This window comes from Megascapheus bottae, chromosome 2 (assembly GCF_031878675.1).
Source record: "Megascapheus bottae isolate mThoBot1 chromosome 2, mThoBot2.hap1, whole genome shotgun sequence".
Classification (NCBI taxonomy): Eukaryota; Metazoa; Chordata; class Mammalia; order Rodentia; family Geomyidae; genus Megascapheus; species Megascapheus bottae.
Genome location: NC_143510.1, coordinates 92,755,915 through 92,816,862, shown reverse-complemented (window position 1 = coordinate 92,816,862; position 60,948 = coordinate 92,755,915). Strand labels below are relative to the sequence as shown.

Genomic DNA, 60,948 nt, shown 5'->3' with positions numbered 1-60,948 from the left:
ACAGCCAAAAGCCAGATAGGATTGTACCTTCAAGTCACTGATAAGTAAAAAGCTCAGCGAGGCTTGGGAGTCAAGGCTGGGATTCATAGGACAGTGGACCATTTCCTAGGACCCCAGCCAATGGACCTTCCCAGGCCGGGGGAGGGGAAGGGGGAGAGGGAGGGCCACTGTGGATGGGGTAGTGGGCTCTATTCAAGGGCCAGGATCTGCCCAAAGATACCCGTATGCGTGCACATGTCAAGTGTACCTGCATGCACACATGAATGCACACACACAAAACCTGGTGGAGTGGAATCTCTGAGCTGGAGTCAGGAGTCTGCACCATTAGTGTTTCTCTCTCTCTCTCTCTCTCTCTCTCTCTCTCTCTCTCTCTCTCTCTCTCTCACACACACACACACACACACACACACACACACACACACACACACACACACACAAGCAGTCCAAGGAACTGTGGTGATCAAGCCAGCCTGACATCACCTGAGGGGAGGCTAATTGTTTCCTTAATTGGCTGAGCCCTGGGGATCCCTGCCCTCCCAGAAAGTCCCCAGTTACACCAGGAGAGGACACGGCTGTACCGGCTCCCAGCAGGAGGCGATGGAGAGGCAGCTGCACCAGAGGCGCCCCGCCTTGCTCCCCCACCCCACAGCACCCAGGATGTGCAGAACCCGATGGCCCCAGACCTCTGTTCCACCGAGGACCTGCTGTCACTCAGGCCCTGGCCTGAGCTCCGGAGGGTGGCGGCCTGCGCCTTCCACCTGGAGGAGGAGGGAGGGAGGCTGCTTGGCAGCGTTCTCACCTTGGCCACCAGGTGGCGGCAGCGGCACAGGACAACCGGGCCTGTCCAGCCGGGAGCAGGTGCCAGGGTGGGACCTGTGGCTCTGAGGCCTCTGTGGCCAGCGGCCTCCCAGGGACCCCTCAGGACCCCCAGTTTTTGGGTCAGGGCTTGTCTCTTCGAGGGACACAGGGAAGAACCCGGGGTGAACCTGCAAGTGTTGAAGAGGGCGCTAGCTGTGTTTCTCTATTTCCTGGTGATTCTTTCTCATTGTCTTCAGGGTCCTGGAGGGGAAGGCTTGCCCAGCGTCCTGCCGGGAACCCGGCTCCGGTACCTGACTTGAACCTGAGCAGCCCATTTTCCCTATCCCTCCAGGTAGGAGGAAGTAGACGTTAATGGGAGGTGAAAGGTTCCTGGACTTTCCAGTCCAGGCTGGCTTTGAATCTAGATCCTCAGATCACAGCCTCCTACGCAGCTAGGATTACAGACGCGAGCCACCGGTGCCTGGCACTGACTGAAGAATCAGCTGAGCCGCACAGTGGGTCCTGGAGCCCCAGGAGCGCCAGGCCTTGTCTTGGTGCTCACTTGCTGTGTGGCCTGGGGCAAATGGCTTGAGTTCTCGGAACTAAGTGTCTTCAGCTGTACACTACGGTCAACGATAGCATCTGCACGGGGAGCTTGTCCTGTAGAACCACGTCTGAGATGAATGCCTAAAAAACAGCGGAAAAGCTGGGCGCTGTGGCTCATGACACACACACACACACACACACACACACACACACACACACACACACACACACACACACACACACACACACACACCCCGGCAAAACACAGGGAAGCCTGAACTGAGGACAGCTTCCTGTTCCTGCCTGGGAAGTGTCTCCCCTCCCCCCACCAGGGCTGTGGCTTCCAGATGGGCCTGCACAGCTCAGATCTGGGCTGCTACCCAGGACGGGAAGGGGACCCTCGGATACAAACCTGGGGCTCCTCGGAAGACGGAGGGCTACCTTCCCCACTGGGCCCCCAGCAGTGGAGACTGCTCTGCCTTAGCCTCCAGGCCAGCGCAGGGGGCCATTCAAGCCCCCTGTCACTGCCGGTCAGCGCCTCTGGGAGCTGGGGTCTTGGGGAAAAGCCTGGAACTGGAAGCCCAGGGGTCTCCTCCCACAGCCCTAGGGCCTCCTGTGAGCCCGCTGCCACCGCAGTATTGTGGAAAGATCACGCAGTAGGCACTTAGTATATGTTCACAAACTAAATAGAGGCTATTGATTGCAGTTCTGATTCAGAAAAAAAATCTTAGTGCCCAGGAAGTCTCTGGGGATTGCAGGGACAGCTGTGCTCTGCTTCCTCCTCTTTTGAGGCTGCCACCCCCTCCAGGAAGTCCCCCCGGGAACTTCCTTCCATCTTCTCCTCGAGTCTCAGTTTCCCCGACTGTACCATGGAAATGATTAGAATCTGCCTCATAGGAGTCAGTGAGGATTCAGTTGTTTAGGAGATGAAGAGCTGTGGGCTGTGTTTAGCAACCATTTGAAGATCTGCCATTACTGGTGTGTGCTCATGTTGCCTTGGTGCCCTTCGGGTGTGGGGTCTCCCGTCTTCCACCTCCCGTGGGAGCCAGTGTTGGGAAGCACAGAGCAGAGCAGACACTGAGTGAGAAGTAAAAGGTGGAGGCCTGGCCCCAAGGCCTGGCCCCCAGGCTCTGACAAAACAGCTGCCCTCTGGGGGCGCGGGGTCCACAGAGCCTGGGTTCCTTCCTCTGCTCCTCCTTTTACCTCTGTCTTTAATCTGCTCATTCCCAACTCCTGCCCAGGGCCCAGTGGGTGGGAGTCTGGTCTGGCCAGTCCACAGCTGGACGCTGCTCGGGTGAGCGGAGCTGGCCCTGTGCCCACAGGGGAGTTTTCAAAGGTGCTTCGGTGCTGTATCTATCAGCTTGCACAGCCCCTGGCTGCAGGACTCCATCCCCAGGTCTCCCCAGGAAGCTGTGTGGCTGCCTAGAGGCTCCCAACCTCGGCGGCTTCCCCTTTGCAGTCACGTGTGTGCCCGCTCCTAGCCCTGGACTCCAGGCACCTCCAGGCTGGAAGACTGCAGGAGGAAGGCGCCCGTGCCTTCATCTCAGGTTCTTATCCCACCACTGGTCCACCCTCAGCCCCTGCCCCACACCAGGGCAGGAGACCTGAATGGGGTGCAGAGCAGGCTGGATGCAGGCACCCAGGCACTGGGGGTGCAGAACTGAGGACGCTCCGCTGCGGGAGGCAGAGCTGTGCCAGAGGAGCAACGAGCTGGCACCTGGGCAGGTACAGAGGACGCACGGCCTGGAGACACACAGCTCTGCTTCTCAGAAGCCTGGCAGGTACTACCTCATGGTGCCAGCTTGGAAGTGGACTCTCATGCTTTCCCTGCTACTCCCCAGGAAGTTGATGTGGAGACGCATGGGGAAGCAGCTGGTGGGGGATGGGCAAGCTGGGGTTTAGGGAAGTCACAGAAACAATGACCCTGGTGTGTGTGTGTGTGTGTGTGTGCATGCGCGCGAGCTTGCCTGTCCTGGAGCTTGAACTCAGGGCCTGGGAACTGTCTCTCACCTTTTGTGGTCAAGTTGGTGCTCTATCACTTGTGCCACAGCTCCCCTTCTGGCTTTTTGTTGGCTAATTGGAGATAAGAGTCTCACAAGCTAGGCGCTGCTGGTGCTTCACACCTGTACTCTTAGCTACTGAGAAGGCTGAGGTCTGAAGATCATTACTGAAGCCAGCCTGGGCAGAAAAGTCCCTGCCAGGCTCTTATCCACAATTAACCACTCAAAAAACAGACATGATAGGCCAGGAGTCTGGCCTAGTGGTAGAGTGCTTGCCTAGCATGCACAAAGACCCAGGTTCGATTCCTTGGTCTTTTTTCCTACATGGAAAAATGCCGAATGCCGGAAGTGGTGCTAAGGCTCAAGTGGTAGAATTCTGGCCTTGAGAAAGTTCAAAGACAGTGCTCAGGCCCTGAGCTCAAGCCCAGGACTGGCAGAAAGCAACAACAACAACAACAAGAACAACACAGAATGGCACTGTGGCTCAAAGTGGTAGAATATGACCCTTGAGCAAAAGAGCTCAGAGACAGAGCCTAGGCCCTCAGTTCAAGCCCCATGACTGACAAAAATGAAGAAAAAAAAAATCTCACAGACTTTCCTGCCCAGGGCTGGCTTTGAACCTTGATCTTCAGATCTCAGCCTCCTGAGTAGCTGGGATGATAGGCGTGAGCCACCGTATCTGGCACACAGTGACATTCGGAGTGGGTCAAGATGAGATGTCTACCGGGCCACCACTATCTCCTGCCCAGGCCCTTCTGGGGTTGAGAAGGGCAGAAGCCCACAGCAGGCTGCATTGGTCCTGTCTTGCAGTCTGGACAAGCCCCCCAACTCTCCATCCATCTCGGCAGGGCCATCTCCCCTGTTTGAGAGAGGGAGGTGAGAGGTTTGTGGGGGAGAAGGAGGAAGCAGAAGGGTGGCTGGGGAGGAGTTTGTGGGCATACAAAAGGGAACTGTGGCTGCCAGCTGTCCCCTCCTGGGAGCAAAAGAGGAAGGAGGGACAGTGAGAAGTTTCCAGGAGGCCGCTGGCCGCCGCTGGGATGGGAAGCTGGCTTCCATGCCCTTGGGCCCCTGAGGGCCTCCTCAGCCCTCCTGGCCACCTGCAGGCCTCGGGGCTCCTGGGCTGTCTCCTGGTGCCATGGGCTCTGCAGCTGGCAGGTATGTGCGACCCTGGCCGGGTAGTTTGTGCCGAGCCCCACCTCTGGGGCAGGGCTGGTTGCTCTTTGAACATGGTGGCCTTGGGGACCCAGAAAGTATTTAGCTAATGTGGCTTGTGAAGGGGTGTCCCCTCCCTCTGTACCCCATCCCACTCCAACTGGATCCCTGAAATGAGGAGGGTGGATACTGGGTGGCCGGCACTGGAGGGGGCGGTCATGCGGCATCACACCTGGCAGGTGTCAGAGCCCCCAGGGTGCTGTTGTGAGCATCTTAGGCCTGAGAGGGAAGGGTAAGCTATCACCCCAGCCCATGCCACGGAGCACAGACCTGTCCCCACCCTCCAAGGGGAGTCACATGGCCACTTCAGGAACTACAGAGCCATTCCTGCTCTCCATTTTCCTCAGTGGTCAGTGCTCTGGTGCCAGGCTTGAGGTGGTGCCTGGCTCATGAAGGCCAGGAGCGGTGGGGAGTGTCTGCATCCTGGACAGCCAGCACCATGGTCTCCTCACACGGCCGCTGCCTGGCAAGGCCAACAACATTCTGACAAGTGGCTCTGTCCTGTGATGGCTGCGGCAGGGGTAGCTGCTTCTACCCCACCCCGCTTTGTAAACAACCCTTCTCAGGATCCTGAGCAACCTCTATGGAGCCTGCACTATCCATCCTCACAGCCCTCTGTACAGTGCTCATTAAGATGGGCAAAGTGCGGGCCCCAGAGGACTGATGGAGCCAGGCCAGCCTCACCCCAGCCAGGGCCCTGGATCTAGTGGATTGAGGTCCCTCCTTGCCTTTCTTTGCAAAGACGACCTCCTCCTCCTCCTCCTCCTCCTCCTCCTCCTCCTCCTCCTCCTCCTTCTCCTTGTCTTCCTCTTCTTTCATTTTTTGTTTGTCTGTCCTGGGGCTTGAACTCAGAGCTTGGGCACTGTCCCTGAGCCTTTTTTTGCTCAAGGCTAGTGCTCCATCACTTGAGCCACAGCTCCTATTGGGTTTATTTGCTGGTTAATTGGAGTCTCTTAATAAGGGTCTCATAGACTTTTCTGCCTGGGTTGGTTTAGAACCACAATTCTCTGATGTCAGCCTTCAACCTGGCCAGAATCACAAGCCTGGGCCACCAGTGCACCTGGGCTTTGCACCTGACCCTGGGTACCCTGGGTTGCTGCTGATGCAGAGCAGGGTAAAGATGGCCAGAGAAGCAGAATGGTGCTTGTGGGTGCCAATATGTCCAAGCTCCAGCTTAGCCCTTCTAACTTTGTTTCCCCCTGAATTCCCAATTCCCATCATTTAAATGCCTCCTGAATTCCCATCATTTCTCTGCTGGGCCCCTCTTTTCCTGCCCCCTCTCCCCCGCCCCGCGGAATATTTGACGCCCTGCCCAACCAGAGACTCGGCTACTGAGGAAAAGCTCTTTTGTAATCCAGAGAATTATGAACAAAAAGCAATTTTTTTCTCTCTTCCCTGTATTGCAACAAAGGCTATGCTAAAGAGAAACAGCTTCTGCTCTTTCACAAGAGGAAAGCAACTCACACCCCCCTCATCTTCCTGCTTAAGTTTTTCTTTTTTCCAGTCCTGGAGCTTGAACTCAGGGTCTGAGCACTGCCCTTGGACTTTCTCAAGAGTAGAGCTCTACCACTTGAGCCACAGCAACACTTTTGGCTTCTTTCTATGTATGTGGCACGGAGGAATCGAACCCAGGTCTTTATCATGCTAGGCAAGCACTCTACCACTAGACCAAACTCCCGGCCCCTGTTTGTTTTTGACAGGGTGTCACTATGGAGCCCTTAAACTGGGCCTTAAACTTAGTGTCCTGCCTCTGCTTCCCGATGCTGGGATTGCAGGCATGACACAGCACCTGGCCTTGGGCGTGTTTGGTGTCCTCACTGAGGTTCACAGAGTCCTCCCCTTTCCTGGGACAGCCACAAGATGCAGAGTTAGGACTTCAAGGCCAAAGGCACTTTTCTGGAAGCCACTCTGAACACATCCCAAATTTGCCTCTCTAGTGGCCTTCTCAGGCCTGTCCCCAGAAATGAGGGGCCTGGGGAAGGGGCAACGCCTGCGCCTCATGTGTCCTCACCCACACAGCTGCCCCTTGCAGCTGACCCCCTCCCCACCTGGCCTGCCTTTCCTTCCTGCTCCCTCTCGCATGACCACACCTACTTTCAAGCTTCTGGAAGATTCCATGGCTTCCCTGGAGCGTTTCTTGGCTGCTCCTTTGGCCTGGAAGGTATTCTCCCTCCTGGTGGCACTCACCTAGTGACATCCAAGCTACAGGTCAATGCCACACTTAGGCTGTCTTCCCCTCTTCCTACCCTCTGAACCCCCAATCTCCACCCCTCTCCAAGGGGCTCCACCTGGGGTGCTGAGTGCTGAGGGCAGGACCAAGAGCATCTGAGCCAGGTGAGGGGCCCGAGCCACGAGCAGGTCAGTTCAGAAAAGCTACCCAGGCACCGGAGGCTCATACCTCTCATCCCAGCTACTCAGGAGGCTGAGATCTGAGGACCAGAGTTCAAAGCCAGCCAGGGTAGCAACGTCCATGAGACTCTTATCTCCAATTTACCAGCAAAAAGCCAGGAGTGGAGCTGTGGCTCAAGTGGTAGAGCACTAGCCTTCAGTGAAAAGGCTCAGGGATGGCAGCCAGGCCCAGAATGCCAGCCCCAGGACTGACAAGACAAAAAGGAAAAAGAAAGGAGAAAGGTCAGAGTTGGCAAACAGCAAAGGTAATCTACAAGACTCTACAGGAGTCGGGGGGGGGGTCAAGGGGGGGGTAGTCCAGGAGCATAGCTGACCCTGTCTTCTCTTATTAGAGCCTGCAGTGTGGAGGAGGGAGGAGGAAAGCAATTCAGAGATTGTGCCTGAGGGTGCAGGATTTGGGGGGAGGCCAAGATAGGAAAGCCAGGATGGACGAGGTCTGGCACAGGTCCTCGGATCAGAGATGCATTGGCTCCTGTGGACAGCTGTGTTTAGAAGGAGTTGAAGAGCTGGGTGCCAGTGGCTCACACTTCTAACCCTAGCTACTCGGGAGGCTGAGATCTGAGGATTGCAGTGTGAAGCCAGATGGGGCAAGAGCCTCTCCAATTAATCCCTAGAAAACCAGAAGTAGAGCTATGGCTCAAGTGGTAGAGCACTAACCTTAAGCAAAAAAGCTAAAGGACTGCACCCAGACCCCGAGTTCAAGTCCCAGGACTGGCACAAAAGCAAAAGAAAATGGAGATGGAGAGAGGATGGAGGAACCTCCTGGATCTCTAAGGCCCTGAGGGTTCCAGGCAGCTGAGGAAGAGTGATTGGACCTCTAGTATTTCTCTGATCATCTTTCTCAAACGCAAGGGTCATCTTGCCACTTCCCAATTTAAGAGCCACAGAGGCTGGCCTTGGTTGGCAGGCCTGCCCCCACTTGGCCTCTCCACCCCTTTGCCCTGCTTACCCCAAGCCATAAACCTTTTTTCTCAACTCTGCCCCCTGTTGACTCAGTGCCCTGTGTTGACTTCTAGAAGCTCCATCCAAGCCCTTTCTTGTGTTTCCATCCCCCTCCAGCCTCTGCCCCACGCGTACCTGGCTGCCTCCCACTCCTTTCTTCCTTCAGAGTTCAGCTCAGTAAAGAGATGGGCAAAAAAAAGACATCAAAAATGTTCCCAGCTGCTCAGTCAGGGTGGTGAACTGTCGACAAGTCTGCCTTTCTTCTGGATCCATCCCTGTGGTTCCAGGATTCCAACCGTGAGCCTGTATCACTTCTATAGGGGGAGGAGAGAGGAGGTGAAGAATCGGAATGAAAAGAAAACAAAAGCTGCTCCTGAGATGAGGGCACCCCCTGATGGGGTGGGGCTCTCTCCTCTGTGTTTCTGCCGGCCCAGGACTTCCCTTTATTCTGGCGTTTCCCACCTCTTTCAGTTAGCCCCCTTCCCAGGTCTGGGTCAAGGACTTTGGGTGGGCATCTTGCCTGGGTAAAAGGGGGCTCCCTTGGGTCTCGCCATCTTTTCTTCCATGGCACCCACCTTCATTCTGAGTGAAGAACTGGAGCCCTAGACGGGTGCCAGTGGTTCAGGCGATAATTCTAGCTACTCAGGAGGCTGAGATCGGAGGCTCGTGGACAGGTTTAAGTCTGTGAGACTAGTACCTGCATATACCCACCAAAAAGTCCACCAAAAGTGGAAGTGTAGCTCACGTGGTAGAGCACCAGCCTTCAATAAAAAGCTGAGGAAAAGCACCCCGAGTTCAAGCCCTAGTACCACATACCTCCCCCCAAAATTTAGGGCCCTCACTACAATCCCATGGGCTCTTGGAGCCTTCCACATCTCCTGATGCCCTTTCCTTCTTTCTCTTCCTTCCTTCCTTTCTTCCTTCCTTTCCTTCCTTCCTTTCTTTTTTCTTTCTTTCTTTCTTTCTTTCTTTCTTTCTTTCTTTCTTTCTCTTTCTTTCTTTCTTTCTTTCTTTCTTTCTTTCTTTCTTTCTTTCTTTCTTCTTCCTTCCTTTCTGCCAGTCCTGGAGCTTGAACTCAGAGCCTGAGCACTGTCCTTGGACTTTCTCAAGGCTAGAGTTCTACCACTTGAGCCTCAGGACCACTTCTGGCTTTTCTATGTGTGAGGAATCGAGCCATGGTCTTTATGCATGCTAGGCAAGCACTCTACCACTAGGCCCAACTCCCAGCCCTGATACCATGTTTGAGGGTAGGAGAATGTAAAGAGAGAGGCTGAGACTCCTCCTCATCCAGAAGAGCGCTTTGTTAGAGCCCTTTGCCTTTCCAGTGGGCCCTTAGGGAGGGCTGTCATGGAAGGCCCCGTCAGCGCTTACCAAACCTCCTCCATCCCCACTGGGGTGCCACGGGGCACCCTGGGTCTGGGGTAAAGTCATGAGCCAGGTGGCCAGGCTGTGGAGGGCCACAAGGGAATGGATCTTCATGATGCCAAGGGGTTGAGAGCTGCACCGCCCCTCGAGGTGCCATGGGGAGGGTGAGCGAGCTGCGGGCTGTCCTCTCACCCGCCCGCGTCGTGAACAACCTGCCTGACCTGTGGCATGCTGGGATTTGTGCTCAGGCACATGGCAGGGACCCTGGGATAAGCCACAGTGTGTGTGTGTGTGTGTGTGTGTGTGTGTGTGTGTGTGTGTGTGTGTGTGTAAGGGGTTGTGTCTTCCCAACACAGCGCTGTGACACCCAGAATGAAATCAGAGGGCAAATGAAGACCGTGGGAACGGCTTTTTTTTCTGGAGTGAGGAATTAAAGCATTTTCCTTTAAAATCGACCTAAGTCAGGGCAAATACCTTTGATCAGCCAGTCTGGGGCCTCACACTCTTGCAGGGAGGGTAGGGGGAGCTGGCCCAGGTGGGAGCTGTGGATTTGAAGAGCTTTCCGTGAAGTCAGGCAGTTGGAGAGGGAGGATGGATGGGGACTGGAGGCTCTGGGTGAGGGAAGTCTGAATGCTTATTGCAGCATTTATTTTCTGCAAGCTATCTCTCTCCCCCTTCCCTACCTGCCCCTCCCTCCCTCCCTCCTTCCCTCCCTCCCTCCCTCCCTCCCTCCCTCCTTCCTTCCTTCCTTCCTTCCTTCCATCATGGAACTTGAACTCAGGGCCTGGGCACTGTATCTGAGCTTTTTTGTTTTCCCTCAGGTCTCAAGTCTAATATTCTACTGCTTGAGCCACATCTCCACTTCTGGCTTTTTTTCCCCTGCTGGTTAATTGGAGTTAAGATTCTCTCACATGTGCCCATCTGGGCTGGCTTTGAACCATGATTCTCAGATCTCTGTTCCCTCAATGGCTAGGATTGCAGGAGGTTCACTGGATCATTTCCAATGCACATATGCCAAGTTTCTTCTCCCACAGAAGACAGAGAGGGCCGCTCACTATCTGCCCTCTGGTTGGCTCGGTCTCTGGGCCAAGGTCACCATGCTGGGTTCAGGGAGCCATGGGCTGTTCTGAAGCAGGGGGAAGTGGCAGCCCGTCGTGCTGAGGTCATGTCTAAACGCCACCGTTCCCAAACCCTTGTAGTACCAGCCCTGCCTGCTGAGTGGATGCTCGGTATTTTGGGACTGCCCTCTGGAGGCTTGACTCCCTTTGCTGGCTTGGATATTTAACAAGTTGTAGCATAAGCCAGGGCAGGTGCTCAAGCCTGTGATGGGAATGTCGGGGGGTTCACGGTGGGTTAAGGTCAGCCCAGGCAAACAGATGTTCATGAGACTCCATCTCAATCAATGGCTGGGCATGGTGGCACACACATACCTGTCATCCTCAGTGACTCCAAGAAGCACAAGTGGCATCCTCCTGAGCTGCTAGGATTGCACCAGCACCTGGCTGCAGGAGCCACGCAGAGAGGGCGGCCTCAAAGCACCAGGAGGGGTGGGGATGGGGGCACCCACACAGTGGGGTTAGCATGGAAATGGGGCCAGGGGCCAGCTGAGCCTGAAGGTGCAGACTGAACCTTCCAGCCAAGCACTTCCCATTTTTTAAACAGTGGCCAAAGTGAAGACTGCATGTTTTGGTGACTGTATCAGAGCCCAGACTTGTGTGTGTGTGTGTGTGTGTGTGTGTGTGTGTAACTAAAGACAGGAGATTGCCAGCAGCGCCTTTGCTACGCCTGACATGCGTGGGTGCTCCAGTTTTTCAATTGCTTGTCTTGACCCTGGAAATGGATTTCTGACTCCCTCCCCGGACGTCCACCTGTGAGGAGCCTCTGGGCAGGGCAGAAGCAGGAGGAATGTGCAGGCCTCTGGGGCCAGGCTGGAGGTTGTGGAAACTGAGCCTGCAGAGGCAGCCTCGGCCTGACAGAGAGGCTGGATGGAGCCCGAGGGGTGTGGAGCTGGGGCTGGGGCAGCACCCACACATGAGCTCCAATCCCTCCTCATGGGGGAGCCCACGCCAGGCAGCGGAAGGTGGGAGGAGGGGCTCTGCTCTGTTGTCTTAGACAAAAGCTCGAGAGGATGTAGCTACATAGAGAGGATGCGAAAGGGGGCAGGAACCGGTGGCTCACACCTGTAAACCTAGCTTCTCAGGAGGCTAAGATCAGAGGACCAAGGTCTGACGCCAGCCCAGGCTGGAAAAGTCCATAAGACTCTTATTTCCAATTAATCATCAAAACTCTGGAAGTGGTGCTGTGCTTCGAATGGTAGAGCCCTAGCTTTTTTTTTTTTTTTTGCCAGTCCTGGGCTTGAACTCAGGGCCCCAAACACTATCCTTGGGTTTTCTCAAGGCTAGAGCTCTACCATTTGAGTCATAGCACCACTTTGGGCTTTTTCTATGTATGGCACAGAGGAATCGAACCCGGGTCTTGGTGCATGATAGGCAAGCACTCTACCACGAGGCCATGCTCCTAGCCCTAAAGCACTAGCTTTGAGCAAATCTTCAATTCATCACGGAAAAAGCCTGAAATAAGACTGGGCGAGGTGGCTCATGCCTGTAATCCTAGCTACCAGGAGGCTGAGATTCGAGGATCACGGTTCAAAGCCATCCCCGGCACTAAATTCTGTGACTCTTATCTCCAGTTAACTACTGGAAGTGGTGCTGTGGCTGCTCAAGGGGTAGGGTGGTAACCTTGAGCTGAAGAGCTCAGGGACAGTGCCCAGGCCAGAGTTCAAGTCCCACAACTGATGATGACAAAAACAAAAGCCTGAAGTAGTCCTGTGGCGCAAGTGGGGGCAAAAGATGGGGGGAGAGAGAGGGCGGCAGAAGAGAGACAGCGTGAGCGCTCAAGGCCCAGGAATGACCCTTCCCAAAAATGGGAAGGCGAGGGAAAGACAAGGAGTCAAGTGCCAGCAGCGTTCTTTTTTGGTTTGTTTTGGTTTAGGTTTTGCCAGTCCTGGGCTTGAGCTCAGGGTCTGAACACTGTCATCAAGACAGTGAGGACTTTCTCAAGGCTAGAGCTCTACCATTTGAGCTTCAGCACCACTTCCAGCTTTTTTCTATGTATGTAGTACCAAGGAATTGAATCTGGGTCTCCGTGCATGCTAGGCAAGCACTCTACCAATACGCCAAACTCCCAGACCAGTTTACCAACAACATGCATGGTGAGAAAGGAGTTGGGGCTGCAGGGAGAAGGCTGTACTAGCTCAAGGCCCCTCCACCCCACAGGAGATTGGCCAGGCCAGAGACATGGTACGAGGTGTGGTACCTACCTTAGTGTCCAGGGGCAGGTCCATGGCTGTGGTCTGTCACGGAGGCAGGCAGGGCTGGGAGTTCCCGTGGGAGAGGATCATCTTTCCTACCTCCATGGTTCCTGGGACAGGCAGCCTGGCCCTGTGCCAGGCACGCTGAGCTCTAGATCCTGTTGAATTCCATCAAAACCCTTGTAAAGTTGGCGGTTACTTTTCTTGTGTGGCAAGGAATTCACAGGTTCAGAGAAGTAAAGCCATCTGCTGAGGTTGTGCACAACTTTGGGTTTTTTTGTGTGCCAGTCCAAGAAAAAAAAAAAGGGCCTGGGCACTGGCCCCTAGCCAAGGCCATTGCTCTGCCACTAAAGTCACACAACCTCTTCGGGCTTCCTTTTTTATTTTGATTAGAACTAGGAGTCTCACAAGCTTTCCTGCTCAGGCTTGCTTTCAACCAAATCCTCATGTGTCAGCCGCTTGGATTGCTGGGATTGTAGGTGTAAACTACTGTTCCCCTAGCAAAGATGGAAAGCGACAGAGCTGGGATTAAAATCTGGTCCTGGGCTCTCCTCATGGACCGCCTGCCCCACCCCTGCCCCAGCCTTTTATCCACACTTTAGGCTGCCCTGAAGCAGCTAGAAATGCAGAGATGTGAGGGATGGAGGGCAGAACAGCTCTGAAATCTCTTGCAAAGTGGGGTGAGTGGCTTAGCAGTGGTCTGGCTGTCCTGTTGAGGTGTCTATGCTTATACTTGTGTGGAAAGGGGCAAGAAAAGCTTGGAGGCCAAATAGATACCAAGATTCAGCAGGGCTGGGCCAGGTGAAAACATCTGCCCCCCCCCCCCCCCCGCCTCTGTGCCCGGACTAGGGACTTGAACTCAGGGCCTAGGTGCTAGGGCTCTACCACATGAGCCACAGCTCCATTTCCAACATTTTGCATTTTGCTGGTTAATTGGATAAGAGTCTCATAAACTTTCCTCCCCAGGCCATCTTTGAACTGTGATCCTCAGATCTCTCTGGATTACAGGTGTAAACCACCCGTGCCTGGCCCCTTCCTGTGGCTGTAGGCATCTCTTCACTCAGACGCCTTCTCCTCATTTCCCATAATCCTCCTGGGTAGAAGCAGGGAGGCAGGGTCTTGCATGGCCAAGCTTGGGAGCTCGCAGTGCTTTTAGTGTTAAGGGATGCCAATGGCTCTTGCTTCCCTACGACCTCCATTTTCTCCTCAGCGCTAGAGGTCCAGAGCCCCCCACATTCTTTGCCTGGGATTTGTTCCTCTAGACTGTTACATGAGTGGAAACACAGAAGCTGCCCAGCAGGGTCCTGGCCTTGGCTACATTGTCCTGTGGGGGAACATCCATTCTTGGCCAGAACAAGGGACAAAACGCATAAGCCAAAGCACTGGCTCCCTGTCTTGGAGCCCCGAAACCACTTGTCACTGATAGACTACTGCAAATTGGTAGCTTCCACCCATGTCTAGTGCCTGTGGTCACAGTGCCTGGAGCCGCCATTTGCTCTCTGCCCGACCCCCCATGGCTCTTGGCTCTGCCGATGGCTGCTCCCAGCCTGGGCCCTGGCTCCACTCCCTTCCTTGGCCCAGGCAGTCTCCAAACCTGCCCCTGCCTCAGGAAACCTATGGCTCTGGGCCTCCCAGAACCTCTGGCGTTTTATCTGTGGAGCGGAGTTGTGTTGCCAAGATGGCCGGGGTGTGACCTGTCACAGAGCCCAGGCCTCTCACAGCCAGGGTAGACTTCCTGCCTGCTCTTTCCCTTCCTGCTTCTGATGCCCAGGTCACTGGCCTGCCGCTTCCTACCAGTCTGCGGTCACATCCACCATTGTCACACTGAGGCTGCTGCTAGGGCAGGGAATCCCCCAGGACCAGAACCAGGCCTGCCACCTTCTCCGTGTGTGGAAATGAATGACAGCAGAGAAGTCGTGGTTGGCATGGATTTCTAGTGTGCAGCCAGCTGGAGCAGAAGAGGCAGGCGGGACCCCCACAGCCCGTACCCTAAAGGAGCATCTTGGGAATAGAAGTGGAGGAATCCAGACAGTTTCATGGCCTCAGTTCTTCAGTGCTGATTCCCTGTGGTGAGGATAGAGAGGGGGATGGACCCCTGGTTGGGCCAGAGGCCTGGACTGTCACTGCAGTCCCCCTCCACACCTGGGCCTTGGCCCGACGCCATTACTGAAAGAAAAGGATTCCATCCTTTCCCGAACAGACCAGAAGATCTGTTAAATGGAGAGAATTTTTTTAAGACCCTTGGACCAATGTCTTTTTGCCAGAACGAACAGGAAGGTAGCTGTGTAGTGCTGATAGAATCCACCCTGCCCTAGCCCTGGAGTCACTGGAAGAGGGGCTGAGGGCCCCAGGGAAGAGGGGCAGCCACTGTCCTGGTAACTGTAGCCACAGCCCTCCAGGAGGAAACTCTGGACAAGCGTGGGCCCCTGGAAAGTGTGGGCCCCTGGGCAAGCTTGGGCCTCTTGGTCCCAGCTGATAAGCAGCTCCTGAACCAGGTCTGGGGGCTCAAGAGTGGCTGAATGAGGAGATGGACACAAGGGTGGCAGGGAGAGGTCCAGAGTTCAAAGGCCTTTATGCCGGGTGGGCAGCTGGCCAGGCTGTGAATGCAGCCATTTGTAGTTCATTCTCTCTGTGTCTCTGTCTCTGACTCTTTCCTCTATTTTTGTGGCATGACTGGGATTTGAGCTGCATGTTTGCTTAGTAGAAGCTTCCCTCCTCCTCTTCCTCCTCCTCCTCCTTGTCCTCCTCCTCCTCCTCCTTCTTCTTCTTTTTAAAATTTTTTTTCCAGTCCTGGGGCTTGAGCTCAGGGCCTGAGCACTATCCTTGGACTTTCTCAAGGCTAGAGCTCTACCACTTGAGCCACAGCACCACTTCTGGCTTTTTATCTATGTTTGTGGTACCAAGGAATTGAACCCGGGTCTTCGTGCATGCTAGGCAAGCACTCTACCACTAGGCCAAACTCCCGGCCGATGCTTTAGCGGTGCTCAACCTTTTTTCTTTTCTTTTCTTTTTTTCCTTTGTCATGATATCCTAGGGCGTGAACTCAGCCTGGGCACTATCCCCGAGCCTCTGTGTGCTCTACCACTTGAGCCACAGCTCCACATCTGGCTTTTTCTGAGTAGTTTATGGGAGGTTAAGAGTCTCATGGACTTTCCTACCAGGGGTGGACTCAAACTGTAGTCCTCAGATCTCAGCCTCCTGAGTAGCTAGGATTACAGATATGAGTCACTAGTGCCCAACTTATTTTCCTTCTTTTTATAATGGAGTCTCATTATTTTGCCCAAGCCAGCCTGGGCAAAATGGGGGTTTTGGATTAGCCTCAAATAGAAATTCTTCTAATCCCAGCCCCCCAAGTAGCTGGGATTCCCAGCATAAGTTACTTTGCCTGCTTCTCATGCTACCCTCTTGCTTATTGTCCTTCCTGGTCTACCAAAGACCCTGGCAGACTGTGCAGTAGTTCCCGTCCTACGTCCTCCACTCAGCTGGGTCCTAGACAACCTGAACCAAGGCTTCTTGTTTGATGACAAAACTAGTGTTTGAATATTGTAAAACCACCAGAATATGGAAATAAAAAGTGTGGCCTGGGGCTGGTGGCTTACACTTGTAATCCTGACTACTCAGAAGGCTGAGATTTGAAGCACTGTGGTTTGAAGTCAGCCCTAGTAGAAAACGTCGGTGAGACTCCAATAAAAACCACTAAGAAAGCCAGTAGTGGAGCAGTGGCTCAAGTGGTAGAGTGCTAGTTTTGAGGAAAAAAAGTGCTCAGGGACAATTCCCAGGCCCTGAGTCTAAGCTTCGGGGATAGGGCGCGCGCGTGTGTGCACACACACACATGCACACACAATGAAGTGTGGTACAAGCTGGGCATGCCTGTAATCTTACCTACTCCATGGAGACTTGAGTATTACAGTTTGAGGCTAGTCCAGGTAGGAAAGCCGGTGAGATTCTGATCTTCAATTAACCACCAATGGGCTGGAAGTGGAGCTGTGGTTCAAGCAGTAAGGTACCATGCCATTCTTTGAGTGAGGAAAGAGGCAGTGTCCAGGCTCTGAATTCCAGCCCCGGGACTAGTACACACATCCACAAGAATGGTGCAAGAGCCTGATGGGCTGGCCTTGGAATATGGAAGTGAAAGAATCTCAGTGTAAGGACAAAGGCACGAGACCCTATCTGAAAAACTTTGGCAAGAATGGTGGGAGATGCTGGGGAGGAGGGTGATACAAAATTCCTTTCGGCTCTTCCAGAGACATCTCAGCTCCTGGGAGTGGGGGGGCCAGAGGGACCTTTCCCTCCCTGCCCCCCGAGTCTTCCAGAAGGCTCTGCCTTCCTAAGATTCCCTCTTCCCCAGACTCTAGCTCAGGGTGAGCAGAAGCAGGCTGAAAAGAGACCAGCCTGGCCTCATGCCAGCCTTACCACAGGCAGGAGGCCCGCGTCTCACTTTCCCCAGCAAAACAAATCTCCCGGCTCCCTCTGAGCTTCTCAAACACACGATCTTCTCCCGATTAACAAGCCAGCCTGCGTGTTCTTGGCTGCCTGCTGCCGACCTCAATTTAAAACTGTCTGCTCTAGAGCTGCCGGAGAGAGAAGGACCTGGGAGGCAGAGAATATTGGAGCCAAGGGGTCCGAATCACTGAAGTTGGGGCAGTGGCTGCCAGCGCTAGCCCAAATCTGAAGAGCACCTCAGAAGCCTGCAGGAGGCTCAGAGGCTCAGCCAGGAGGCACTGCTGCTTTGGCCTCCCTCCTTTCTCTTCCTCCTGTCCTTCCCTCCTTCCTTCCTTCCCTCCTTCCCTCATTTCCTCCTTCCCTTCCTTCTTTCTTCTTTCTCTTTGCACCAAAACCTAGACTTGAACTCAGGGCCTAGATCCTGGATGCTGTCCTTTCACTTGAGTCCCAGCTCCACCTTCAGTTTCCTGGTGGTTCACTGGAGATAAAGTCTCGGGGACTTTCCCATCTGGGCTGGCTTTGAACTGTGATTCTCAGCCTTCTGAGTAACTGGGATTATCGGTATGAGTCACTGGCACCCAGGCTTTGGGGATTTTCAAACTGTTTTTGAGGTGCTTCTGCTGGGTGTGGGGACAAGGAAGGGTGGCTTCTGGGAGCTGGCCATGCAGTAGGCGCTGACCCTGCAGCTCCCAGCTGCAGTATTGCCAGCTCAGTGACGCCTCTGCATGACTGACAACTAGATCTCGTGGCAGTCTGATGAATCTTCTCCTATCTCTGCTCCGGGAAGCACTGTGTCTCTGGCTGCTGGCCAGGTATGGGATTCCCGTCCCTCTGCCCACGGTCCTCAGCCAGGGCCCAGCTTCTTCCCTTTGTTTTTCTATCTCTTCTTACTTCAAATTCTTCTTTATTTGCTTAGGATTTTTATTATTTTATTCTATTTTGTATCAGTCCTGGAGCTTGAGCTCAGGGCCTGAGCACTGTCCTTGGGCTTTCTCAAGGCTAGAGCTCTACCACTTGAGCCTCAGCACCACTTCTGGCTTTTTCTATGTATGTGGTACTGAGGTATCAAACCAGCTCTTTGTGCATGCTAGGCAAGCACTCTACCACCAGGCCAAACTCCTGGCCCCTGTCCCTTAGCTTTACTCAAGCTTTAGTGCTCTTCCACTTCCAGCTTTTTGGTGGTTTATTGGAGATAAGCTTTTAACCAACTTCCCTGCCTGGTCTGGCTAACATCCTGAAAGCTCAGCCTCCTGAGGTGTGAGCACCAGCACCTGGCTTTGTACTTGGAACCCTTCACCAGATATGTGCCTTTAGCCAATGGCATCGCTTGGCCCGTGGGAAGAAGTGTTGGAGACCAGGGTTCTGGTGCTTCCTGGCACTGGGTGGGCAGGCCTGCTGCCTGCTGAGAAATCAGGGGTGACCTGAGACTCAGATTCTTCCTCTACGAAGCAGGGCCCTTTTCTTGCTACAGTGTAGTAGCAAGGGTAAATAAAGTCACACATGAGAGTGCTGGCCCTATGTCTGCACGATAGAGAAGGGGAGGTGCTAGTCCTAGTCCTTATGACCTGCCACTGTCTTCTGTCTCTTTTCCCACAGGAGGACAGTCCATCACCCACACGGGTCTCCCCATTGTCGTCTCGCTAGCCAACAGAACCGGCTTCTTCAACTGCAAAATCACCTACCAGTACACCGTGCAATCCGGCCAATTCCATGTGACTTATTTCTACGTGGACCTCAAGGGCCAGAAGAGCAGGGAGTTTTCTACTGACTGCCAATCCAGGCAGGGCATAGAGAACCAGACCTACATATTGGATTGTCACGTCTCAACCTGGCTGTCTAATGCCTCGGCCACGGGCACCTATTACTGTTGTGTCCACCAGCAAAGCTTTACCGTGAATGGCAACGGTACCTTCATCCTAGTGAGAGGTGAGGCCTCCCGTGGCTCCTCTCAGGGCAGAGGTCCCACCAGAGTGTGGGACTAGGGCTGTGGTGGAGAGCCTTTTGCTTTAGCTTCTAGCTTTGGTTAAGTGGGCCAGCTTATAGGCATGCCAAGAGCAGGGGCCCGGGTGAGGTGTCACCCCTCACTGCCCACGGCTGGTGACTGGCCCCACAGTCTCTGGGTGACATCAGCACAGTTTGGGGAGGGTCTGATCTTCCAGAAAGGGGTGCATGCAGGTGTGCATCTTTCAGGAAATAAATCCTGAGCTGCGAGACCCCATGAGGTTTCACCCAAGCCCATCACTCCAGCTGCGACCCTCTGATTTGCTTCTGTGATTCTCACTGCAAAGTGGTGGGAGAGGGTTTTGGGAATACCATAGACCTGGGTTCGAATCCCCGTTCTACTGCTTGCCCAGATGTCATCTTGGGCCTGTGCAGGATTTTGGTGGGGAGTGTGAGACTGTGTGTGTCAGAGCTGCTGTTTGGCAAAATGAGAGGCTTGATCAAGAACACTGACATGAGCTGGGCACCCATGGCTCACACCTGTAATCCTAGCTACTCAGGAAGCTGAGATCTGAGGATCTAGGGTCAAAGCCAGCTATGGTAGGAAAGTCTATGAGACTCTTATCTCCAAGTAACTACCCAAAAGCTGGAAGTGGAGCTGTGGCTCAAGTGATAGAGCATTCACCTTGAGCAGAAAAGCTCCGGGACAGTGCCTAGGGCCCTCAGTTCAATCCCAGGATTGGCACAAAGCAAACAAAACAAAACAAGATGACTTGAGTCTTCCAGGTTCCATCGACCACAGAGCCAGCTCCCCAAAGCAGTGGCCTAAAGATCAAGCACCACAATTCTTGTCTTTTAAGAAAACTGAGTGGAGGGCTTAGCAAAGCAAGAGTGAGACCATGACCTGGGGAGAGCAGAGGGCCCAGCAGAGCAGGGGCCAGGGTGAGAAGGCTGGAAATGGGATTTTGAGTGGAGAAGAGCAAAGGACTTGGGGGCTGGCTAGGCCCCAACTTCTCCCAGAAAACTAATCCTCTGTTCCTTGCCCTCCTTTCAGATACGGGGTACCAAGAGCCCCCAGCTAGCCCCAGGAAGGCCCTCTTCTTCGGCTTTACGGGGCTCCTGGTTGCTCTGAGTGTTCTGCTCACGGCCTTGCTGCTGTGGAAGAAGGTACGGCCCGGACACACAGCTGGACGTGCACAGCAACGCAGCCCCTGCAGTCATACCACAGGCTTGAGGAGGCCTCACAGAGAGGCTGCTGCCACCCTTGGGCCCTGGGGAGGGTATACCCCCCCACCCCGGAGGCAGTGTCCCTCCTGGCCACTTCATCAGGGACTGAGAGAACTTCCCAGGTTATAATTTATAGAGCTAACTAAATATGCGCATACATTTTCTTAACTCAACAACTGCTGTGCACCAGATCCTGTACTAAAGGCTAGGATCCAGGAAATCTGGTAAACAGTTATGGCATGTTGAACAGAAGCGTAGCCAGGTTGCCAGAGGCTCAGGCCTATAATCCTCGCTAAGATTTGAGGATGGAGTTTGAAGCCAGCCCACATAGAAGGAGCATGTGAGAATCTTATCTCCAACTAACCAACAAAAAGCTAGAAGTGGAGCTGTGGCTCAAGTGGTCAGCAATTACCCTTGAGCAAAAAAGTTGAGGGACAGTGGCCAGGTCCTGAGTTCAAGCCCCATTATTGGCGCGCGTGTGCACACACACACACACACACACACATACACACAAAGGAAGTGGCAGTCAGTGGGAGACTAAGAGTATAATGTTAGGGCCAGGAATGTGGCTTACTGGTAGAGTGCTTGCCTAGCATGCATAAAGGCCTAGGTTCGATTCCTCAGTACCACAAAAACAGAAAAAGCTTGAAGTGGTGTTGTGGCTCAAGTGGTAGAGTGCTAGCCCTGAGCAAAAAGAAGGTCAGGAACAGTGCCCAGCCATTGAGTTCAAGCCCCAAGGCTGGTTTAAAGAAAAAAACCAAAAGAGCCGGGCATGGTGGACCAGGCCTGTAATCCTAGCTGTTCAGGAGGCTGAGATCTGAGGATTGAGGTTCAAAGCCAGCCCAGGCACTAAAGAACCTAAAGAAAGTGAGACTCTATCTTGAATTAATTGCTAGGAAACAGGAAGTGGGCTGTGGCTCAAGGGGTAGGGTGGTAGCCTTGAGCTGAAGAGCTCAGGGATGGTGCCCAGGCCAGAGTTCAAGCCCCATGAACCAAAAAAAAAGAATGAAGCATTAATGTTCTAACTCTGCCACTTACTGGTTTGGGTAGGGTGCTAAACTCCACCACGCAGAGGGGTCTGAGTGAACCCAGGGTCCCTTCTGAAAGGATGTGGTTGCTATGACTCCCGCCCGAGAGCAGGATGATGGCTCACAATGGTCTTGGGCCAAGATGGTCCTTGCCCAGGGCTCTTCTCTGCCTCTGCTTTCGGGGTTCCTGGGGCAACTGGTCTCTCCTGGGAGCTCTGTTCCCCTTCATTGATGGCATCACCTGGTCTCTTCCCCATGCTCCAGCCCAGGGCCCACTGTGTGCAATAACAGTAATGATATAATGGCCCCAGGGCCAGGGCAACTGTAGACCCATGCCCAGTGCTAACTGGCCACTGCTGCTGCAGCCCTGCTGTGCCAAGCTGGGTCTCAGAATGGTCTGGAGACCCTCACCCCCGCGCTGGTGAGCAGGGGTGAGCAGGGGCCCAGCACAGACCTGGGCACAGCAAGAGGATCTACCCTGGCTGCCTACTGCAGCTAGGCCCCAGATGGTCAGGGCCGACTGCCATGGACAGGTCACCCCATGTCTACAAAAACATCATGGGAATTTTCTTTTCTTTTCTTTTCTTTCTTTCTGTTTTTCTTTCTTTGTTTCCTGCCATTCCTGGGGCTTGAACTCAGGGCCTGAGCACTGTCCTTGGGCTTCCTCAAGGCTAGGGATCTACCACTTGAACATCACTGCTGGCTTTTTTTTGTTGTTTATTTATTTTTTTTAATGTATGTGGTACCAAAGAATTGAGCCTGGGTCTTTGTGTATGCTAGGCAAGCACTCTACCACTAGGCCAAACTCCTGGCCCCCAAAACATCATGTGAGTTTTCAAGGGAGTGCCCTTTTTGCTTCTGGGGGACCCTGCTGCAGCCCAGCCTCCTCAACACCCCCTGCAGGGCTCATCTCCTGGTGACCTCAGCTCCTCCCCAAAGCCCTCACAGTCAATCTTCCCTCCATGCATGGTCCCAGATGGGCCTATGCGTCTGTGCCCCCGTCCTGCCCCTGAGCTGTTCCCACTCTTCCAGGCTTGCTAGGAGGTCGCACTGCAGCACCCCTGGGCCCGGGCACCCGGCATGTAGTGGGGCCAGTGGGGAGGTCCACCAGTGTCAGACACCAGGGCCTGAGGTCCCCAGCTCTAGTGGACGGGACAGGAGTTCACAGCCTGCAGCCTTGATGGCTTCTGGACCAGCCAGCTGGAACAGGCACCAGGACCCCAGCAGTTTGACAACAGGGGCCATTAAGGTGCCGTGATTGTAATGGGGTCTCTAGGAACAGATGCTTGAAGGAAGGGGGCACCAGATTGGAGGGGGGTTCGCTCCAAGGGCAGCCATTGGCTAGCTGGATGAGGCTCGGTTTTCTCTCTGTGAAATGGGCAGTCATTCCCTTAGGGGACTTGAATGATGAGCAAGTCAGTGGCCTTGGGCAGCTGTGAAGCACTCTGGAGGCTGTGGGCTGCCTGTGTTCTATATGTTCTCACCACACAGAGCACTGAGAGTCCCAAGAACTATCAGGATGCTGTGTTGGTGAAACTCAGACCCAAGTTCAAATCCAGCCCCTGCTGTTTGTGGGTGTGTGACCTTAGCCAGATCCCTTGTCCTCTCTGAGCCTTCACTTCTTCATGTGCAGGACAGAGATGGCCTGAGGACGGGGGCAGAGTATAGAAAGGCAGAGCTCGCCCCGTCCCCCCACTCCTGCTCGCTGCTGTAATGATGCTGTGGCTGGGGGTGGCGCCGGCTTCTGCCTGCGAGTTAAGTAGCTCTCAAGAGCTAATCCCGGAGTAAATGGGCTGGTGATTGGCAGGCAGCCAGGGTTTTTAATTAGCTCCTGCCCCCGAGATGAAGCTGTGTTGCTCTACTGTTGGCAGTGTGGTGCCTGCGATGAGGGGGGCGTCCAGACCGCCTCTCTCTGTGCCTTCCACTGTCACCCCAACTCTGTGCCCTCCCAGCAGGCCTGCCTAACCTCCTAACTTTGCACATTTGCACTGCTGCCGCAGCCTGGAGCTTTCTAAAGCCACACTGTGGGGCAGGCGCCTCTTCCCTGAAGCCTTCCAGGCTTCCTGTTGTCCTTGTTGCCCAAGGGGCCACCCTGACTGCCCAGGCAGGCTTGTCTTTGGCCATGCTGGTTTGCCTTCGGTTCTTCTGGGCCTCTGGTCCTTTGGCCTGCCTCTCCCTGGGCTGTGAAGCCCTTTCCACTGAACAGCCAGGGTCCTCAGGAGTCAGCCCACTGGAGGCACGGCTTCCTGTGTATGTGGTGTGTTTGTGTTGGTGTGTGAGTGTGAATGTGTGTGTAAGATCTGGACCTGTGGTCAGCGGATGCACACGTATTTTGGTAAAATTCCCAGTTCACTGTCTGAACCCAAATCAAATGGGGTTGGTGTGGATCTCTTCACACTGCCCTGCTAGCAGAGGTGCTGGACAAATGCAGGGTGGTTTAGAGAGGTCCCTGCCCTCCTCTCCCCTCACCCTTCCTTGAATCCTTGGGAAGGAGGGCGATTGCTGCTGGTGTCACTGCGGTGCCGCGGACACCTCCCCCCCCAACCTGGGACCTCTTTCTGCATGCCAGAAGCAATAAGGTAGCGGACAGGACTGCCCCCCACCCCAGCCCACTCAGCCCCTGCTTGAGGCAAGTGCCTGGACACCCTGGCACAACAACCCAATGCCCTGACCTCCTCAGATCAATTCTTTGCCACCCCAAGCCATCCCAAGCTGCTACTTCACTTCCTCCAGCCTCAGGCACGTGAGCGCCTTCAAGGAGGAATTGGGGCTCCCTGGAGATGGTAGGTGGCAGGGGTGAAGGTGTCACATATTTCCATGTGGCCTCCTGACAAGCCATCATCTTATCCCCTGCTGGGTCTGGGAGGGGAGAGATGGGGGGGTCACTGGGCCCCAGCACCAACAGTCCTGTCTCCCCACAGAAGCAGATGCTGGCTCCCCTGAAGCGCCCCATTAACACGTGTCCGGTCCCACGACCTGCCAGCAAACCCACGCAGCCCCCTGAAGAATCTATCTACACGGTAAGCCCCACACCTGCCTGAGTTCCTCCCCCCTTCAGGCCCAAATTGGGGTCTGAGAGCCCCCACTTCCTGGCCCAAGAGCCACTAGTTCCTTATCTATAAAAGGGATACAATAATTACCACCTTAGGAAATTTCTAGAAGGAGAAAAGAAAAGGTCACTGTGGGGCCCTTGTAGGCATGTACGTGTGAAATGCCACCCGGGACTCCTGGGCACGTCTGTCTGTCCCCTGCACTCCTGGAATGAGGGGTGGGGAGCACAAGAGTTGCTAAGAGATGAAGAAATTTCCTTCTGGTCAAATGACATCCAGCTGCTTGCCAGCTCCTTCCTGTTTTCTTACACAAACAGCGTCTCAACCACCACAACAAACTCATAAGAGGGGAAAGGCCATGTGCTCCTCCCACATCCTTTATACATTGATTTCTTTCTATTTATTTATTTATTTACTTATTTAGCTAGTCCTGGGGCTTGAACTAAAGGCCTGGGTGCTATCCCTTAGCTTTTTCACCCAATGCTCTATTGCTTAAGCCATAGTTCCACTTCTGTTTTTTTTTTTTTTTGGACAGTCTTGAGGCTTGAACTCAGGGCCTGAGCACTGTCCTTGGGCTTTCTCAAGGCTAGCGCTCTGCCACTTGAGCCACAGCACCACTTTCAGCTTTTTCTATGTATGTGGTACCAAGGAATTGAACCTAGGTCTTCCTGCATGGTAGGCAAGCACTCTACCACTAGGCCAAACTCCCAGTCCCCCCACTTCTGGCTTTTTGCTGATTAATTGGAGATTCATTTTTATGGACTTCTCTGCCTTGGCTGGCTTCAAGCCATGATTCTCAGTTCTCAGCCTCCTGAATACATGGGCTGATAGGTGTGAGCCACTGGCACCCTGCAGAGATTTTTTTTTTTTTTTTTGCCAGTCCTGGTACTTAAACTCAGAGCCTGGGCTCTGCCCCTGTGTTTTTTTGCTCAAGGCTAGCACTACCACTTTGAGCCACAGCTCTACTTCTGGTTTTCTGGTGGTTAATTCCCATGGACTAACTGACTTTCTTGCCTGGACTGGCTTTGAACTATAATCTTCAGATCTCAGCTTTCTGAGTAGCTAGGATTACAGGCATAAGCCACTAGCACCTGGCTTTTTTGTACGTGGTTTATGGAAGATAAGATTCTCACAGATTTTGCTCCCCTGCTGGCTCATCCTCTGGAATAGCTAGGATTACAGGCATGAACCAACCACTGGAGTCAAGCCTTCTCTTTATTGTGGCAAAAGAGATTAAACTCAGGACTTAGACTTGCCTCTACCACTTGAACCATGCCTCTAGCCCAAGAATTATTATTATTATTTTTTTACCAGTCCTAGGCTTGAGTTCAGGGCCTGAGCACTGTCCTTGGACTTTCTCAAGGCTACAGCTCTACCACTTGAGCCTCAACAACGGCTTTTTCCTCTATATGTGGTACTGAGGAATCGAACCTGTTGGGTCTTCGTGCATGCTAGGCAAACACTCTACCACTAAGCCAAACTCCTGGCCCCCAAGAATTATTTTTAATTTGCTCTCTGCCTCCCCACTACATGCAGACATGGCAATTTAGGTTTCTAGGCTCAGGGGATATACAGGCTGGGACCCTGATACCTGGACCCTGTGGTATCACAGCATTTTTTTTTTTTTTTTTTTTGGTGGGTCATGGGGCTTGAACTGAGCCTGGGCACTGTCCCGTCCCTGAGCTCTTCAGCTCAAGGTTATCCTGCCCTACCCTTGAGCCAAGCCCCATTTCCCACTTTCTAGAGGTTAATTGGAGATAAGAGTCTCAGGTCCTTTTGTGCCTGGCTGGCTTTGAACCTTGATCCGCAGATCTCAGCCTCCTGAGTAGGTAGGATTGCAGGTGTGAGCCACCGTGCTCATCACAGCATTTTCTACCACAGTCCTCCTAACTACAAAAGCAGGAGCCCGAGGAGGCTGCACACAGCCCCTCTGCTCCCTGGTTTGGCCCTTTTACAGTTGTGTTTTGGGTTCCATGAACAACATGTACTCAGTGGAGAGAAAGCAAAGGGTTATTGTCACTGGGAGTTCAGCACTGTGAGATTCAGAGCCACCAGGGTGGATTCCCAATCCCACACCTGCCCCTCCAGGGTCCCCTCAGCCGTCTGGACACTGGACTCTGCATGCACTCTCTGCATGCAGGTGTTCCTGTCCCCAGCACCATCATGTGCCTGGGGACCCTTGGTAGTCCCTCACAGAGTGAACTCAGAGTCAGCCAGGTCTGCTGGGGGGTGGGGAATGTCCCCAGGGAGGTATCAGAGTTCCCAAAGGGTCCCGGGCTCTCCTGAGGACTTCCCACTAGTTGCTGGCAGCATATACAACCCCAGACCTCTTCTTTCCCTCTGTGGGATTCTGTGCCAGCTGCCACACAGAAGCCTTCCCCCACCCCTTTCTCTCTGGGGTTTGAACGCAGATTGTTGCTCTTGATAGACAAGCAGGCATTCTACCACTGGAGTCATGCCTCCAAGCCCTGTTTGCTCAGGTTGTTTTGTGTATGTGTGTTGGGGTGGGGGGCAGTGCTAGTCCTTAGGGCCTGGGTGCTGTCCCTAAGCCTTGTTTTTTTCTTTCTCAAGCGTACCTACCACTTTCCCAAGTACTCTACCACTTGAGCCACAGCTCTGCTTTTGGCTTTTTGTTGATTAATTGGAGATAAGAGTCTCCAGACTTTCCTGCTCTAGGGTAACTTTGAACCTCAATCCTCAGATCTCAGCCCCCTCAGTAGCTAGGATTACAGGTGTGAGCCCCTGGCAAAGTGACTTTTTTTTTTTTTTTTGCCAGTCCTGGCTTGAACTCAGGGCCTGAGCATTGTCCTTTGGGTTTCTTAAAGCTAGAGCTCTGCCACTTGAGCCACAGCACCACTTTTGGCCTTTTCTATGTATGTGGAACTTTATATATATATAAAGCCTGTCCTGGGCTTTTTCTATGTATGTGGTACCAAGGACTCAAACGTGGATCTTCATGCATGTGAAGCAAGCACTCTACCACTAAACCAAACTCCTGGCCCCACAAAGTGACCTAACACACAAATCCAACTCCTCACCCCCACCCTCCCCTTTCCGTTCCAGCAGAGCCATCAGTACTCCTGATAGGTCGTCCTTTCTAAATGGTTCTCTCAGACCCCCTCCAGGGCCTGAAACGCCATGATCCTTCAATTATATCCTGCCCCCAGCCTACCTGGAGGAGACCTGGCTCTTGCTTTTCTCCTCTGCAATGCTGATGACCAGGCCATCACCATCACCCATTGGGGCAAAGGGGACTTTAGGACTGGAATCTCAGCCATCCACCAATGGTGACCAAGACAGAGGCCCTCAGGACCACCAAGGCTGGCCTCCCGGTCACCACCAAGGAAGGGTAGGCCAGACTGACTTGCAGTTCACACCCTGCATAGAAGGCAGCTGAAGGTCAGGAGTTGTCAAGGCTTTATCTGTGGCTGCTAAGTGGTGACCACCTCACCCACCATGGCACCCTAGCCCCACCACACTGGGCGGGCCCCAGGCCTGCAGGTGCTGCATTCTTCCCATGTTCCACGCAGCCATAAAGCTGGGCGGGAGTAGGCAGGGAACCACCTGTGGAGCCCAGCTCCTTGCTGCTCTGCTTTCTAGAACTATCCAGCCCAGAGACGAGGTCAGATCCTTCAGATCGCAGAGGAGTTTAAGCCTGGGTAGACAGCATGTAGGGGGAACAGATAGCAAAGGAACAAATTCCATTTTGAGGACCAGCAGCAGCAAGTACCCTGGGCAGACACCAAGACGTACCTGGGTCAGGTCAGAATGGACTGTGCAAGTTTCTTTTGCCTGGAAAATGGGCTTCTCCTTGGGAAGGAGGTGAGTTAAAGCCCCTCTCCCTAGATCCACCTCCTTCTAGTCTGGAGACCCCTTGGTTCCCAAGGTGCTCCCACCATCCCCTTACAGAAGCCCTGGAAGTGGGGGGTCTCCCAAGAGTCAAATGGTTTATTACGCGGGGTTTCGAGCCTGGATGCTCCTAAGCACCTCCCTCCCTCCTCCCTTCCCCGCCCTCCTCCTGCCTCTGAGCACCACCTGTCTCTCCAGCCTTCCTCAGCAGCCCCTGCTTGACTGTTGCCAAGGAAACCGCCTCCTTGGCAACCAGCCGGCATCGTATGACACACACACTGGGGAAAGGGAAGGGTTCTGCCTCTTGCTTAGGCTGTTGCAGGCTCTGAACTAGAGCTCAGCGGGTCCTGAGAGTGGGTGCTGCTGCTCGAGCAACAGAGGAAGCAGAATCTTTCTTTTTCTTTCCAGTTCTGGGGCTTGAACTCAGTGCTGAGCACTGTCCTTGGAGACTCTCTCTCTCTCTCTCTCTCTCTCTCTCTCTCTCTCTCTCTCTCTCTCTCTCTCTCTCTTTCTCTCTCCCCTCTCTCCCTCCCTCCATTCCTCCCTCCCTCTCTCCCTCCCTCCCTCCCTCCCTCCTTCTCTCCCTGTCTCTCTGTCTCTCCATCTCTCTGTCTCTCCCCCCACCCTCTCTTGTTGGTCATTGGGCTTGAACTCTGGGCCTGGGCACTGTCTCTGAGCTCTTCAGCTCAAGGCTACCGCCCTACCCCTGAGCCACAGCCCACTTCCTGCTTTCTAGTGATTAATTGGAGATGACTCTCAGATTCTTTTATTGCCCGAGCTGGCTTGGAACTTCGATCCTCAGATCTCAGCCGCCCAAGTAGCTAGGATTACAGGCATGAGCCACCTGCCTGGCTAGGAAGCAGCATCTTCCTTGATCATCTGACAGTTGCTTATGAAGCATCTACTATTTACTGAATAATATGCAAGGTCTTTGATGTATAATATTTCATTTAATCCTGAATTAAGGCTTCAAGGTAGATAAAATCGTTCCCATTTTATAGATGAGAAAACAGAGGCAGAGAGAAGGTTAAAGGGGGGTAGTTTGTGATGACAGATGACAAAACCAAGAATTGAACTTAGTCTTGTTTGACTTCAAAGTCTTGACTTTTTGGGGCAGGGGCCACACTCAGGTTCCTCTGCATGCTAGGCTAGTGTGCTACCATTTAAGCCATGCCTCCAGCCCTGTGGTTTTGCTAGTTCTTTTCTTTTTAAAAAAATATCATCTTTTAAGGACTGGGAATGTGGCTTGGTGGTAGAGTGCTTGCCTAGCATGCATGAAGCCCTGGGTTCAATTCCTCAGTACCACATACACAGAAAGAGCCAGAGGTGGCACTGTGGCTCAAATGGTAGAATGCTAGCCTTGAGCAAAGGAAACTCAGGGACAGTGCCCAGGCCTAGAGTTCAAGGCCCAGAACTGGCAAAAAATAAAATAAATAAGTAAATAAAATCATCTTTGAGTAGTTGTACAAGGCATTTTGGTTAGTGTTACCCCTTCCGTCATTCTCTCTCATCTTTTCTCACCCCATTTATACCAAGTGCTAGTTATTTTCCTTTTCTTTTTTCTTTTTCCAGTCCCAGGGCTTGAACTCAGGGCCTGAGTACTGTCCTTTGGCTTTCTCAAGGCTAGAGCGCTACCACTTGAGCCACAACACCACTTCTGGCTTTTTCTATGCATGTGGTACAAGGAATCGAACCCTGGTCTTCATGCATGCTAGGCAATCACTCTACCGTTAGGCTAAACTCTTGGTTGTTTTTCAAAAGAAGGTCTAGAGCCAGTGGCTCATGCCTATAATTCCAATTGCTCATGGGGTTGAGATCTGAGGATTGTGGTTCAAAGCCAGCTGGGGCAGGAAAGTCTTATCTCCAGTTGAGCACCAAAAGGCCAGAAGTGGATTTATGACACAAGGGTAAGGGTCCTAGCTTTGAGCACAATAGCCCACAGGCCCAAAGTTCAAGCTCCAGAACTGGCACGAAAAGAAAAGGGATGTTCTAGAGAACACTTCTGCCTGAGCTGGCCTCTATGACTCTTCCATTTTCAGCCTCCTGAGTAGCCAGGGCTATAGGCACGCACAACTGGTGCCTGGCCATCTTGACCACCTTGAGGCTGGGCCTAGACTGTGTGACGCTTTCGGACACTTGCACATAAGGAAGCCACACCACTGCTCATTTGACGTGGCTCTCATTGTACCACAGCCAGCTATAAGTTCATGTACCAAGAGATGAATCAGACCCAGTGCCTGCTGTCAAGGGGCTCCCAGTCTGGTGGGAATACAGGAAATCATGGAGGCTGAGCTCCCTATCTCACAGCCTCTCAGTGGAACGCAATACTCTGCCATCCTGGGTAGGAAACGGGCCTTGTATAGGGCTGTAGTCAGTGAACTGGAATTTCTGGAAACATCAGGCAAGGAAGGCGAAGGGTACATGCAGAACTGAGGCTGGAATATCCCATCACTGGCTTGCCATGAGACTCCAGTCTGGAGTGCAGACTGGGGCGTAGGTACTGGTGGATGGACAGGCCCCCTGCAGGCCCAGGGCTTTAAACTAGGGAGTGCCAGCCAATGCCCCATTGAGCAGTGATGTGGTCTCAGGTCCTCGGGGGCCTGAGGCTAGGCAAGGATGATCAGGCTGTGGTGGGCCCTTCATCTTGCCAGCCAGTTAGACTTATGGACAGAGCACAGGCAAGGGAGGAGAGATGCGAAGGTGTGCCATGGTAATCTCTGTGGTGGGAAGGCTGGCTTGGGGGCTCAGGGCTCCCCTCTGCACACCTGCCTCTAACCCCAGGGCCCTTTCTCCTGCAGGCCCTACAGCGCCGAGAAACTGAGGTCTACTCCTTCATTGAGAGCAAGACTGGCAGCCCACCCTCCTCTGGAATTCCCCCCTCCCAGGTATGCAGGGAGAGGGCATCAAGCCTTCCCTCCTCCCATCCCCCTCCCTCCACCCTCCTCTTCATCTGGGCCATGGGAATTAGACTGCAAATGTGAGGCATCTGCTATTGAACCCAGCCCTCTTCACAGGTAGCTAGACTACAGGTAGAACTGGGAGCTTTGGACTCCTGCTCCATTCCTAGCAGCTGTGCATGCACAGTTAGGCTGCTTCACCTCTCTGTGTCTCAGTCTTCTGTAACATTGACCCATGGCCCAGAGGTCACAGGCAGATTGCTTTGCTGAGTGATCAATTGAAGAACACTACCATGTTTATCCCGTCTGATGGGGGGAGAAGGGGGGATTCTGGGTGTCCAAGCCCGCGCTGAAGAGCTCCAGAGATGGAGTAGTTGCTAATGTCCTTGGGCTAGCCTAGTGTTAACATGACAGGGCCTCGGGCCTGCTGCTATACCACTCTGTGTGTGTGTGTGGGAGGGGGGTATCCTGGGGCTTGAACTCAGGGCCTGGGTGCTGTCCCTGAGCTTTTGTGTTCAAAGCTAGTCTTCCACCACTTTGAGCCATAGCTCCACTTCTGGTTCTCTGGTGGTTAATTGGAAATAAGAGTCTTGAGGACTTTCCTGTTCAGGCTGGCTTTGAACCTTAATCCTCAGATCTTAGCCTCCAGAGTAGCTAGGATTATAGGCATGAGCTACCAGGGCCTGGCTTACACTGCTCTTTCTTTCTTTGACCTGTTTGCTCATTTATAAAGTGTGTGAGCCATGTTTTCCTGCCATACCATCTGCTCTAGAATTCAGAAACACCACATCCACATTTAATGGGAACTGGGGTCACTAGGAGGTGCACTGATGCTGAGCCAGTGCAAACCCCCCCTTCAGGGTGGTGCCAGGCCCTGTAGGGTGGTGTGGCCCCTGGGTACCTGGGAGGAGCCTTGAGGGCACCAGGGCTCAGCCTCCAGAAGCTCAGGCTGGGGACTGCTTGCCTAGCTTCCTGTTTTCAAAGCCCTGAAATAGGCCCAGACTGGAAGCAAGGCCTCCCTCCCTGAACCACTGAGGTTGCCTGGGCTATCTCAGCAGTGCCCATCCTGTGCCAGGTCCTTGGGAACTGGACAAGATAGCCGTCCAGGAATCTTGGGCTGCAGGAGAAATGCCACTGAGCCAAGGAGCACAGAGTCATTGGCAGTTCTCTTGTAAAGATTGGGTTCTGGGAAAGGGCCAGAGGGGGGCTGGGAGAGGGGAGGTTCTGGGGGTAATAAGTTCCTGGTGAGTAGAGGGCAGTCAGGGGACAGGGGAGCCTGAGGTAGGCAACGGGAGGCTTCCACAGGATAGAGGGACAAGAGGCTGGCCAGGTGGGCCTGGGGCAGAGGGCAGGCGCCCTGCCAAAGCTCACAGGAAACAATTTGTCTGCATCTGACTAAGACTAAGCTAGTACAACTTCATGTGTTTCTTACCTAATAGTTTTTTTTTTCCATTTCTCCCTTCCCTTCCTCCTCTTCCTCTTCCTCCTTCTCCTCTCCTCCCCACCCTTCCTCTTTCCTTTCTTCTCCCCTCCCCTCCCCTCTCCTTCCCTCCCCTCATCTCCTGGTCCTTCCATTCCCCCTCCTCTTCCTCCCCCTTCTTTTCCCCCCTCCTCCTCCTTATCCTCTCCCTTTCTTTGTCTTTCCCAGAAGGAACTGCACAGACAAGAAGACAACAGTGACTTTAACCTGGTCTATGAAAATCTCTAGGTGGGGCTCCACCAGCCTCTGGACTTGTGCTGACTCAGAGACCCTCAAGCAGAGGACTTGACCCTAGCCAGTGCATCCTCAGGGACCCCTGTCACCTCACCCTGGCATTCAAGGTCCTCCCTCCCACTTGCCCCATCCTGTAAGCCAGCCACCTTCAGGCCTTGTCCTGGTATTCCCTCTGCCAGGCAGGCACCTTCTGCCATCGCCTAAGCTACTCAGTCTTCAAGAATGTGCTTGGCTGTCTCCTTTTCCCAGAGGCCTCCTCCCCCCTGGACACTCACCCACAGTGCTCGTGGCTGTCTTGGTGAGGGAGGCCATGAGCCCCCAGAAGAGCACCACCAGGGGCCCGTTCAGCTGTGCATGGCCATTGAGGATGGACCAGCAGCATAGCTGGTCTAGCAGCAGTGGTGGCTGTGCCCGTGGGAGCAGGAGAAGTGGAGGATGGACAAGCATGGTGGCCACACAGAGGCTGGACTGAGCCCAGGGATGCACATGGAGGCCAAATCACCTAGCAAATGGTGCTTATCAGACTGGGGCCCTTGAGGGTCCTATATGTGCTGGTGTGAGAGAATAGAGGCCACTGTGCTCTCTGCCCTCCTCCTCTACCCCATGATGGAGGTCCCACAAGTCCCCTCCCCCTGGCCTATCCTGGCCTCCACCTGGGGCTCTCTATCTTATCTGCCATTGGTTCCATCCCCTTAGGGGGTGAGGCTAGGCAGACCCAACACCATCCTAGCTGCCTCAAGGCCACTTCTTTCTCATAGAGGCCAGTTACGTGACTTCGTGCCTGGCCTCTCCTGGCCGGGTGCAGAAGCTCAAGCCCGAATGGACAGCTGCTGCCCAGTGCCTGGCTCCAAGCCTTTTTGCTCCTTCAGATGCTTGCAGGACCCCTCATTCCATCCTCTAGAGAGCCCTGCCCTGTCACAGGAACCATTTTCCAGGTAGACGGAGTCCTGGTGGCTTGGACTATCACGTTCTGTCCTCCCTCCTAGCTCTGCCTCTTTTCCCTTGCCTTACCTCTTGCTGGCTTATCTGTGAACCAGTCTTCTCTCCTTCTCTCCACGCTTCTCTAGAGGTTTTTGGGGAACCCTTAAAAGATACCCAGGGATGGTAGGGAACCAAAGACACAGGATGGACCTGGCTCAGCAGCACTGGCCCCCTGTCAGCCCCTTCCTCTGGGCAGGTTAGTCCTCCGAGCAGGGACAGCACCCAGGTTGTGGTGGGGGATGGGCACTGGCTTCTGGTTGGTTCTGGTTATTGGTTGTGCGGGTACTAGGGCTAGAATGTAGGGTCTGGGTGCTGCCCCTTAGTGGTTTGTTTCGTTTTGTTTTTGCTTAAGGCTGGGGTTCTGCCACTGGAGCCAAAGCTCCACTTCTGGCCTTTTGGCAGTTAATTGAAGTGTCATAGACTTTCCTGCCTGGGCTGGCTTTGAACCACAGTCCTCAGACCTCAATCTCCTGAGTGGCTGGGATTACAGGTGTGAGCCACCAGTGGCCCTGTGTGTGAACATGGAGCACAGAGTTCCTGGGGAGAGCCTCCCTCCCCTCCCCCCATGCTCCCAGAGGCTGGGCTTAATGAACTCCAGGCCTGCTGAGGGGGGAGGCATCAGTACAGAGTTCCCTTCCAGACACCTCTTCCAGCTGCCCAAGGGGAGCCTGGGCCAAGGTGAAAAACCGAAGCCAGGAAGAGCAGGAGGCCCCTGCCTCCCTCTCCGCCTGGGCTTGTGTCCAGGGCCTCTGACTCTGGCTGAGACTCCAAAATTTCTAGCCCTTCCCAGGGAAGTGAGGGGAGCCTGGTGGGGACTTGAAATTCCAAGCCCTGGCACGGGCCTTACCACCTGGCATAGCTCTCTGTGGCTGCTCTGGCCCCACAGCCTCTCTTTTTCCCTCTCCCTCTTCCTAAAGTAACAGAAGGATGCTGCTAAGACCTGCTCCCACTTCATTTGGGATAAAATCCCAGCTGCTCTTGTGGCTTTGTGAGCCTCTTGTGGACTGATGCGTCCTTCCTTTGGGGGACACGGACATTGTCAGCATACTGGCGCAGCCCAGCTTGGGACAAGGCTGGGAGGGCAGTGGGCACGGAGGCCCCCAATCAAGTAGGCCTAAGAGAAGCAGGGAAGGGGAGGAAGGAAGGGGTGCAGGATGAAGGAGGAGGGTCCCTAAGAGGGGTTTCCAAATAAGAGAGGGTAGAAGAATGTTCTGGAACATGCAGGGGACAATTTCAGGATAGCAAGATGATTGGTGCCATATCAGTGGGTAAGAAAGGAGGAAGGGACAGAAAGACCTTGAACTAGAGCTCCTCCGGGGCAGGCTGTGAATGGGAGGGCAGAGAGGGAGCCAACTGCCCTGGGAAGGCAAGGAGGCAGCTGGGCACGCCTTGGCTCCCAGTTTCCAGCCAGTCACTGCTGCCTGAGCCTCTGTTTCTAGCAATGAACCTGACCTGACCCGTTAGTATGTCTCAGTGAGGACAGACAGGCAACTGTCCATGCAGAAGCTCAGTGGGTGTGCTTCCTTGAGTCTCATCCTTCTAAGGAGCAGGCAGTTGGGCAACTATGTGGGGGGCAGGGGAAGCACCCACAGCCTTCTTGGGTAACAAGTTGAAGGAGCTCAGAGCTGGGCAAGCAAGGCAGGAGGAAAGGGGCTCTGTGCCCAGCAGGGGAGCAACTGAGAGCTAGGAGGGTGCTGCAGTGGTACCCACCCCAGGGATGAATCAGGAGAAGCCTCGGGTGTCCGTCCAGGGCACTGTTCCCCCCTGCCCCCACAGAGGGGCAGCTGGGTGGCTTAGGGTCTTGGGGAAGCTTCCACGTACCTGGCTTGGACATGCTGGGTGGGAACTTGCTCTTCTTTCTCTGCCAGCTGCTGGCAGCAGCTGATAAACAGAACCTGATGCCCACCCCCTCAGTAGGCTCCATCCCCTTGCCAGTGTTTGCATGAGAAAAATCATCCCTGGAAATCAGTCCCAGAGCTTCAAGCGGGTACAGGAGCCGAGCCCCTCCTCAGCAGAAATTTCCAGAGGATTCTAGGCAGCAGTTTCCATGGGAACGTGTCCCCCTGTTACCACCCATCCTCCGTGGAACTGGAGTTCCTGGCACAGCCCACATTGCAGGGGGCCTGGGATGGGGACAGCCACCACTCTGGCCACCAGCTCACACTAACCTGAAACCTGAAATCAAGAAATCAAGTTACAGGCAAAACCAGCCTCTTTTTTTTTTTTCCCCTTCCCCATTGAATTTAAAGGCCATGTTCCAGTGTAAGGATGCCTCTGGGATTCCAGGAATGGATTTTTATGTGTTCGATAGTTTTCTTGGTAGACAGCTCCTCCTTGAGAGGTGGGCTATCGCCATGGCCCAGCTGGATTGAGTGGTACCTTGCAGGCCCTCCTGAGTCCCAGAGGCTGGAATTCTCCCACTGGAGGGGTGTCACCTCTCTGAATCCAGACTCCAGCAGTAGAAGACATTTCATTTGAGATACTGCCCTTCCTGGCTCCTCTGAATGTGACTGAGCCCCCGAGACCCCTCACTAGTTCTTCACTGGAAGAATTCTTGCTCAAATGTCCTCCATGACGCCTCCTAGAAACCCCTCGGCCCACTGAGTAGCTTATTTGTTCCCCTCATCGCCTGGCATGGGATCAATTCTCACAATCCATCTCCCCAGGGCCCCATGCTCCCCCAGTGCAGGAAGCACCTTATTTGTCTCTCTTTGTCTGTGTCTGACTGGTAGTCAGGACCCAAGAGCCATTTGTTTAAAGAATAAATGAGTCCTATCCTCTGCTGGCCATTCAGTGCCTGTTTTTGCTGAAGAGGGAGCAATTTAAAAAAAATCTTTTTTCATGTTCTAGAAAGTGATCTCTAATCAGTATGTGACCCATTTTACATAGGTAAAGCTGGAGACAGAGACTTACTGCTGTGTCCCCAGAACCAGGAGAAGCCAGGCAATGAATGTGCAGGTCCTGGAGACCAGCACTGCCCACCTGGCAAGGAGAAAAGGCTCTGGGCCTAGACATGGGGGAAGAGGCCAGCAGCCCCTCCGCTGTTTCCCTCCTTCCTCAGCTCCAAGGCTGACAAGAGGCCTGGATGACATGAGATGACATGAGCCTGCAGACTGGGCACCAGGGGCCTGGATCCCTGTTAGGATGGTTCTTCTAATTGATCCCAGAAGCCCCTGTCTCTGCCAGAGGACACTTCAGCCGGCTCAGCAATGTACTCTCGCCTCACCAGATGGCCTCCCCACCTGTCTCAGCTGCTTATGGGTGATCCAGACCCCGCCCCCCCCGACAGGCGAGGCCTCCAAACAACCAGCAGGACTGAGCCCCACCAGGGCTGTGTGAGCACTGGAGAAGCCATTTGTGGTCCCTTGTTCTGGCCAGGTCACAGCCACCACTGGGGGGCTGGAGAGGTTGAGGAAGCTCAGACTTGCTCAGTTAGGATCCAGCCTCCTATCCTACCTTCCTGCAGCCACCCCATAGAAACTGCCCTCTGTAGTGGGACTCTGCCGTACGCTGGGTGGAGCCAAGAGAGCTGCTGTCTTCTGTGATGGTCAGCGCAGTGTGCAGCCTGAGTCCCAGGGAAAAGGGTACACTGGAGCCATAGGACCAGACTAGGAGTACAAAGGGCCTGGAACCTCCCTGTCCCCCTGTGAGCATGATCTCTGCTCACAGAGAGGATGCTGGAGGGCAAGAAGAGACCTGCCTCAGGCTGCCTGGAGCCTAACCCTCAGTTCTCCCCAAATCTCAGTGCTCTGGCTGTCCTGGCTTTGTGGGTTTGAGACTGCTTTTAGGGATTTCCTGTGTGCGCGCACACACACACACACACACACACACACACACACACACACACACACACACACATGCTGATACTGGGCTTGAACTCAGGGCCTAGGCGCTATCCTTGAGCTTTTTTGCTCAAGGCTAGTGCTCTACTACTTTGAGCCACAGCACCACTTCCAGTTTTCTGGTGGTTGGTTGGAAATAAGTCCCACAGACTTTCCTGCCTGGGCTGGCTTTGAACTGGGAGGCTCAGATCTCAGTCTCCTGAGCAGGTAGGATTACAGGTTTCCAGCACCGGGCAAGAGGATGAATTTTAATCATAGGTGAATTAAATACACAGTAGAACATGCAAAAGCAAACAAAACAGCACCATGTTCAAGCACATTATCCCTAGGACAGAGAGAACATGTGCACCTATGTGTGCATGCTTCCTGTGGGTCTGGGGCAGCCCTCCATGCCAGCCTTCCCTGCCTTAGTCCCAGCCCCCGTTTTTCTCTTCCTTCTGCAGAAGTGCCCTTCAGCCTTGGCTCTGGCACAGAGTCTGATAGGTACTCTAGTGCTCAGATGTCTACTGAACTCTTACCCGGAGATAAGCATGGATCCCATTTTATAGATAAGGAAAGTGGGGCTCAGAGAAATGTAGCAACTTGCCCAGGGAGACCTAGCCCATGGAAGGTGCAGCTGAGCTTTGAGCCCCAGCAGTGACTTCAGAATCAGCACAGTGACTCTCTGTGGTCCCCCAAAATGCCACGTCCACATTCTTGAAACCAGGAATGTTACCTTACATGGAAGGTAACTCCAGATGAGATTAAGTCTCTTGAGTTGGAAAGATGATCCTGGGTATTCAGGTCACAAATAACCTTGTAAGAAGGATGCATGTGCCAGCCCCAGTGGCTCACACCTGTAATCTTAGCTACTCAGGAGGCTGAGATTGAGGATTGAGGTTCAAGGCCAGCCTGGGCAGGAAAGTCTGTGAGATTCTTATCTCCAGTTAACCACCAGAAAATAGGAAGTGGTACTGTGGCTCAAGTGGTAGAGCACTAGCCTTAAGCTGCAGAGCTCAGGGATAGTACCCAGGCTCAGAGTTCAAGCCCCACGACTGATGTGTGTGTGTGGGGGGAGGATACATGGGCTAAGTGCCAGTGGCTCACATCTATAATTCTAGCTACTTAGGAGGCTGAGATCAGGAGGATTACAATTTGAGACAAGCCTGGATGTATGCATGTACACATGCACACACACTGATGTATAAGTGCACGTGTGCGCATATCCCCCCCACACACACAGGCGCACAGACACAGACACACAGACTTTCTTCTTAATCTATGGCTGGATGTGGTGGCAAATCTGTCATCCCAGCTATGCTGGGAAGCCTGAACTAGGTAGATCATGGTCCAGATGTACACCTGGGTGGGAAGTAAGCGCCTATCTAAAAAAATAACCAGTCCAAAAGGGGCTGGAGGCATGGATCAGCAGCAGCACATCTGTGTAGCAAGAGTAAGACCCTGAGATCCTATGTCAGCTCCGTAAAAAGAAAAAAAGACAAGAAGATTACAGACAGAGGAAGAAGACAATGTGGTAAGAAAGCAAAGACTGAGGTTGGATGATGTAGGAAGGGGTTGTAGCCAGGACATAAAACATATTCTTCTCCTATGCTCAGGAGAACTATGACTCTTTAGCTCCAGGCTAGTGCTCTACCATTTCAGCTGAGCACCACTTGTGACCCTTGGGCTTTCTGAAGCCCATTGAAATTGTTTTGGCCTCCAGAATTGCAAGAGAAAAAAATGTGTGTTGTTTTAAGCCACCGCATCTGTGGTAATTGGTTACAGCGGCCATAGACAAATAACACATTTTTCCTTCTTAGGGAGTCTGGTCAGCTTTCTTCAGTCCTGGCCAATGGCTTGCCCTGCTCTGTGGTGACCTTGGAGCTTGCCTCTTTCCTGGCCTCTGGGTACCCCCTGACCTTGGGCTCTTTTCTTGGTCTTGACATTCTCTTCATCAGGTTGGTGTTATCTTCCATTGCTCTGGGGCATCTTGGCGAAGGATACTGAGGCTTGGAGAGAGGCAGGGAATGCTCAAAGTCACTCAGCCGGCACAAGGCAGAGCTGCAGCGCATGTGTCCTTCAGAGACAAACAGGACAGCCAGACAGAAAGGCTCTTAAGAGGCCATACCTGCTCGTGTGCCTGCTGTGGCTGCTGTGGCTGCTGTGGCCCCTGGACACAGCCTCTGGACCACACCCAGCACACATCTGGGCTCCCTTAGGATTGGACCTTTCCCAGTGGGCTGGGCAGTAGGGAAACCTGCTAGCAAATTCCAAACCAATCAGAGCAAATAAATGAGGGATGATTACTGACAATGGGAGAGGAGACACAGCGGGGTGCCTCCAAATAGCATCTCCTCTAGTTCCTTTTAAGTGCTTTATAGGTCATTAACTACTTGACAGAGAGAGCCTGACACTTAAAGCAAAGAATTTGGCGCCTTTGCCAGGGAAAATCAATCAGAAATGAAGATAGAGCATCGGCAGCATTAAGATGTACTGGGTGGGCAAGCGAGATTCGATTTACACATAATTTTAAGGCCCTTTCCATTGTGTAAAGTGAGGCACACTGGTGTTTGAGGTCATTTATACAAATCCCAAACTAGAGTTTAGAAATACTTAACCTCCCCCACCCCTGCCATTTTTGGTCATCATTGTTAATGAAATATTTCAAAGACATGGAAAAGTACAGAGACACACGCTTAAACATCCAGGCCACCATTGCTTGTCAAGTAAGATTTCAGCTACAGCTTATTGTTAGTGGCTTTTGCTGAAAATCAAACCTATTCGGGAGGCTGAGATCTGAGGATCACGATTCAAGGCCAGCCTAGGTAGAAAAAGCACATCAGACTCATTTTTAATTGGCCAAAGGAGGAGCTACAGCTTAAATGGGCCAGCCCTGAGTGAAAAAAAACTTAGGGACAGGCTTCGGATCCTGCGTTCAAGCCCCAGTATTGGCATATGCACACACACACACACACACACACACACACACACACACACACACGAATTTCAGCTACAGTATAAGCTCTCCCCCACCTTTTCAGGGTGACCTAAGCTGACCACACACCCCTGCCCAGGACATCATTCCTGCCTCTGAAATTGGACTGCAATTACTGCCTCTTTAATTAACTTGGTGATTAATCACCAGCTGCTTGGGAAATAGCTTTTATTGTCCTTGTCCAGCACAGGATGGGGTGGGGGTGGGGAGCAGGCAGGCAAGGGGAAGAGGGATGATGGGCAGGCAGAGGTCTCCTCCGGGCACCAGGCTGTGCAGGGTCAGGTAGGAGGACAGGTGTGAGAAGATCTGATCTCCACAGGGCTGCCTCCCTCTTGGCTCTAGTCAGCTGTCAGATACCAGGATGAGAGATGAACTGGAAGTCTGAGAGAGCAGTGGATAGCTTCAGAGACTCTACCTTTCCCCTTCCCTCCAGATCCAAATGCTCTTTCCTCATTGTTATAATCCTTGTTGGGATTAGACAAATATGATAAAACTCTGACCTTGGATACCTAAGAGTATAGCCTGATTTGGAAATAGGGACTTTACAGATATAATCGTTTTAAGATAAAGCCACTCTGTTTAGGGTGAGGCCCATATCTAGCAACTAGTCCTTACAAGAAAGCCACTTGGGACTGAGTATGGTGATTCATACCTGTAATACCAGTCACTCCCAAGACTCTGAAAAGAGGATTTCAGTGTGAGGTTAGCCCAAGTGAAGACAGGAGACCCTATCTGCAAAACAAACTAAAAAGAAGAGAACTGTAGTGCTGGTTGAAGTTAGCAGAGTGTTTGCCAGTTTCTAATACCATACACATGAAAAATGTGTGAAGTCTTAGACACAGGCAGAATTCATTCACCAGCCATGGAGCCAGCTTCTCTGCATGTCTGGCTCTGCCTGCCCACTCCATAGGAGCCAGGATCTCAGAAAGCATTTTCTGGTCAATTAGCCCCAGGAGCAGCTCATACATACTCCTTTGTCAGAGCGCCTATTCCTATCTCTTTTCAGAAATTCTCCATCAACCCCTGCTTGTGGAAGCGGTGGAGGGGGGAGGGGATTCCCAACAACATTCCCCTCAAAGAGGAGCATCTTAGCTTTTCCCTTGGCACACCCTTGGCATGCTCTGAGCCCGGTGGGGCTCAAGATTAGTGAGGCAGCCCGGTTTGAGCCGAGCACTTGGCTCCCCAGTGATTGAGATGGATTCCCATAATGGGGCCATGCCTAGCAGCTAGTACAGTTTTAACATGGAAGCCGCAATTGTTCTCCATCATGCTACCATTGTCTGCCCTAGTCTAATACTTTTTTTTTTTAATTTTGTGCCGGAGACTGAACTCTGGGTCTTGAGCTTACTATGAGCGTTTTTGCTCAAGGCTGCCAGTCCACCACTTGAGCCATACCTTACTTCTGGCTTTATGGTCATTTTCCTGGAGATAGGAGTCTCACAGGCTTTTCTGTCCTGGCAGCTTTGAACTGAGGCTCTGAGATCTCAGTGTCCTGAGTAGCTAGGATGAGCTAGATGTGAGCTTAATCCAACACTCTATAGGGGTCTAGTGATTCATCCACTCTCTCACATTTCTCTGTCTCTCTTTATCCCTCCAGGGATGTGGCCAGCATTAAAGACAGCTCTGAATACCGCTGTGAGGTTTGGGGGGCATGTGACTCAAGTAGAGCATCTGCCTAGCAAGCTCTACATCTTGAGATCACACACTCACACAAGTCAAAAGGCCGGTATATCCATTTTTCATTAGTTGATCCACAAACATGTGTGGAGGACCTACTATGTGCTGGACTCTGAGGATACAGTAGAGATCAGGAGACAGACACCCCCTGTCCTGACTTCAAGGTGCTATTTAGCATAGCAGGACAAACATGCAGTTAGAACTGGGGGTTTTAAGCCTTGTGGTGGGGATGTGTGTGTGAAGGGGGCGGTGAGCAGAGAGGAAAAGGCTTCGGAGTTCTGGAGGGACCTTCAGGGCAAGCGGCCCAGCGGGAAAGAAAAAGCAAAGAAGGAATTTTATCCACCACCTCCACCACCACCACCACCACCACCACCACCACCACCACCACCACCACAGCCTGAGCCCTTCTTCGTTTCAGCCAATCATGCGTCAGCGGGGCCGGCAGATCGACCAATCAGAAGCTGGAACCGGAGCCTTCGTCGTGGGCCACGGTTTCCCAGGAGAGGGCGGCGGTGGCCGGTGCGCCCCGCCCAGGCCCCGCCCAGGCCCCGCCCAGCGCTCGCAAGGCCCCGCCCTCCAGCCCAGGCCCCGCCCCAGACCCGGCCGGCTCGGAGTCCCGGGGCCAGCGGCGGGCAGCTGGGGCCGAGTATTGTCCTGAAGGCCGGGTGGGGGGGAGTGGGGAGGGGACCTGGCGGGGGCCGCCACGTGGCCCCGGAGGATTTATAACGCTTCCATTCGCGGGTGACAACAGTGCACGATGTGTGAGAGAGGCGGCTCGGCCGGGACCGGAGCGTGAGGGCGCGCGTGAGGTAAGCAGCCCGGCGGCCTCTCCGGGCGTCCCCCGCGGCGGAGCGGCCGGCGCGGGGCCTGGCGCGGGCCGCCCTCCGGAGGGGTCGGGGGCGCGCGGACGCGGCCTCTCCACGGAGGCGCCTCCGGTGACCCGGGACGGCCGAGGCGGGGCAGCCGCGGCCCCCCAGCCTCGGCGCCTCCGGCGGGCGGCCCAGGCGTCCGAGGGCGCCCGGGGCTGACGGATCCGCACGGCGGACGCTGGCCGTGAGGAGAACTCGCGGCGGGGCGTCCGGGGTCGCCTGGGACCCACGGCCGAGACGCCGGGGGCCGGCGGGGCTGTGCGGCACGTGCCGGGGAGCGGGGCGGACGCGGAAAGTTTGCCGGCGGAGCGCGCGGAGCCTGACGGCCACGCGGCGGGGCGCGGGGCGCGGGGCGGGGGCCGCACCTGGCGGGGCTGGCGCGAGCCTCCCTCTCGCGAGCCTCCCTCCTCGCGCCTCGCCTCAGCCTCTCCTCCCCGCAGCCGCACACCGCAGGTCCGGCGGTTGGAACTCTGTTGGAACTCAGGCGCCCTCGTCCTTCGGCCGCCGAAGCCGCGGCCGGCGTGGGAAGGGGAGGAGGAGGAGGAGGCGGAGCAGGAGGAGGAGGAGGAGAAGGAGGAGGGCGGGTGGTGGAGGCCGCAGCAGAACCCGCTCCGACGGGCTGGCTTGGCTGGACCTGAAAGGCCTCCGTCTCACCTGTCTGAGGGTCGTGTCCTGACCCGGGGGTGAGGGTGGGGGAGTGGAAGGAGGAGAGCCTCAGTGAGGGGAGAAGAGGGACCAGGCGGAAAGGGGAGGCCTATAGACGGGACCTAAGGATGGAGTGCCCAGGGGCCTCGGGACCCCTGAATCTGCCCTCCATTGCCTCTGGGGCTCCAAGTGCCTGACCAGCACCCACAGCCATGGGGAGGGAATGGATGGGAGAAGGAAGGGTAGCAACAGAGGTGTAATGTCTGTCTGCTTGATCCCATCACCTTTTGTGCCCTTTATCTCCATCCCTCCTGTTTCTGTGATTCCTGAGACCACAGGGCCTTTGCAGATATCATTTCTATTTTAGATTATCTACTGTGTGTGTTCCAGTCACAGTCAACTGAGACATGAGTAACACAGTCCCTTTCCTCATAGGGCTTCTCAGCCAGGACAGGGACATATAGATGAGGCATATCCCTGTGAGAAAGGGGCTTGAGTATGGGGCTTGAGTATGAGGTGGGGAGGCAGCTTTGTGTGGATTTGAGAAAAAGCCTCTCTGTGGAGCTGGCAGTGGATCAGAGGTGTTAACGCCCTTCATTTTGTGGGACTGAAGGCCACTGTCACCTCCTCCAGGAAGCCTTCCCTGCTCTCCTGAACTGACAGGTAGTCTGAGACCCTTTCCTTAAGGGACACTGTGTCATGTCTTAGTTAATGTTTATCTGTGCTATTCATTGTAAATGTCATGGGAGCTAGGCACCAGTGGCTTATACCTGTAACTTCAGCTCCTCAGGAGCTGAGATCTGAGGATTCATATTTGAGGTCAGCTCAGGCAGGAAAGTTTTATCTTCAGTGAACTACCCAAAAAGCCAGAAGTAGAACGGTGCCTTAAGGGCTAAGAAACAGTGCTTAGTTTCTGAGTTAAAGTCCCAATACTGGGGCAGGAGCACACAATGGCCTGGGTTAGGACTCTTCTGGGTGGACAGGAGGCAAGGGGAATAAAGGATGGGCAGGAATCTCCATAGAAAATGGGGACCACTCAGCCAAGCCAGGTGTCCAGATGGCAGAAACTTTTTATTCCCTTCCCTGGCCCAAGGCCTGGTCTCCATACCCCATTTGCCATTCACAGAAACAGTGAAAATCTCAGCAAGTCTGGTGACAGAGAGAGTGGGGGAGCCCTGGCACAGAAGGACCACTGTAGTGCCAGACTGCTTGTTGTGGGAAAGCAGCCTGCCAGGGCGGCTGGGGACAGACCGAGTCTGTCCTGTCCCCCGAGCCTAGACCAGCTTGCCCCCTTCCCTCTGGCCCAGCTACACCTTTCTATTGCCACCCTGGGTACAGTGGTGGCTGGTGCTGTCCCATTGCAGAACTAGGGCTACAGTGACTGCCTTATCACTGGCAGGACCCTGCCCAGCTGCTCTCTGACCCTTGTCTCTAGTACACAAATAGCTGTTTAGTGTGGGTTGAAGGCATGGTTCAAATGGAAGGGTACCTGCCAATGAGTGGATAAACATCAGATACCAAGTTCAAGTTCCAGTCTCAGACAAAAAAAAAAGGAAGAACCAAATAGTTGTTTAGGTGACCATAGACCATTGACACACTGGGCTGGGCAAGAAAGGATCTTGATTACATGGAGTGCGTGTGTGTGTGCATGTGTGCGTACGTGTGTGTACATACCTGTCAGTTCTGGGACTTGAACTCAGGACTTTACACCTTCCATTAGCTTTTCCTTCTTTTTTTTTTCTTTTTTCTTTTCTTTTTTTTTTTTTTTTTACCAGTCCTGGGCTTGAGCTCAGGGCCTGAGCACTGTCCTTGGACTTTCTCAAGGCTAGAACTCTACTATTTGAGCCTTAGCACCACTTCCGCCTTTTTTTTCTATGTATGTGGTACTGAGGAATCGAACCCCGGTCTTAGTGCATGATAGGCAAGCACTCTACCACTAGGATAAACTCCAGGCCCTCCATTAGCTTTACTGCTCATAGCTATCACTAGAGCTGTAGTGGGGGGCGGGGGGGGCGGGGGCTGTTATTTGGAGATAAAAGTTAAGAGTTCATGGACTTTTCTGCCCAGGCTGGCTTCAAACTAAGATCCTTAATCTCTGAATAGCTAGGATTGTAGGTGTGAATTCTCAGTGCCTGGCTGAAACCTTGTGGTTTCTATGCATCATGGTTTTCCCCTCCCCTGGCCCTGTCACGTGTACACATTTGGCATCTCTTCTGTGGCAGGTTTTACTCTCAGTCTCAGGGATGCCTCAGGAACTTCTACCATGCCCCCACCTTGCCCCTCCCCACTACAGGGAATTGAGCAGCTGCACACTGCGGCTAGAGGGAGACACCATCTCTGTGCTTTCTTCAGGCTCCAGCAGGCAGAATCAAAGCAGCCTTCCACCCACCCAGCCGACCAGCCCTCCCGCCTGGAATGGCTTTAAAAAAATTAATTTGCAGTGATTTACTCCCGTCTGTTCTGTGGGGATCCCCAGCATTTTAAATGTGTATTTAAATCAGATTCAGTGTGCCCAGCGAAACCTCAACTCCCTCTCCCCACCCCATGCAGAAAGATGTCCAATGCAGAATCAGGTGACTCAGGAGTTCGGAATCTCAGGGGTGAGCTGTGTGACCTTGGGCAAATGACTTAACCTCTCTGCACTTCCACTGGTTCCTCTGAAGGCTGAGTTTAATGGTCATCCCTCCCTCGCAGGGGTTATGAGGATTAAATTGGATGTCTTCAGGGAAGAGTTGTGTAATGCCAGACCTGTGCTTGTTGTGCCCCGGTCCAGGCTGGCCCTGTTAATTAGCTGGGTGACCTTGGACAGTTGCTCAGCCATCTCGGCCTCAGTGGCCCTCATCTACAAAGCATAGGGGTGGTGGGAGGGGAGAGCAGAGCCAGTGGCATCCCCAGCCCAGAGCTTCTACTCACTTTCTCCTGCCCTCTGCTACCCCATTCACTGCTTTTAATTGGAGTGTCCCCCACCCTAGCTGCCTCTCTTTAGGCACCCCATGAAGCCCCTCAGCTGAAGTCCTGAGGGGCTCTGGGTTCATTTTCAGGAGCAATTAATCATGGTGTCACAGGCTGACTGAGAAGTGGCTTCAGGGTGGGGAGAGGGTGCATGGCCCATCCCTGACCCCAGAAAAGGCCAAGACCTGCTTGTGTGTGGTTCCACAGATCTGGGGGGGCTGCAGTTGGGGGGCTGCCTCCCTACCCCCAAGTGCTTCCACCACTGTACTTTAATGAGCCCTCCAAGCCCAGTTGCTGTGTAAATTAGCTCGCCTCCTGCTTTTGTTGGCAAGTGCCAGTGCCTTGAAACCGAGGGGCTTTGTCAGGAGAATGGAGCCAGTCTGTGCTTTTTTGATTTTGGGGTTGCATGCTCCTGGAATGGGGAAACTCCTTGCTTGCTTGCTCCTCAGTGTCAGCCCTTACACTCAGGCTTGCTGGTTTTGTTTGGGGTTTTTAAGTTCTGTGGCTTATGAGCCACATATGGGGTGTGTGTGTGTGTGTGTGTGTGCATGCATGTGCGTGCGCATGTGTGTGTGTGTGTGTGTGTGTGTGTGTGTGTGTTGGCAGATCTCTCCCCTCCCCATGCTTTTGGCTTCCCCAGTGTATTCCATAGAAGCTAATTTCAAGGACTGAACTTTTCAAATCACTGCTTCAACAGCTTTTTAAAAACCTGGACCTAGTTACTCCTGTCACCCATGTGTAAAGATTTAGAAAGAAAGACAAAAAAAAAAAAAAAACCCAACCCCGAGGGTGGGCGTCTGCGAGGATGGCAGGCTCCTGGCAGCTAGCGCGTGTGCCTGTGCTTCCTCGCTGGCTTGCCATAGACCTGAGGTCAAAGCTGAAATGTCGAGGCCTCCCTGGGGAGGGAGAGGCAGGATCTGCTCTGTGCCAGACATCTGGATATTGGGAAAACATCTGGGTGGCTGGGCTTTTCAGGTTCTGCCTGACATTTAATATTCCAAACACTGAGCCTGTCTCGCCCACCAAAGCCACCAGGATTCTTCTTCCCTCACGCACCCAGCCCCTGCCAACCCCTGTTTTCCACAGGCAGGAACTACTATTCCTTTGCTTCAGTTTCCCAGCATTTTTCCTCCTACTGGAAATCTGATGGGCTCCTGACATCATGGCTGGCGGCTGAGCGATGGAGGGGAGGGGGATACCACAAAGAGAAACGACATATCAGATGGATTCTGAAATCACTGCACTCCAACAGGAGGAGCAGGCAAGAGCATAAGCTTTGTTTTCTGAAAATAAATACATAGACAAATAATAATACATAAAAAGACAATGCTAAGTTGTGCCCCTGTATCAAAGAATAAGCAAGCTGTCCAGATATCCTCCCAGTTCAAATAGAAATGCTGGTTTTTACCAAACAAAACTGGCTGACATTGGACCTTGAGCTTCCTAGGAGTGTTCATTTCTGTGGATTGTTTCTGGTTCTTTATTCATTAATGAAGAGGAGCTAGGGATGGATTCTATCTTCGTTATTCAAATGAGCTTGGCTGGGTTGAGTTTGGTTTTAGGGGGTAAACTGCAGGTTTCCAGGAGCCCATTTTGGTTATGGGCTAACTGGATCTGACCCCATCTGTACGCATTGTCATTTTTTCCTGGCTGTGGTGTTCTTAGGTGGTCTTAGGGTTGCTTCTGGTGGGGCCTGAGGGGTGACAGCCAGTTGGCAGGACCTGTACCCCAGAGCACTTCTTGGGATAAAAACCTCTTTGAAAGAAGAGTCAGGAGGGAGCAGAAACAAGGGGTCCCCTGGTATGAGCCCCAGGTCAGCCTGGGAGGGTGATCCATTGTTTTCCCCTCTTCAAGAGGGAGTGAAAAGCAAAAGAACATCCAGGCCCAGGCCCTTTCTCCACCTGACACCAGCTGCTGAGAAGAATCTCAGTCTCAGTGTCAGTCAGGCCTGTCAACTTGTAGCTTACAGTCTAAGACTAAAGTCCCAGCTGTGCTGTGGCCAACTGATAGCGCCTTGGACAAGTCTCTCTACCTTATTATTTACTAATTTATTTTTGGTGCAAGTACTGGGGCTTGAACTCCCAGCCTCAGTGCTGTCTCTTAATTTTTTCATCCAATGTTAGAGCTGTAATCACTTGAGCCACAGCTTTACTTTCAGCTTTTTGATGTCTCACAGATGCTCCTGTCTGGGCTGTCTTTGAACCATACTTCTCAGATCTCAGCCTCCTGAGTAGCTAGGATTGCAACCTTAAGCACTGGTGCTAGGTCTATTTCTTTCTCAGCCCACAGGCACAATGGCCCTGTTGTGCTTATGGAAGTTGAACATGGTGGATGGACCTGACCAGCCACTCCCCAAGGACTTCCAGGGCAGGCTCAGCAGGGAGAGTTGCATGAGTTTGTACTCTAGCTCTGCCACCTGCTGTCAGCATGATGTTATTGAGCTCTGTGCCTTGGTTTCCCCATTTGCCAACTTCAAATGTGGGGCTGCTGAGATGCTCAAGGGCCTCAGACCTCAGCAACAGAGGCCCACTTGGCAAGAGTTAGCTGTGATGATTTGTTTTCCTTAGTTGGCAGTCTAGCTTTGGGAAGACCTGCGCTGAGAGGGACATTCCAAGCTGGGCACAGGTAGAGAGGATCAAGGACCAATGGTAACACTCAACTTCATACAGAACTCCCACGGTTTCCTGCTGCCCAGAGGGAATAAAGTCGCCTACGTGAGCCTGACTTCCCAGACGCCTCATGCTGGGCCTCCCCTGGCACTGTCATCCTTCCAGGAAGTACTTCCTCCAAAGACAGTGCTCACACCTCTGCAGACATTTCCCTGATGCCTTTCCCTCCTCTGGCCATTCTTTATACAACAGCTGGGGTGGTCCTATTAGGGGTCAGGTCATGAACACTAGCCTTTTCTCTTCCCACCTGCATCTTACCTGCCTTGAAGGCCCCAAACACACAGCCTGATCCTCTGTCCCCGTGACCCACAGAGCACCTGTGGATCTGACCGTCAGCCCCAACCAGCTCCTCTCACCTCTCAGGCTACCTTTTTATTTTATTTATTATTTATTATTAATTTAATTTAATTTTATTTTATTTTTTTCGCCAGTTCTAGGCTTAGGCTCAGGGCCTGAGGTTTTTCCTTGAGTTTTCTCAAGGCTAGAGCTCTACCACTTGAGCCACAGCACCACTTCCAGCTTTTTTCTATGTATGTGCCAAGGAATCAAACCTGGGTCTTCATGTATGTTAGGCAAGCACTCTACCACTAGGCCAAACTCCTGGCCCTTATTTTTATTTTGCCAGTCCTGGGCTTTAGCTCAGGCCTGAACTCTGTCCTTGGACTTTCTCAAGGCTAGAGCTCTACCACTTGAGCCTCGGCACCACTTTGGCTTTTTTTCTATGTATGTACCAGGAAGTTGAACCTGGGTTTTCGTGCTCTGATGCAGCTTACATTCTGGTAATAAGTATAACACAAGTCTATTGAAAATAAGCACAATGAGCAAGGGAATTTGACAGGGATGGTGGATGGTGGAAAGGAACCATCTCTGTGAGCAGAAGTCTGAAGGAAACCAAAGAAGTGATGTAACATCAGAGAGAAGAAAGTGATGGGGAAAGGAGCAAGTACAAAGATCCTGAGGTGAGGATACACATGGTATATTGAAGCAATGAGCAGGAGGGGGCCACAGGCAGGACTCTGCAATGATGGGGACCCACTGAAGTGACCACAGGGCCCTGAACAATCTGACTCCAGCCCTAACAGGATTGCCCTGGCTATCAAGGGAGCTATTGAGGGGGCAAGACTTGTCTAGGAAGGCTTTTCTACATGTAGAGGCCAGAGCTTAGAGCAGAGCAGTGACCAGCAGGGACGTTTACCACATCACTGATGGCAGGCACAGGACCTGAACCTTGTCCTACCTGGCTCAAGCCCAGGTGTCATTACATGAGTTTCAGCCACAACCTCCGGGCACACCAGTGAGCTGGCATGCATGTGGGAGCCAGGATGTTATGGCTGGGGGTGGGGGTAGGGGTAGGGGTGGGACTGTCCTCTGATTTTACCTCCAAAAGAGGAAGGTGCACATTTCTCAAAAGGGCTTAGCTTTTTCTCTTAGCTAGAGCTTCTCTGATAACTCTGGATGCTTTGACCTTGTTAACTCCTTAAAGCTCCAACTACCTCCTGCAGCAAGGGCTATCATCACTCCTGCTTCATAGCTGGGGAAACTGAGCACAGAGAGAGATCTAGGAGAGGCCCCTTGGCTACCTGGGATGCTCTGTGGTATTTGTGGGCAAGTCTGGCCTGGAATGGAGTACTGGCTCCGTGATCTCTGGAGCTGATATCTGGGTTTTCTTCCACTTCTGCACCAAGGTGGGGTCTTAGCAGGCAGGAACTCCCAGGTCACTGCCTTAGTCCACATAGTCCATGCCATGGAGACAGAAGGCTGTGGTTGTAAGCAAGGCAGCTTTCTTTGATTCTCTATCCCTCAGTTTCCATGCCTGCAAGGCAAGGAGGATTAATACCCAGCCATCAGGAATGTGAACAGTAATAGAGTCCTGTAAAGCACCAGGTCTCTGTCAGGTGCTGATGGCTCACATTTATAATCCTAGCTACTGGGGCTGAGATCTGAGGATCACGGTTCAAAGCCAGCCTGGGCAGTAAAATCCATAAGACTCTTATCTCCAATTAGCCACCAGAAAACCGGAAGTGGAGCTGTGACTCAAAGCACTAGCCTTAAACTAAAGAGGTCAGGGACAGAACCCAGGCCCTAAGTTCAAGCCCCATGACTGCTTGCCTCCCCCCCCCCCCACAAAAAAAGTGTCCAGAAACCCAGTAAATGCCACCATCCCCTCTGGGCCTCTAAGATCCTCATGACAGACTCTGAGAGCAAATAGGGAAGGGGCATCTATCTGCAGAGATGGGTATCCAGGCTCTGATGTGTTATGTGCTAGTGCTAGACCTCTGCTTTAAGGTCTGACCTGTAGTGGGCACAGTGGGTTCAAGCAGTAGGACCAGGCAGTCTTTGTGACATTCATTCAGTCATTTGTTCACTCAGTCAGTCCTTTATTCTGCATGCTTGTAGATAGTTTCATCAGTCCCTCAGACCCTGAAGATCCCAGGCTCAGAGTTAGGGACACAATGCAGCACAGGAGAGACAAGACAGACAAAAATCCATCTTTATGGAGATTGCATTCTAGCAGAGAGAAGCAGACAAAAAAAAAAAAAACTAATAAGAAAGCAACATATGTTCTGATCAAGAGTGTTAAATGCTAAAGAGAAAAATAAAACAGGGACGGGAGATGGGGAGATGTTTTGTTTTTCAATTATAAATAAGTGTCCAAGGAAGGTCTAATTGAGCAAGTGGCATTTGAGTAAAGACAGAAAGGGGCGAGGGATGCATCAGATGGTTCCTGGGAACTCCAGGGCATTCCAGGAAGAGGAAAAGGCAGGGCCAGGGCAGGAGTGTGGAGTGGTTCTGGCTGAGTGAGGGAAGGGGGGGAAGCAGCGAGGCTGGAGGGAGGAAGAGAAGGAGGAGGGAGCAGATGAGCTCCAGGAGGAAATGGGGGCCAGATGGTGAGGCCCCTGGGTGCCCCATTTCAAAGGATCCCTTTAGTTGCTGAGTTCCAGTCGGCTGGGGGAGGGGTAAGCACAGAGGAGCTCTCCTGGTGAAGATATATATGTAACAGGGCTTGGGGTGGGTGATGAGAGAGGGATGGGGTGCTGAGGGTGTCTTCTGGTTCTGGTCAATCTGCTGGGAAGACTGGCCCAGCCTAGAGTCCAGTGCCAGCCCTCTCCAATTGTCCTTCTTGCCTGTCCATTCATCCATACATCTGCCTACCCTTCTTATGCTCCATCCTCCCTCCCTCCTTCCTCCCACCCATTCTGGGCCACTATAACTCCCCAACTAAGCACTGTCTCCGACTCTGGGGCCTCATCCTGTCTGAGCCTGAAGTTACATCTGCACAGAGCAGAATCTGAACCAGTGGGATGCTCATAATTCCATCCAACATAGGGCCATTCAGCAAGTTTGTGACTGCAAAAGATTTGATAGTTAAGCATTTCTATGTCATTTAAAATTCTGTCACCTTGGGCTGGGAGTTTGGCCTAGTGGTAGAGTGCTTGCCTAGCATGCAAGAAGACCCAGGTTCGATTCCTTGGTACCACATACATAGATAAAAGCCAGAAGTGGTGCTGAGGCTCAAGTGGTAGAGTGCTAGCCTTGAGAAAGTCCAAGGGCAGTGCTCAAGCCCTAAGCCCAAGCCCAGGACTGGCAAAAAAAAAAAATTCTGTCACCTCCTGATTTTGTCATGTTTCCTGGATGGTCCCAGGGAAGCCTGGCAGAGGTACCAGTGTAGGCTGTGTGCTACTGAGGCTCTGTACTGGAACCTCTGAGGAGGCTGCCTTCACAGCGGGGCAGAGACCTGTAAACACCCTTTAGGGTATGGGGAATGGTGTGTCACCCAGTCAGTGGATGGGGCTGGTAAGAGGGGCTGTTGCTGGCTGCTGGTGTCACAGTCTCCCACCTCAAGATGACCTCACCCCCAATCATAGTCCTCTTCTAGTTCTCCTAGCTGCTGGCAATGTCTCCAACCCCAGCTGGAGTCATCCTGGCTCTTCCTTTCCACACTAGTTTTGTCCTTGCTATGAGTCTTAGTTTGTGCTGGTTCTGGGTCTTGAATGCAAGGCCTGGGCTCTGTCTTTGAATTTTTTTTTGCTCAGTGCTAGTGCTGTACCACTTGAGCCACAGATCCACTTGCAGCTTTTTGGTTGTTTAATTGGAGATAAGAGTTGCATGACTTTTCTGCCTGGGCAGAAAACTGTGATCTTCAGAACTCAGCCTCCCGAGAAGCTAGGATTACAGGCATGAGCCACTGATGCCTGGCTACACTTTGATTTCAGGTCCCTAATTTTTCCTAGCATGTTCCTGTATAGCCCCTGCCTGAGGATGAGCTCTGCCTCTCCAGGCTTAGGCCAAGGTCATGAGCACTCAGGCCTCTATCCTTGCTCTGCTGGACCTCTCTCTGCAGAACAGCCATGGGGACTTTCTGGTACTTGAATCTGGAATGCTGCCCTGATTCTCTTCGCTTTCTTATTTTGCCTGGTGGGGAAGAGGCCACAAGCTCTGTAGCCCACACCTCCCAACCTGATTGGTCTTGCACTGACCTGTTTATCCTTGTTTCAAGCATTTAGCCAAGGTATCCTGGGTAGTTCTCTGTGTCCCTCATCATCCTGTGCTGCCCAGAAGTAGAAAGAGCTAGCCTCAGGGCAGGGCAGGTAAGGCCTGGTTCCACAACCACTGGGTCCCTGAGAGGGGCAGGGGCTGTGTTTGGGTAGAGTTTAGCATTGGCTCCCAGGAACCTCTCTGTGTATGCGCGCGCGCGCGTGTGGGTTGGCATTAAACTACTTTAGAAAAATAAAATTTGCATGCCATAAAATTCACTTTTTATCCCCTATGATATCTCACTATGCTGCCTAGACTGGCTTCCAATTTTCAGTCCTCCTGCTTTAGCCTCCTAAATTGCTGGGATTATAGACATGTATCACCATGCTTGGCTTAAAATTAACCCTTTAAAGTATACAATTCAGTGGCTTTTTACTACATTTAATAATCCTCCAAAGAAATCCTATACCCATTAACAGTCACTCCTGGGCCTTCCTCCCTCAACTCCTGGCCACCACTAATCTACTTTGTGGTAATCTACTTTTGCCAATTTTGGACATTTCATATAAATAGAAGCAGGCAACATGTCACCATTTGTATCTTACTATTTTTACATAGCATAAAAAGATTCATCCACATAGCTATGACATCCTCCTATGTATAAATACATATAATCTAATGAAATAAAGATTATAACTATAACCCTTCTGTATATCACCTTTATAATAACAATAAAAATAACACCTGTATAGCAGCATATATTCATATTTTATGACTTTTCATGACTGAATAATAATCCAGTGACTGGATCTACCACATTTGGTTATTCACTTACCTGTTAGTGAAAACTTGGATTGTTTCCATTATTTGGCTATTATGAATAAGTTGCTACATATATTCATTTACAATTTTTACTTTTGTTTTAATTTTTTTTGGTCATGTGGCTTAAACTCTTGGCCCTGGTGTTGTCTCTGAGCTCTTCAGCTTGAGGCTAGTGTTCTACCACTTGAGCCACAACACCATTTCTGGTTTTCTGGTGGTTAATTGGAGATAAGAATCTCATGGACTTTTGTGCCATGCTGGGGTGGGTTTTGAATTGGCGATCCTCAGATCTCAGCCTCCTGAGTAGCTAGGAATGTAGGCCTGAGCCATTGCACCAGGACTTGTTTTAATTTTTGAAAAAGAGTCTCATTATGAAGTCCAGGCTGTGTAGGAACTCCCTTTCCATAGTGCTGAGAGTCCAGGCATGCCCTACCATGCCAGGCCAGATTTTCATTTACATATGTGGAATTGCTTGATCGTATCATAACTCGTTGAACCTTTTGACAAATAGATTGAATGTGCTAATCCATTTTTCATTCCCACTAGCAATGTGTGACTATTCTGGTCCCTTTCTGTCCTCACCAACACTGGCTACCTCTTTTTATTATAGTCGTCCTTGTGGATGTGATGTATTTTTTTCTAATGAATAATCATATAGGACATACCTTTTTGTATTCATTGGCCATTTGTACATTGTCAGTGGAAAAATGTCTAAACTCTGCTGGTTTAAAGGTGGTTTGTCCTTTATAATTGATTTGTGGGCATTGCATATATTTCTAGACACAGCCCTTTACCAGAGAAAAGGAGCTGAGATAATTAGCAAAGGGGTCAGCCCCCTTTTTGCTGCCTAGCCCCAGGCTCCCACTTTGGGGACAGTAGACCCAGGTCTGATCTGAGAAGGAGGCCAGTGGCTCTACCGTCCTCTTGCCTACTTCCTTTGCCCCTCTGACTTCTGGTTTCAGACACCACCCAGACAGTGCTTCCCTGGTCTTATGGCACCCCCACCCTCACAGGGTGAGGGAAGGGAAAGCTGTCTCCTTCTAGAGGCAGCCATAGACAAGTACCACCTGCCTCATGCCTGCCATGACACAGCCACAGCCACCGCTGTGGCCTAGAGGTCAAGACCAAGGCCTCCCTGGGGCTGCAGGAAAGACAAGTCTGTGCTGTGGGAGTGAGGACTGCCAGGGTAGCCACAGGCCCCTCAGCCCAGGCCCTCCCTCTCCTTGCTTATTTAAACTTTCTTGAACTTTCCATGGTTTGTAAGCTGAGCTTTTAGGACTCTGAGGACCAAGGGAAATGTAAAAAAAAAAAACAAAACTCAACCACAGCCGCTGGCTGATTTGGCTCCGATGTCTGGGTGATTTTCTTGGTGGCTTGGAGACACCAGCGCAGAACTTGCTAGATCCCATGTGGCATGTCACATCTCCCTGCTGTGCTGAGCTGGTGTCTGCCTTGTGTCATTACTGTCCTTCACTAACAGGACACTAGTGAGCCACAGGCAGCCATCTTGGCCCTCAGGGACATGAGAAGAATGTGAAAGGGTCTTGACAGACAGTGTGGGGAAGAGGGGCCCAGGTGCAGATGGGGATCCGGGAGCCCTATCTGGAAGTTGGGGAGGAATCCATGATGGGAAAGTGCCAAGCTGCACTTCAGGAGTTCACAAAAGGGCAGCCGGAACATTCTAGGCAGAGGGGAGAGTGTGTAGGGCCTGGCTCATGGGATAGCCTGTCTCACAGTCCACAGCCTCTGCCTTATCAGCTGAAGGATGGACACCTGGGGACTGGACAAGCTGAAAGGTGAAGAGTAGCCAGCTGGAACTGACTGTCCCTGGGTCCCAAGAAAATCTTTTTTGGTGCTGGTACTCAGGATTGAACTCAGGACCTCGGTGCCTCTCCCTTAGCTTTTGTTGTTGTTGTTTTTGCCAGTCTTGGGCTTGAGCTTAGGGCCTGAGCACTGTCCTTGGGCTTTCTCAAGGGTAGTGTTCTACCACTTGAGCCACAGCACCACTTCTGGCTTTTTCTATGTATGTGGAACTGAGACTCGAGCCTGGATCTTTGGGCATGCTAGTCAGGCACTCTACCACGAGGCCACACTCCTGGCCCTCCCTTAACTGTGCTCTACCATTTGACCACAGATCCACTTCTGGCTTTTTGGTGCTTAATTTGAGATAAGTCCCGTGGGCTTTCCTGCCTGGGCTGGTTTTGAACCACAGTCTTTAGATCTTACTCTCCTGAGTAGTGGGGATTACAGGCTTAAGCCTTGGGTACCTTGCTGCTGGTCCTGGGGTTTGAACTCAGGGCTTGGGCAGTGTCCCTGAGTTTCTTTTATTCAAGGGTAGTGCTTTACCACTTGAACAACAGCTCCATTTTGTGTGTGTGCGTGTGTGTGTGTGCGTGTGTTTGTGGTTTATTGGAGATGAGTCTCAAACATTTCTGCTTGGGCTGGCTTTGAACCAGCTCTCAGCCTCTTGAGTAGCTAGGATAACAGGTGTGAGCTAACAGCACCTGGCTAGAGAACCATTTTTTTTCATTTATTTTTTATTGTAATTAATAGAAGGGTTACATTATATTCACCAGATAGAAGGTGCATTACTTCACAAACGTTGATACCCTTTCTCATGGCTTGATCCCTATTTCCCTCCCCCTACTCCCCCAGAACCATTTTTATAGCCTGGTTACACTTCATTCATAGTACCCCCCCACCCCCTGCCCTTAGCCTCTCTCTCAGGACCCTGTGGGCACCAGTCGCTCTCTCAGGAGTCCTGGGTTGAGACAGCATTTCTTGGTTTTGTAGGCTTGGGCCTCAGGCTTGCCCCTCATCCGGCAGTGCCCCAGCTGGGCCTGCCACCCACCACCTGCCACCCACCCACACAGACCCCCCTCTGCCCCTGCTGGCGCCGAGGCAGCTTTGGCAGGCTTTGGGCCCTGAGGCCTCTCTGCTCACTGATTACGCAGCAGCCGGTGGGCTCCGGAGCCAGAGCGAGAGATTTATTGTGGGTTTTTAGGGGAAGTTTAGGAGCCGACGTGATAATGTCTGTGAACGCACTTTGTAAACTGTAACGGGGGAGTGCCACGTGCACCAGGGCGGGAGCCCAGCGCCCAGATGACATCCTGGGGCTGGGAGTGGGCTTGGAGAAACCCTGCTGGGCTCTAGGGCAGGAGTCCCATGCTGCTGCTGCTGGCATAGGGCCTCCCTAGGCCCATGGGGAATTTGTCAGTGTCACCAGGCAGTTCTGGAATGAGCTGCAAGCTGGAAAATTGTTCAGGTCCCTCCCATCTGCAGAGCATGAGGAGACAGGAAAGATTCTACCTGACCCCTGCTAAGGGAAGGTAACATCTGGGCTGGGCTGGACTGTCTCCCAGGAAGGGAGCTGTACATGGGCAGGGGGTGGGGGAGTGGGGTGGGGTGTTGGCTGGAGCTCTACCAGCCCATCTTGCTGGTATCTCATCATCTGAGAATGCTGTTCAGTGGAAAATGCTCATTGAGCACCTACTATGTAATTGGTAGTGTTCTAGATGCTGTGATCATGGGCTAGGGTACATAGGGGATTACACAGACTTAAATCCCTATGTGCCTGGACCTAGGGGGAAGGAGAGCAGATGGATAATCTGCGGGTGGATGAAGATCATTTTAAGTAATGATGGTTACTGTAGAGACAGCAATACAGCAAACTTGAGGGCTAATGAAGCTGGAGGGGCCCCGGAGGTCTCTCTGGGGCCCTTTTCTCCTCTCCAGGTGGGATGTTCTCTGATGCCTCCAGAACAGCTCTGAGGCCTGAGGGGCTCAGCTGGTCTGCCAAACAGTAGGCTTGCAGCTTCCAGACTGGTGCACAAGGTGTTAGGCAAGGCTCCAGAGGAAAACCTGTCCAGAACTAGCCCTGGGGTGGCTCTTGTGCAGGTGACCCTCCTCTTCATTACAGACCAGTCCTCTCTACTCTAGAGCCAGCTCAGAAGAAAGCAAGGGGTTTCTCTGCCTGGCTACCCTGGACTTGTGGCCAAAGTCCCCTGCCAAGCTGTCTGCAGTTCACTCTCAAAGTGTTGGATAAGTGAGGCCTGAAGAGGGGCTGCTGAATACTGCTGTCCCACTGCTATTCCCCATCCTCATCTTATAGCGGAGGAAACTGAGATCTGCGCACAGGACCCTCTGTGAACACAGGTCTGATTATTTTCTGAATTGAAAGTAGGCCCCATGGTATCCTGGGGACAGGAAGAAGGAGTTTGCTTGCTTGCTTGCTTGCTTGCTTTCTTTCTTTCTTTCTTTCTTTCTTTCTTTTTTGTGTTGTTATTGGGGCTTAAACTCAGGGCCTTACCTTCTTGCTTGGCTTTTTCATACAAAGCTGGCACTTGATCTATACCATCATGTCTGGTTAATTAGAGATAAGAGTCTCTTCGACTTTTTGTTGGTTAATTGGATAAAGAGTCTCATAGACTTCTCTCTGCCCTGCCTGGCTTTCAACTACAATCCTCATATCTCAGCTTTCTGGGTAGCTAAGATTAAAGGCATGAGCCACTGTTGCTGGGCTAGCAATAGCTTTATCTTACAGACTGAGGCCCAGTGAGGCCACACGGCTGGCACAGTGGAAATGGAAGAGAACTGTGGAGGACTAAAACTTTTTTTTTCCCCTCTAATTTACTTCATTGTTGTTTTAGACATGATATGCAGAGATGATATATAGACATGATGTACCTTTAGAGGACCCAGGCTTTTTTTTGGGGGGGTCATGGTGCTTGAACTCTGGGCCTGGGCTCTATCCCTGAACTATTCAGGCCCTACCCTTGAGCCAAGCTCCACTTTCCATTTTCTAGAGGTTAACTGGAGATAAGAGTCTCTGGTCCTTTTCTGCCCAGGCTGGCTTTGAACCTTGATCCTCAAATCTCAGCCTCCTGAGTAGCTAGGGTTACAGGCATGAGCCACTATGCCCGACGGACCCAAACTTTTTACTGCTCCCTTCCTTACCTCTATTTTCAAGGCCACAAGTTTTTTGTTTTGTTTTGTTTTTGTTTTTGTGTGCCAGTCTTGGGGCTTGAACTCAAGGCCTGGCCATTGTCTTTGAGCTTTCTCAAGGTTAGTACTCTACTACTTGAGCCACAGCACCACTTCCAGCTTTTTCAGCATATATGATACTGAGGAATTGAACCCAGGTCTTCGTGCATGCTAGGCAAGTACTCCACCACTAGGCCACAAGTTTTAAGCCTTGGGGATTGTGCTGAGAGTCCTTCATGCACTGTCTCATCATTATCCTCATGACAGCCTTTTAAGTCAGGTGGTCTATGCTTGGCACTACATGCTTCCCAAACAGGCAACTAAGGCCCCGAGCTATACATCACAACTGGGAGGATGGGAAATCAGGCATGTGAGCCCAAAGTGATGTACTCCAGACTGCAAGCGTTCAACCTCCTGCTTCTTTCTCCTACTGGCCAACCTTCTGGCTCTCAAAGTCCACAGATGTTCCCTTTGGGGTTCCTCATACTGAGGCCCCAGGTGTTAAGTGATGTAGGTATGGTTGTTGGCCACTGGGCTGGATCTGCTTCCTGGTCCCCTCGTGGCAGGGCCACTGTATCTAGGGCTAATTTAGGTGAGGGCCCAGGGTCCTGACCACTTGTCCAGGTTGAGCAAGGCTCTAGGACAGAGACAAGCTCTGGGCACAGGTGACTACCTCTTCTCCACTACAGACCCATCTCAGCCACTCCAATCCTCAGTCCACTCTGGGTCCAGCCCAGGGGACTCAGTCCTCTTCAGGGCAGGGAAACTCTGGGAATCCACAAAGGACTCTGACTTAGTGTTCTCCAAGCTTTGTTATCACCCTCTGGTAACTGCAGTTTGTGACAGATTTTTTTTTTTTTTTGGTCAGTCCTGGGGCTTGAACTCAGTGCCTGGGCACTGTCCTTAGGTTTTCTCAAGGCTAGAGGTCTACCCCTTTGAGCCACAGCACTAGTTCCAGCTTTTTTTTTCTGTGTATGTGGTACAGAGGAATTGAACCCAGGGCTTTATGAATGCTAGGTGAGCACTCTACCACTAGGCCATGCTCCCAGCCCTGTGACAGACTTTTTAGTAGAATCTGTGATGTGTCTAGTGGCTGGAAAGGGTCAACTCTAATCTAACTTGATCCCTATCCACTGCCCAGGAAGTGATAAGACAAAGGGACTGGAGATACCTGGCTTGGTCCTGTGTCCCTGAGACTTGGGGAATCACCACCTTCTCCCTTCCAAGCTGCTCCCCAGGTAGGTGCACCTTCTGGGAGGGATTTTATGCCAGTCTGAGAGCAGCAGAGGCCCAGAAGCCTTGGCAGTGGGATTAAGGTGGAGAAAAA

The 60,948-nt window shown here is 52.6% G+C and overlaps 1 protein-coding gene across 1 annotated transcript; it reads left to right on the top strand.

Moving 5' to 3' along the window:
- The first annotated feature begins 4,344 nt into the window (after nt 1–4,344).
- On the top strand, nt 4,345–34,244 carry Nfam1 (NFAT activating protein with ITAM motif 1). Its single transcript, XM_090358256.1, has 6 exons — nt 4,345–4,499; nt 18,622–18,951; nt 20,021–20,133; nt 24,143–24,241; nt 30,919–31,005; nt 32,666–34,244. The coding sequence occupies exons 1-6, from the start codon at nt 4,382–4,384 to the stop codon at nt 32,723–32,725; spliced, it is 807 nt and encodes a 268-aa protein (XP_090214382.1). The 5' UTR covers nt 4,345–4,381; the 3' UTR covers nt 32,726–34,244.
- The last annotated feature ends 26,704 nt before the right edge of the window (nt 34,245–60,948 follow it).

Coding starts and splice junctions, on each gene's coding strand:
- Nfam1 (XM_090358256.1), top strand. CDS start 4,382: ATGGGAAGCTGGCTTCCATGCCCTTGGGCCCCTGAGGGCCTCCTCAGC. Junction 20,134..24,142: donor CCTTGCTGCTGTGGAAGAAG/GTACGGCCCGGA, acceptor GTCTCCCCACAG/AAGCAGATGCTGGCTCCCCT. Junction 31,006..32,665: donor CTGGAATTCCCCCCTCCCAG/GTATGCAGGGAG, acceptor TGTCTTTCCCAG/AAGGAACTGCACAGACAAGA.